This window comes from Nicotiana sylvestris, chromosome 2 (assembly GCF_000393655.2).
Source record: "Nicotiana sylvestris chromosome 2, ASM39365v2, whole genome shotgun sequence".
In the NCBI taxonomy this organism is placed as follows: Eukaryota; Viridiplantae; Streptophyta; class Magnoliopsida; order Solanales; family Solanaceae; genus Nicotiana; species Nicotiana sylvestris.
The window spans coordinates 101772113-101844201 of NC_091058.1; the positions used below are offsets into that span (position 1 = coordinate 101772113).

Sequence of the window (72089 nt, forward strand, 5' to 3'; positions counted from 1 at the left end):
ACAACACTCCTCCGCTGAGGAAGAATCCGCTTGACAATCGCCGAATAGCTCTTTTTTGATCTCCAGTGGCCTGCTCCGGGTATATCCCCATTCTGAGGTACTTCTTGACGTCATAAAACCATGGCTCGCCATCCACTTCTTCTTCTATCATGGTGCAATAGGCATGCTGATCACGAACCTGGATGTGCAACGGGTCAACATGAATTTTGTCTGGGTGGTGCAACATCGATGCTAAAGTGGCTAAAGCATCGGAAACCTCATTGTGAACTCTCGGGATGTGTCTGAACTCTACTGATTGAAATCACTTGCTCAAATCGTGCAAACATTGTCGATATGGTATGAGTTTCAAATCCCGTGTTTCCCATTCACCCTGAATCTGATGCACTAGGAGGTCCGAGTCTCCCAAGACCAAAACGTCCTAGACATCCATGTCTGCAGCTAGTCGCAGACCCAAAATGCATGCCTCATACTCAGCCATGTTGTTGGTACAATAGAAATGCAGCTGGGCTGTAACAAGATAATGGCGTCCTGTTTCAGAAATAAGTACCGCTCCTATTCCAACACCCTTCGCATTTGCAGCTCCATCAAAGAAAAGCTTCCAACCTGGTTCCTCAGGTAATTCCAACTCATCTATATGCATTACTTCCTCGTCAAGAAAATACGTCCTAAACGGCTCGTATTCTTCATCAACAGGATTCTCAACCAAGTGATCGGCTAGTGCTTGGGCTTTCATGGCCGTCCTCGTCACATAGACGATGTCAAACTCTGTGAGTAATATTTGCCATTTCGCCAACCTCCCTGTGGGCATAGGCTTCTGGAAAATATACTTTAGTGGATCCAAGCGGGAAATGAGATAAGTGGTATATGAGGACAAATAATGCTTCAATTTCTGGGCCACCCAAGTTAGGGCGCAACATGTCTTTTCGAGTTGAGTGTACTTAACCTCATATACTATAAACTTCTTGCTGAGATAATAGATGGCTTGCTCCTTCCTTCCTGTAATGTCGTGTTGCCCCAACACACAGCCAAACGAATTCTCCAGGACCGTTAGATAAAGAATTAACGGTCTCCCTGGCTCAGGTGGAACCAATACAGGTGGATTTGATAAATATCCTTTGATCTGGTCAAATTCCTCCTGGCATTCCACCGTCCATTCTATCGCAGCATCCTTCTTCAGTAGCCGAAAAATGGGTTCACAGGTTGCCGTGAGTTGAGCAATAAATCTACTGATGTAATTCAATCTTCCCAACAGACTCATTACTTCTGTCTTGTTCTTCGGTGGTGGCAAATCTTGTATAGATTTGATCTTTGACGGATCCAGTTCAATACCTCGCTGACTGACGATGAATCCTAACAACTTTCCCGATGGAACACCAAATGCACATTTGGCCGGGTTGAGCTTAATATCATACCTTCGAAGTCTTTGGAAAAACTTTCTTAAGTCTGCTACGTGGTCTTCCTGATGCTTGGACTTTATGATCACATCGTCTACGTACACCTCAATCTCTTTGCGGATCATGTCATGAAACACAGTGGTCATTGCTCTCATGTACGTCGCCCTAGCATTCTTCAAACCAAATGGCATTACCCGGTAGCAATAAGTTCCCCACAGCGTAATGAAGGCTGTCTTTTCCGCATCTTCCTCATCCATCAGAATCTGATGATACCCAGCATAGCAATCAACAAAAGATCCGATCTCACGTCCGGCACAATTGTCGATCAAGATATGGATGTTGGGTAAAGGAATGTTGTCCTTTGGGATTGCCCTATTCAGATTGCGGTAATCGACACACACCCTGATCTTCCCATCTTTCTTCGGCACCGGCACCACATTAGCCAACCAATCAGGATATCGAGTGACACGAATAACCTTTGCTGGCAGCTGCTTGGTTACTTCCTCTTTAATCTTCATACTCATATCTGTTTTGAACTTCCTCAATTTCTGCTTGACGGGAGGGCATGCCGGGTCAGTGGGCAATTTATGAACCACTAAATCTGTGCTTAACCCCGGCATGTCATCATACAACCATGCAAAAACATCTTTGAACTCAATAAGTGTTTTGATCAATTCCTCCCTGATATTTGGTGCAATGTGGATGCTTATTTTAGTTTCTTTGATATCGCCGGCATCCCTAAATTGATGGCTTCTGTATCATTTAAATTGGGCTTGTATTTTTCTTCAAACTGGCTTAACTCCCTGTTTATCTCCTCGAATGCTTCATCCTCATCGTATTCCGATTCATTATCATAATCGACCTCTTGTATGATTAGTTAGGAATCAGATTGATCTTTTAGACTAGGTTGAAGATCCGTTGTACATGCCATGTCGTTAGAACCAGTATGAAAAGAACTGTTCAGAAAAAGAAACGAAGGAAACAAAATTAAAAAATAACATATAAAATAAGAAATAAAGAAAAACTTTTTGCTTTATTGAATTATGGGATAACAAGGTTTCACACTTTATTGAACACAATAAAAAAAAGAATCTGGATTACAACCCTGGAATAATCCAGAATATAGAAAAGGAAAATCAGAGCCAACTACCAGGACTCCCTCTGAGTAGGAAGAGGAGTAGCTATCCAATTGTTGACCTTGGCCTTAGGACCCACAAACTGTATGTCTGCCTTATTGGAACCCTCTCCAGCTTCTATCATGTTGACATCTACGAACATTCTTTCAAAGCCCTCATTCAAATCTCCATCTGGCCCAATCAAGGGTCCAAGGACTTCCGGGACTGGCAACTTTCTGCACCCTGCTTTGACAAATGATCTAGACAGGCGTGGGATTGGCTTAGGAAGGACCCAGACTCTCTTCTTCAATTTGCTGGCCCGTTTTACATCCGCTGCGGTAGGTTTGAATCCCAACCCAAAAGTATCCAAGTTCTTAGGCAAGGAAACTGGCTGGATCATTCCCTGCAGATCAATCCCCAGACCTTTCCCGGGTACAAACCCACTATTCAACATTTCTGAGGCTATCATGAAGGTTGCAGCTGTGATTCTGGGAAGTGGAAGGCCCCCACCCTCAGGAATTTTGTCTACTGAGACTGCGTCGAAAACCTGATAAACCCATGGGGCCTTGTCATCGTCGGTTTCTATGAAGGGCACAATAGCATTACTGACGGCATGTGTGCCGTTATCCCCATGTACCACAATCTCTTGTCTATCCCATTTAAATTTGACCATTCGATGCAGTGTAGAAGGTACTGCTTTAGCTGCGTGGATCCATGGTCGTCCCAACAAAAGATTGTAAGACACCACCACGTCTATCACTTGAAATTCCATGGTGAACTCGACTGGACCAATGGTTAATTCCAGTACGATATCACCCACTGTGTCAGTACCGCCCCCATCAAAACCTCGGACGCAGATGATGTTCTTGTGGATCCTATCATCAGCAACCTTTAGTTTGTTCATTGTGGCCAAAGGACAGATATTGGCACTTGACCCATTATCAATTAGTGCTCGAGTGACCACCAATTCTTCGCATTTTACCGTCAGGTAGAGTGCTCTGTTGTGTTCAGTACCCTCTATTGGTAACTCATCGTTAGAGAATGTTACTCGGTTTACTTCAAAGATTTTGTGCGCTATTTTCTCCAAATGGTTCACTGAGAGCTTGTCCGGGACATAGGCTTCGTTCAGAATCTTCATTAAGGCCTGACAATGATCGTTTGAATGGATTAACAAAGATAGCAACGAAATCTGGGTCGGGGTCTTCCTCAACTGCTCTATAATTGAGTAGTCATGTGCCTTCATCTTCTTTAAAAACTCCTCTGCTTCTTCCTCCGTTACTGGTTTTTTTATTGTTACAGGATTGACCCTTCTCAATTCTGCAGGAACAAAACACCTTCCCGAATGAGTTAGTCCCTGAGTTTCGCATACTTCTTCCACCACCTCCTTCCCCTTATGCATTACTGTCACTTGACTGTAGCTCCACGACACAGTTTTCTCATTTGATATCGGCAACTGCATGACCAGCTTGATAACAACTGGTTCTACGTGGACCCCCTTTACCACCAACACTGGTGTGCTTGATACTCCCTGCAGCACTGCCTTGGCTGACTCTGGATTCTTCGCAGCAACAGACGAACCTTTCCCCACTACCACAAATGGCTTGTCATCTACCTTTACCAACTGTACCACTGCCTTTCCATTGGTCGAATTTTCATTGGGACTGGCACAAATCATCATTACCGTTTGTGAGGGTGTTTGAAGTTTCCCTCCTTCGTGCACTAATTCGATCATGTGGGCCTCATGGTGCACCGATAACGGGTTTTCATTGATGTTAGGTGCCTCTGGTGCCTGAACCTCGATCCTATTTGTGTCAATAAGATCTTGTATGGCAGTCTTCAACTTCCAACACTTCTCAGTATCATGCTCGGGAGCTCCTGAACAATATTTACAGCTTACTGAATGGTCCAGATTTCTGGGAAAGGGATTTGGCAATTTGGGTTCAACAGGACTTAATAAGCCTATCTGCCTCAACTTGTGAAACAGAGTAGTATAGGTTTCGTCCAACGGAGTGAATGTTCTCGGCTTCTGCATCCTTTCGTTTCTGAAAGCCTGCTTTCCGCGGAAGCTTGGCCTTGAAGGATTCTTGTAGGCCCTTGGTGGTGGATATGTGTTTTGTGGAGGGGGGTATGTGTTTTGTGGAGGTGGATATGTATGTTGGAGAGCCGGCGCACGCCATTGTGGACGAACCGGAGGTTGGGTGTAAGTTTGGGCATGATGGACGGAAAAGTGGGGTTCTTATGGTGGATAATAGGGTTATGGAGGGTTGTATGGATTGTGTGGATAGTTTGGGTAATGGGGTCTGGTTTGATAGCGAGGGGCTGGACCTCTTGACCTGGACCAAGTACCTGCTTCGACTGTTGCGACCTCATCTCTCTTCTTTTTCCCGAGCGCACCTCCCGTGCCACTTTGGATAGCCTAAGTTGTGGCCTTGATCGCTGAATAACTCATTATTTTATTGGACATGAGTCCCTCTTCAACCATGTTGCCCATTTTTACTACTTCATTAAAAGATTTACCAACCGACGTCACCAGGTGACCAAAGTAGGTTGGTTCCAACGTTTGTAAGAAGTAGTCCACCATTTCGCCTTCCCTCATTGGTGGGTCGACTCTTGCTGCTTGTTCTCTCCAACGGAATCCGAATTCCCTGAAACTCTCTCCGGGCTTTTTCTCAAGTTTTAACAGTGTGAGACGGTCGGGGACGATCTCAAGGTTATACTGGAAATGACCTGCAAATGCTTGTGCTAGATCATCCCACGTATACCACCTGCTGGGATCCTACCTCGTGTACCATTCTAATGCGGACCCGCTTAAACTTTGACCGAAATAAGCAATCAGCAACTCATCCTTTCCACCTGCCCCTCTCATCTTACTGCAGAAGCCTCGTAGATGTGCCATGGGATCACCATGTCCCTCATATAAGTCAAACTTTGGCATCTTAAAACCTGCCGGCAATTGAACATCGGGGAAGGGACGCAGATCTTTGTAGGCCACACTAACTTGGCTGCCTAATCCATGCATAATCCTGAAGGATTGCTCCAGGCTTTTCACTTTACAGAGCGCTTTATCCTGCTCCCGGTTCTTAGCTGGCCTCTCAACTTCTGTAGGGAACTGAAAGTGAGGATTGTAAGTGTATGGCTCGGGTGCTTTGAAGGTGAGTTCAGGAGGATAGTATTGATTATCTTGAACTTGAAACACTGGTTCATCAGGTGATTTTTGCAACGTGGCGGGTGGAGGTGCCACGAAAATAGGAACAGTTGGTGGAGGAGGGTTTTATTTGGGTGGTGAGGCTTGGGGATTATAGGAAGTTTCCCCCTGATAGTATTGGGTAATGGGGGAGCTCGCTGATGGACCAGTGGTAGGGTGTTCCGGAGTCCGAGCTGGTGAAAGGGTAGGAGTAGGGGGAAGCATTGGTGGTGTTTGTCCCTTAGCCCAGGCTAGGTGCATCCCAGTAATCTCTTGTCTCAACCTGTCCATTTCCTCCTTCATCATTTGTATCTCCGTCTTTTCCTCCTCAACACTTTTGTCCGAACCAGACATACTTTCCGGAATGGGCCCTTTTGATCTTGTGTGTTAGTGGTAATCTGCCAGAACGTTCTAACGAGTTAACTGTTTTGAAATCTCTTTCTCTGGTATAAACAACAAACTTGTTAGCGTTAGAGCTTAACACATAGTGCAATTTCACATTGGGGAATACAATGTTCCTAGGTAGTTTAACCATTTCTAATATGTTTTTGCTTCGATTGCATGCGTCATTCCGGCTTATGTCCTTTATTTATTCACTTTGCCCTTTCTTTTTATCTCTTAGTGGTGGTCAAATCTTATGTAGATTGCCTACGTATCATGTCTCGCATGAATCAGACCGGGCGTAGTTCTGCCCTAAGTAAAATAAAGACACAATTTTGCATTACCAAAATATGCTATTACAAGCTATTTTTGAAAAAGAAACAAACGAAATACAGACTCCACACTATTAACATTGTTTGATATGAAAAGAGAACAAAGGGGTAGACAACAGACTCTTAAAACAAACAAGTGCAGATTTGATTTAGGGATACATTAAAGCCTTGAATTTTGGTGTCCGCGAGGCATCGTTCGGCCTTTCCGCGGGTTTTGGTGCCAGGCCTCTTTGCAAGCTTTTTAATTCCTCCATGATCCGGTGGACATAATCCATGACTGAGGCAAAAAGGATATCACGGGGCATTTCTTCACATGCTAGGCACTTCGTGGTGATGTAGCGCCCAATCTCATTGATCCTACCCCTGATTCTATCCCTTTCTATGCACAGTTGTTCTATTCGTTGATCCTTTAGTCCCAATACTCGAGTGTTGTCAATGAGCTGATCTTGGAACCTCTCCATTTGTTCTTCCATTCGGGCTATTGAATCATAGCAGCGCTCCCTGTCTGTTCTAGCATCTCGGGCTTGTTTAAGGACCCGCTCCTGAATAGTGGAGTTTGTTTCTCTTAATAGTCCAATGCTTATTTCAGAATCCCTTATGACTTGTTGTAGATGCTTTCTCCGTGCCATTGTACCTTTTGCCCATCTGACCCGCATTCTTGTTATGCAGGCCTCGGATCTTTCCAAGTCCTCTCGGCTTTTGCTGACTTGATTTCTCAACTCTGCTATCAACCTTTCATCGGAGCGACGTTTTTGTAGGTCGTTGTTACTCTTACTGACTTGGCGAATTCGGGCTTTCAGTGCCTGGTTTTCTTTGGTTAATTTATTCTTTTCACCCTGCTCCGAGGTAACTTGCACGCTGTTCTCAAATTTAAGCCTTTCCACCTGTCGCTTCAGCTTCCCGATTTCAGCCCGGTAACCTTCTTCTCTCGCCAACCAACCTCACTGTTCCTGCGAATCATCCGTAAATTGTTGGATATGAGCTCTTTTAGTAGGTCTTTGACGAATCTGGAACCTTCTCCCAAACCAAGCATTGTACTTTGGGTCGACCTCACCCTTAGCCAGTTCTCGAACCATAGTCTTGGGCTCAAGGAATCTACATTCGTGCCACAGCTTTCTAATTTTTCCTTCGGGGAATACGACTCCTGGGCTTAACTTAATGGCATGCTTGCTTAGATCGTCATCAGTGGGAATTACCTGAAATCTTCCTAGCTGGCGCAATACCCGATGAGGAGCATATGGTTGGATACTGCGAACTCCCATCAAAAGAATATGACATTCCTCGGCCGTCATGTATATTACCTCAGTATCAGGCAACCACCCAAATGCCCATTCAATTTGGTCGGCTGTTATTGACCTTAATCGTGCAAGCCACGCTTCGACACCTTCGGGGAATACAACGCCTGTCATCCGTTTCTCAAAACCACTGATACAGTTTTTTTCGGTCAACCCGTGATTCATGTATCCTACTCGGTGACAGAGGTGTTCTTGCATCCACAACTGGAGTAACAGATTGCATCCCTAGAAGAAATTGCCTCTTTCTCGGCATATAGTTAAGGCTCGGTAGATTTCGGACAAAACCAAAGGGACCACATTACTGTTAGTTTTTTTGATTGCAACATCAGTCATCCCTACAAGGCCTATCTCTATTTTATTATCTTTACGGGGACAAACCACGATCCCCAGGAATGCTGTTATGAACGCCAAAGTACGTCTCGCCTCCCACTTGTTCCTGTTCCCAGCATGAGTTAGTCCGAGGTTTGGCTCTTCAAAACCCTGAGGAGTACCATACCGTTGATATAAGAATTGGAGAGCGCAGCATCCTCTCGACAAATCATCATTTTGCACCTTCCGACTAATGTTCAGCAAATCCAAAAACCCGTGCGGAGATACCGGTCTTGGTGAAAGCAAATATTGTCCCCTTAATTTCCCATTCAATCCCGCATATCCTGCGATTTCCTCTAGTGTAGGTGAAAGTTCAAAGTCAACAAAACGGAATACATTGCGGGTTGGGTCCCAGAACGGTATTAGAGCCTCGAGGATATCTGTCCTTGGCTTGATATTTAACAGATTGACAAAACCTCCCAAAATTCTTCCCACTATCTCTTTACTAGTTGTAGAGGGACCTCGCTAAAGACTGAGAACGGTTCATTTTGATTTGTGCTCATCCTGCACATTTATTAAGGTGATTAAAGGAAAAACTTTTATGTGACTCTAAACAAAACTATCTATATTCCCTTTTCAATTTTGAAGATGAAGGACTCGGTTTTCAGATACGGCCTTTCAGCACTTCAGGGACGAAGATTTTAAGGCTGTGTAGGTCTACCGGTCAAAATCTAAAAAATGACCCAAAGGTGGCTGTTTATGCAAGGTCAGCCTTCCGGCGTCCCATTCGGGAACATTTGGCTATGTTTTGACAGAACAGCGTCACCCGACTTCTTTATGAAGAAATTAAAATTTGACATATTTTTTGGCTATTTTAGCAAAAGGGGAGGTTGGACCCGATGAGGGTTGCCTACGTATCTCACATCTGGTGAGAATCAAACCGGCGTAGTTCACCCAATTAAACAAACTATTTTAAAACATGACTCTCTTTTTTTATTTAATTTTTAGCATTTTAAGCAAAATAAATGAATAATAAAAAAAACTACTTTTAAAAACGACATATTTTCGCTTCCGTTGGCAAATAAACTATTTTGAAACAAAAATCAAGACTCTTTTTCTTTTCCCATAACAGAACAAACTATTTTTCATTTTCCATTTTTGCGGACCAAACAAACTAAAAAATGATAGACCTTTTTTTCCCTTTTTTTTGTTTAAATTTCTAACATCCCCGAGATTCAGAAACCGGTCAACATGCAAGCCCGAGCAAGTAAATACACAGAAAACAAATAGGATGCATCAGGATGGTCTTTTCATTTCAGGTTGCTAGCCCTAGACGGACCCAACCCCTGTGTTGAGTCCCCTAAGTCAACATGCACATGATGCAGATAAGCGTTCCTATTAGGGATCCGGCATGAAGTTGAGTTATTCTAGGTTCAAAACTTGGATGTTTGTTCTAGACCTGGCTTACCCGAATGGACAGCTCGAGCCGAGGGGGAGGCAGCAATCCGGGAATACAGAAGCTTCGCTGGCTTTGCAACTTATCCAAACCTCGTTCTAAATTGGGATTTGACACTATACAGAAAAGAAGTCGTACGAAGTACACCCTTCTTCATGATTCAGAAGACTCAGAGAGGAGATGGGTTTCAGCACAGTTTATATACAATTCATATAATATCAAAGCGGTAAAAGGCAATCAATTAGCACATTAGGCACATATCATTTAACAAAATCAAACAAAGCCAAATACAACAATTATTCCTAGCTCGAATTCTGAACCCTGAACCAGAGATTCTGGGTCTGTTCCCCAGCAGAGTCGCCAGAGCTGTCACACCTCCTGTTTCCTACCCCATAGGGTATAAGGGAGTTTTTCCAATTAAAGGACAATCGAAACGGGATTTGCTTATGTAATTCAGAGTCGCCACTTGGGAGATTTGTGGTGTCCCAAGTCACTGGTTGAATCCTGAATCGAGGAAAAGATTGACTCTGTTGAAAAGTCCGTGAACCAGAAATCCGGATAAGGAATTCTGTTAACCCGGGAGAAGGTGTTAGGCATTCCCGAGTTCCGTGGTTCTAGCACGGTCGCTCAACTGTTATATTTGGCTTATTTTATCTGATTTTAACAATTAAGAACTTATATACAAATTTTAACTTTGAACCGCTTTTATCAATTGTATTATTATTGTTATTATTTTACGGAGAATTACAACGTTGTGAAAACGTATCTCGAACCACTTCACAGTCAATGCACCCGTGGTTATCGACACATTTCGACTCCGTTGAGATTTGGATTTGGGCCACATGAATGCGCACCCGTATTTAAGGAAATAATTTATTAAAGACGCGCCTAAAGCGACTAGCGTATTGCTGTTTTGGGAGGAGGCCGTGAAAATTCATTAGACGGCCAACTCCAAAGTCTATCCGGTTATTGAGTCCTTTTATTGAGGGCCCCGCAATTTGTGATTTATTGTGGCAAGGCACGCCTCCTTTATTTTAAGGACCTAAAGTGACTACATTTCTATTTAAATTAGTCTCTAAAAATAAAATAAAAATCCTAATTAATTACATGCTTAATCTGTCCGTTGTTTATTATTTACCAACTTACGACCATTGTTGAAAAGTAAACATTACCAAAGCTGAAATTGTAAATAAAGTACAAAATTGACAAGCAGTAAAAAAAGAAAACTAAACATCTTATAACTATCCTAAATCCATTTTGTTAAATGAACAAACCATGGGTATTAACAAATTGCAAATATTGGCAACTAGAATTAACTTTAATCGCTAATGCTCTTTTGAACTTCAATATTAACTCATTTTTGAACTCGACTCATGTCTATTGGATTAATGTTCTTAGCCTTGCTATATTGATTCACTCTTCAAATATACTAAACCTGCTAATTCTACAAGTTAAGAGTCCCTATGTTTGCCTAAATTTGCGGGTCTTTGTTACTTAAAGATTCAACAATTACAAAATTGCGAGTTCAAAACTAGATTTTTGTTAACCAACCAATATTAAATTGATATCCTACATGGATTATTTGCCCAAATGATTCCGAACTAAGGTATTTGATGACACGCATTAACAAAATGACATTATTTAACTGTGAAACTCACGCGAGACTAAAAAAAGTTCAAAATACCTACATCTTACTCAAATTGAACACACATATTATACTAATTGATGCTCATATCTTATCAAAGAATTCAATTCCACAATCTAAGGTTACTTATTATTTATTGCTAACAACATGATCTTATAGAAGTAACAGTCATACTTATACAAATGTCTAACATTCATTTAACAACATAATTAAAGTCTATCTAAAACATGCTAAAATTCTGCATCTCATTTCATCTTCAAAGTGTACATCAAAATAATTTGTAGAAGTGTACCTGGTATGGACACAAGAAGAAAAGGGGAAGATCAGTGCAGGAACACAGCAGTAGCATATACAGCAACACAACAGCAACAACAACCAATAAACCCAGGAAATACTAAACTGAAAAACCCAGCAGTACCAAAACTAAACATAGTCAGATGCAATGAAACAGTAGTTTTCTGTTTTTATCAAACACTTCAAAGAAAGCAGCCTGAAACTTTGAATGCAAAAGTTCAGCCTTAATACTTTAACTCTAGCTCTTAATGCACAAGTTTTGATTTTTCTGAATATTAGAGTTCTTTGTTCCAGAATTCTCTTTCTCCCTGTAATTCTTGCTTTTTTTCCTCTTTTTTAAATTCTCTCCTTTTTAAGTCAGATTCACAGCTTCTTAAATAAGCATTTCAGTTAGTGCATTGTCCACTTAATATTCTACTTTTCATTTCTTAATTAACCCATTATACTAGTGCTAATTATTTTAACAATTAGTGCACTTTTCAGCCCCTTAAAATCAGCAACAAGTGTCATTCCCATTAAGAAATGTTTCCACTTAGTCTAATAGAACCCTAGTTTAATTAGTGGGTATCCTAATTCCCAAACTAACCCTGAAAACCCTTTGATATTACTGCCTAGCAACTGTATTAAAACTTTTAATTCTGCAATTTGTTCCAGCTGAAAATTAACTCTGACTAACAACTATAACCAAACTTATTGACAACTAAATGACTAAGGTCGAATCCCAGTTGAAACAAACAAAACTGAATTTACAGAACTCTAACAGAATTATTTAAACTGAAATTGAAACTTGCATCAATATGCACATGAATGAAGGTAATATGAATACATGTTCATTGTCAGCTTAATGACAATGTCCTGAAACTAGGTGGCCATAGATCAAACATACACAACAACATTTGACGAACTTGTTGATTTAACAAACAAGAACGAATTAATCGACGAGAACTAATTAACTGATTACCTACAACAAATGATAACAATCAATCTAAAATAGATAAACAGGCTGTTTCAATCAGCATTAACAGGAACAGGGATTTATAATAAAACAACTAATCGACGAACTTAATCGAATCGATTACACACATTGTAACTCATAACAATTACAACAAACAGAAGCAATGCTAGAATTGGATCAAATAAACAGGTCTAGTGGAGATGAGAAGATGAACTGAAAAGCAGGGAAAATCAATAAAACTAAACTAAGCAGATACCTAGATAGAAAATCATAAATACAGAATAAAGGAAAAAGAAAAATACCTCAGAACCTCAAAATTATATGGACCCAGGCTCGAACTCAGACCTAAGCACTTTGAGGTCGAAAAGACTTTAATCGAAGTGTTCTCAACTGAGAACACCTCGATTAAGGTCTATTAGACCCCAACCCTTCATTTAATTTGGACAAATTCCATGATTTGGAATTTTAGGGTTCTGTTTTTTTCAGATTTAGGGCTCGAACATTTCTAGGCATATTCGAAGGGAGTCAATGGTGGTTTAGGGGTGAGGGAGGCCTGGGGGTCACCTGGTATGAATTTGAAATAGATCTGGGTAAATTCATGTTTGGCTCGAACCTTAAAAAGAAGATTCGAGGAGTTTCAGGAAGATTCGAAGTAAAAGGTTGACAGATCCATGATGAGGGTGGTCAGTGGATGCTGTGGTGTTAATTTGGTGGTCATTGGAACATGTGGAGTTTATGATGAACTCTTCGATTGAAGATTCGAGAAGGTTGGTGATGATTCGAAACAAACGGGTACTGGATTTGGATTGGGGGTGGTTAGGAGGTTCAGGGGTGTTATTTTGGTGGCCGGCGGCGTCGTTGTCGCCGGGTTTCAGGCGAAGGGGAGCTAGGGAGGCTAGGGTTTTGGGGGGCTTCGTCTCAAAGACGATAATGAACAGGAAGACGATGGGGGTTTGGTTTGGGGGGGCTGGGGTAGGATATTTAGTTTATATAGGGGAGGGGTGGTCTTATCTGGGCCGTTCGATCAAGAGAAATCGAAGGTCCAGATCAATTCACTTAACTCAACGGTGTCGTTTGGTTTAAGTTGGGGAATGGGTTGGGTATGGGTTACGGGTAAGGATATTGAATCTTAGCCGTTGGATTGATTTAATCCAACGGCCTTGATGAAAAGTGACCAAACGACGTCATTTGGCTTACCCCTGAGCTGGACTGGATTGGGGTGGGTCTTTTGGAATGTTTGGGCCTGATTTTTGGGTCTAGATTCCTGGCCCAGATCTGATTGGCCCTATATTTTAACTCTTTTCACTTTCTTCTTTTAATTAACAATTCCTAATTAAAAATAAAAAATAACACTACACAATTATTAATTAATATTTACAATAATTAACATAAATTAAAACCTTAAAATAAAATCACATAATGACAACAAATAAATGACAAAATTACAACAATTACATTTTTTTTTTTGATTTTCCTTCTTTTAAAACCCAATTATGGTTTAATTAATTCCTATTTGTAAGAAATAAAAAATCCTAAGTGCACATGCCACATATTTTTTATTATTTCAATTAATTATAACAGGATAAACATTCACTGACAAAACACAAATAATTATCCAAAAATGCCACGCAAATCCTAAAAATTGTACACCAAGAAAATGGAGGTTTTATTTTTTGATTTCTTTTGGAGTAGTTTTCGTGAAGCAAAAATCACGTGCTCACAAGTGTCTCAAACCTCCTCAAAACATTTTCGAACCCGAGCCAACCAACACGATCACATATAGAACCAATAAACAAAGCAATAAGAAGCAGAAATGGGGGGAAATGGAGCGGTAACTCATGAAACGACCGGCCGGGTCGTTACAGTAGAAGTTAGCATATATATAGTGAGGAAAAATATAAAGAGTAGTAGTGTGAATAAACAACCTTTTTTTTCTTTCCCCAAAAAAAGGAATAGCACAAAGAAGGTAGATTGAGTTGAGTTCATAGAAATTAACATAGTTAAAGGTATGAGAGAAATTCAGTAGGAAAAAGAAAGATGAAAAATTAGAGAGTAATTGCTAGAGTTTTGAAACTTGAAAGAAAGACAAGTATGCGAAGAGAGAGAGCAAAGAATCTTTGTTAAAAGAAAAGAAGCATTACAGGAAGAAACCGTTGCGTATGTGAAGTGGTTCGATGGTCAATTTCAGATTTTAAAGTGCAAAAAATCCCTAAAGCAAGAAAATTCATTTGCTTCTAAATGAGAGTGCCACGTAGCCGATGTAAGTCTCTCAATTATAGATATATATAGATTGGGCCAAATACCAGAAAATAAAAGACTAGCTTACATTATTCTAGCCCAAAATACAAAATTACACAAATAGCTAAGTTGGACCATCTTCCGTCATTTATGTTTGGGCCTTGTGTGTATCATGTGTATCAACAATTATTCAGGAGAGTTACTGAAGAATACACCAAAATCAGCAGTGCCTTTAAGATACCTTAGAAGATGTAGAGCAGCTTGCATGTGTGGAAATCTAGGAGTTTGAAGAAACTGACTGAATAGTTGGACTGCAAAGCACAAGTCAAGCATTGCGTGTGTCAAGAAGTTGAGCTTTCCAACCAAACTTCTACAAGATTCAGGTGAATAGAGAAGTTCACCACAATCAGCCATCAACTTAGTGGACTGATCCAAGGTGAAACCACAAGGGATACTAGTTCACAAGCATAGTCATGCAACAGATCTCTAATGAACTTCTTCTGATGAAGCATAAGACTAGAAGAAGAGTAAGAGATCTCTATTCCCAGGAAATAGTTGAGAATCCCAAATCTTTGATTTTAAGCTGAGAATCCAGAAAAGCTTTAAAAGAAGATACCTTATCCAAGTCATCACCAAGTGGGCCGGGCTGGGCTGCAAACGGGCCAAACGAGTCGATATCGCGGGCAGCAGTCTCGGTCCCGGTGCGGTTCCTAAATAAATAGTTCAAATAATCCCGGGCTAAACGGGTCGGGCCCGCGGTCCAAACAGGCCGGGCCCGCAGTCCAAACGGGCTAAATGAGCCCAACGGCTATAAAAAATTAATTTTTTTCATTAAATACAACTTAAAGACAAAAAGATGTTAAAAAAATATTTAAAGCAATGCCTTGTAATTTTATTATAAAATTGTAACCTAATTTTTGAATTTGGACTCCTAATTTGCAAGTTTTCTGATTATGATCGTTGGTCCAACGACTAATTTTTAAAAATAGTCGTTGGGCCCGTTTGACCTGCAAATTACATACAAGTTACATACTAATTTTTGAATTGAAATTTAGAGACAAAATATTGTAAAAAAACATTCAAAGCAATGTCTTATAATTTTATTATAGCAATAAAAAATATGGCAACATCTTTCTTAGTCTTCCTCCCCATATGGAATGAGCGCAACAAGGTTAATACCATCATTGAGAAGAAAAAGGAAATAATCAACAAGTGCCAAAAATACAAGTTACATACTAATTTTTGAATTCAAATTTAAACTCCTTATTTGTAAGTTATTGTGATGGAAAACAAACTTGAAAATATAATATTTAATATATTCTAAAAACTTGAAATTAATTTCCATAGCTATCTCTTACAAACTTCATAAATTCTTCAAGGTTCAGAGGAAGTTCTGTTGATGGTGGCAGAAAAAAAGCTTGTTCATCGCTGCTTCCGTTGTCGGACGAAGCAGCATCCCAGCAAGTTCAGCTAGCATTTCTTTATAAGCTTTGTCTATCTCTGGTTGTGATCAGCAATTCAACAATTTCTTCTTTCTAACGGATCCAATCTTTGAAAAGTACTGATTTTTCCAAGCTATCCTTCATAGACTATCTATGATCACCGGTTTGAAGTCTTCCTTGACTGAAAGTGTTCTCCGATGTCACTGTTGAAGCTTGAATAATTAAAATGTCTCAGGCCATCCTTAAAAAAATTGAAAAGTATTTTTCTTTGTCCTTCAACCATTGCAAAATATTAAAAGTGCCGTCGGGATTCACTTCCTCGAGTCTCTGTGACAAATAAACTTCAAGCTCATTTAATTATAAAAAGTCATTATTACTAGAACTAAAAGAACCCTAAACCCACCCCAAACACTAAGTCTGCTTACTATCGCAGTTCTTTAGAAGATTGAGAATCAGAAGAAGAAGGAGTTGGAACACTTGATCTAGCCTGATTTATTGCAACTTGATAAGCATTATAAATAGTTTTAGCGTTTGTTCTAATTGAGGCTATTGCTTCCAGAAGTTTAGGCTCCTCATCATTTTCAAGTGCTAAACCCTTATAAACAGTTTCATACCAAAATTGAGGACCTCAAAATTTCATACAAGAATTTAACAAATTTGCAACACCATAACTAGCGGGAATAGGGGAAAAAATATTTTTTAAACTTTCTTCTCATAGAATCAATAACAAGTTGATAAATTTCTCTACCCTGTAAAAATGAGCAAACAAATTTGCAAGTTCTGCATATAAACCAAACAATTAGAAATAGTAGGATAATATTGCCCCAATTTTTTCTTTTATAGCAATATGAAATTTTTTTAAAAATCAACAAGCATTTTAACATTAGCCCAATCCCCATTCGTAAGGTAATCGTCATCATCACTTGCATGTGCATTAAACGTTGAACTTATGGAGTTTCTATAGTCATATGCAACAACCAAATTTTCATATATATATTATTCTATCTAGTTGGACAAGGTTTAGAAACCTTTCTTTCTCTTAGGCCACAAGCATCACACCTTCTAAAATATCCTCTAAGGTGGGAGGGCACATATGGTATAAGGAATCATATCAAGGGTTGTCTTGTGCGTCTTCCAGGAATTCGTATTTAAGTTGATTTGAGATAATTTGTATTATTTTGAATTTATTAGACTTATTTAAGCTTAATGTGTTAGTTTATTTGACAACTGCTCTTATTGGCATTTGGCAGTAGTAAACAATGAACTTTTAATCACTGTAAAATTTTAAATTGCAAGTTCAAAAATAAAAAAATCAAAATAGAAACTGCAAGTTAATTTGAAGTATTATTATGTAATAAAAATATGAAATGAAAGGCTTTGAAGTTTGATCCTTACATATTGTAAAAATTGCACGGGGCGCCCTATTTGGTCGCCCCCATTTAACTTATACCCACTTTTTCAAAAAGTTTTAATTTGTACCCACTTTTTAAACAACTTCAAGCCTCTTTCTCCTCCTTCATTTTCTTCTTCTTCTTCGGGTGATAATGATTTTATATGGTGGTTATGAACATATTTTAATGTAGTTTATGATATTTTACAATGGCGAGATGTTATGACGCTTTATTTATTACTATTGCTTAGGGTTTTTTCTTCTTTTTTTCTTAATCACAAAATGAGTTCATTATATTTGTTATTGTTTTGACAAATTGATGATTGAGATTTGTTCCTGATGATATTTGGAGGTTATGTTTCAAATTTGAGCTCATTTGGAGTAGATTAAGATATTAAATCGTATATTGGATTGTTATAATTCAAAGAACAAATTTTTGTTTCTGGGCAATTCGCACTTCAGGTCATTTGGCCCTAAGTGCATAAAAACGTTGGTTGCACTTCAGACCTTTTGGCATTAAGTGCATCTGAAGTGCAATTTTTTACTTTAGACTTATTGGCCTTAAGTGTAGCAAAACTTCTGTTACACTTCAGACCTTTTGGCCTTAAGTGCATCTGAAGTGCAATTTTTTACTTCACACTTATGGCCTTAAGTGTAGCAAAACGTTTGTTGCACTTCAGACCTTTTGGCTTTAGGTGCATCTGAAATGCAATTTTTCACTTCAGACTTACTGGCCTTAAGTGCATGAAACTATTGGTTACACTTCGGACCTATTTAGTCTTAAGTGCATCTGAAGGCAAATTTTCACTTCAGACTTTTTTGTCTTAAGTGCATATGAAGTGCAATTTTTTCAATTCAAACTTATTGGTCGTAAGTGCATCTGAAGTGCAATTTTTCACTTCAGACTTATTAGCCTTAAGTGCATGAAATCATTAGTTGCACTTCAGACCTATTTGGCCTTATTTGCATTTGAAGTGTAATTTTTCACTTTAGACTAATTTTTTTTAACTTCAGACCCGATAAGTCTGAAGTTGATCGTAAAGTAGGTACGCTTGCAAACTTTTTTGCAAGTGGGTATAGGTTCAATTGTGACTCCAAAATCGGGTATAGATGCAAAAGCCCATAATCTTATTAAATTATTTTATGTAGCCACTTAATTTCAATTTTCAAATTCAAATTTAAAATTTAACACTTTAAAGTTTAAAAGTTTAATTTTACGTCTTCAAATACTTATTTTATTATTTAGAAGTTTGCAAACACTTAAGTATCAATTACATTGAACAAGAACATATATATATATATATATATATATATATATATATATATATATATATATATATATATACATGCCCGGCCTACTAGAACCCAAAATTACCTGGCCCACTAATAGTCCAGTATGCCAGCCCACTAACTAGTCTGCCCTACTAATCGGACGAACTATTTTTTTATAACTATTTCGGTCCAGCCCGTCCGATATACACCCATAATTAAATATCACCAAGAAGAAGAAGAAGATGCATAAGAAAAGTTACAATGCAGGTCCGAAGTCAGAGATTCTTTCTCCCTTTTTTAGTAGTTCAAACTCAAGAATTATTTTTCTTGACATAAAAGTTACAACATTAAAAATTAAAAATTATAACTTAATAAAATCAAATTCTTGAAGGTTTATGAAAGTTACAAGGAAGCATAATGGTGCAAAATTCTGAACAATGCTAATTTGAAAAAAGGACATAAAATAAAAAAGAGAAAGTATTTTGGCAAAATACATAGGTTATCACCTGAACTATAGACCAAATCTTTGTTACACACTTTTTAACGGCAAAAATTATCTTACATTCAACCCTGCAAAAGTGTGTCTATGACACATCACTTTGCTTAGCTGCCACTCGCGTGTTATACACAGAAAAAGGGCGAGTGAACTCCAAAAATCTTCTTTTTAAAAAAAAAAAAAAAACTTAAAACTTTAACTGGATTTTGAACTCATAAGAACTCAAACATGGAAATTCAAAATTCCTCCTCAAATCGCTCTGTTCAAATGTTTTAAGCTCAAGGAATTAGTTCTTAATCAATTCCAAGCAGCAAACAATCCACATAAGTTTTAATCTTGGATTCGCATCAACCTAGAACTCAACAACTATTTTTGCATTCTGCTCGCCTATGAAGTCTTTTGAAATCAGCAGTTGCTTTCAAAATTCAACCCAAACAATTATTATCCATTTATGCCAACTAAAAATTCGAGTTCGAAATTAAATTTTATTTGTGGCTAGAACAATGGAACCCACCTCAAGTCTATTACATTAAAATCAATATTTTGTTAAATCGACAATTTTTTTAAAAAGTATGGTGTTTTTGAAATCGAAAATTGAATTTTAATCACTTGTTTGGGATGAGATTTGGGTGGAGTAATGTTCACATCACCATTGCCGGCAAGATTCGGAGGTTGAAGTCGAAATATACATTTGATATGAAATTTCATGTTCAAATTCAAGTGGGTGTTCTAGGTCCTTGATGAAGACACTTGCACAAAGCTAAATTTGATGTTTGGAATGAACTGAAATTGATTAGGGTTAGAGCTGTCAATATGGGCAGGGCAGGGCTAGCCCATCCCAACTCATGTAGGCTTTAGCAATTGACGTGCTGGGCCGGGGAGGCCACCATTTTGATAAGCCGGGCTAGCCCACCATTTTGATGGACCTTATAATGGTCAGCCCACCTCAGCCTATGTGGACTGCGGGCCCCCACAACCTGCCCATCATTTTTTTAAATACAATTTTTTATTTTTTATTTAAGTTCTAACCTAAAAATAGATAAATATTTAAAAGTTAAAAAAATCTTATTGGAAAAATTTCACAAAACTTAATAACTAATTTTTATACTATTCCAATATATCACAATAAACACTAAAAAGGTGAAAGACAATACTATATTTCATTCACTAAAAGTCAAAACTCAAAACAAGCTATTTAAAATAACGTCCATGATGCTTATGGGATATCCAACACATCATCTTCATCAAATACATTTGAATCCGCTTGTGAGAAGTTTGTCTTGAAATCTTCACTTTCACCTACATCTACAATTCGTTTGCAATATTAATTAGTTAAATATTAAGAATAATTAAATTTTTAAAACTAATTATCGTTTTAAGACTTCTTTTAATATGATGAGCTTAATAAACTTTAAGCTTGGGATACTCTTCTTGTTATTTTTTGTATCATATACTTTTTGTATTTTATATATTTTAAAATACGTATTTTTATTAGGCCCATGAACCGACCCAGTCCAGCCTCAATCAAGCCTCACGGGCCATGGGTTTACTCGGACCGAGCTTAAAAGCCTCATTTTTAAATGGGTTTCAAAAACTCTAGTCCAACCCTACTAAATTACGGGTTGGGCTGGACTGGGCCAACGGATCAAGCCCATATTGACGGCTCTAATTAGGGTGGCTTCGAAAGAAAAAAAAGTAACTAAAAGAGAAGTTGAATCTAAAAAAAACATCCAGAAACCTAAGAAGGAAGGAGATGAGGTAGATTTGTAACTCTAAGTATATTTTAAGCTAAGGACACGTGTTGCAGCCCCATTGTTGTGTGATGTAGACATGTTTTATGAAAGTGGTCAACTACAAAAGTGGTGTGTCATATACATACTTTTAAAAAATTGAGTGTGTAAGATAATTTTTACTATCAGAAAGTGTGTAAGAGTGATTTTGTCAGTAGTTCAGGTAGCAATATATGTATCTTGCCGAAGTATTTTCGATTTAGGACGTACCTCAAATTTCAATTTAAAAAAGTATGACCAGTGAAAAATCATATAATTGACCGTAAATAGTTTGGTATTGATTGGTAGTTGTATGATGTAACTAATTTTTTACAAAATTTCACCAAACGAATGATTTTATCTTAAAAAGATTCATTTAATTAGTTATGCAATGTATTTCACTTGATATATTTTTTTTTGGGAATTTTGGGTCCTTCCGTTTCACAAACGGTGCGGTATGTGCGTATGTGGAAGCCTCCTGATTCCAGAATCGTGGAGATAGCAACCATTTAGATGAAGCGGGGTCCATTGGTATTATGACACATGTCATTCTCAAATGACCCATTAATGAGAACAGTCAATGTTCAGTTTGACCAGCCTGCTTCTTCTTCTTTTCTCTTTAAAAAAAAAAAAAAAAAATTCTGTGGTTTTTATCGGATGTTACTTTCGGTGGGGAGTTGAATATTTGTCCACAGGGGCCCATCCAATCTGCTTGAATGTTTTTATTCTTCAATAAGACGAAAAGGCAGAGCCTTCGGTTTTAATATTACATTATTAACTTGCATTTTAACCAAAACATTACTTTATATTTGTCTGCTAATCTTGATGCATGAAAAAAAAAAAGTTGATGACGCTAGTTTCTTCTCTTTTGTTAGAAAAGAAAAAAGTGTTTCATTGAAGACGTGAGTTTTCATGACAATAGAACTATTGAACTTGGTAATGGTTAGCAAATAATATACTTTCTTCATCTCAAGAAACAATGATCAGATTTAAAGTATAAAGATTAATAATTTAATCCTCGGTACCAACTCGGATATCAATTTACTAAATTGTCAAAAATTATAAATTTAAAAACCACAGAAAAATTACTTCATTGTTTCAATTTTATATGATGATATTGGATTAGAAATTAGTTTTTATATATAATATTAGTCTGATATAAAAGTTTCACATCAAAGTTTAAAACTCAAAATTATTTAATAAATTTAAACATTGAAAGTTATGAGAATATCTACAAAAAAAAAAGTGGAATGTCTCAGAATATAATAAAAACGACAGGTATAATTTGGTGGATATTGTACTATGAATCACAACTCTCATAGTTAAAATATTTCAAAATGACAGGTCAATGACATATATAGGAGTTTTATTTTTTGAAAGAGTATGCTTTAACTTTTTAATGTTGATGAAATTCTCTAATTACATAAATCATCAGCAGTAAGCCGTATCATGCGTTTGAAAATGATTTTAGTCACGCTTCGAAACATGTATTATTAGATATTTTAACTAGAGAAATTAAATACTAGTAGGGGTGTACAAAGAAAACCGACAAACCGCATCAATCCGATAATCCGAGTCAAACCGAGAAAAAAAATCCGACTATGGTTTGGTTTGATTTGGTTTGGTGTTGGACAAAAAAATCCGACCATAATTGGTTTGGTTTGGTTTTAACTAAAGAAAGTCAAACCGAAACAAAACCAACTCGACATTACATATATAGAAATTTTAGATATATTTTATATATAAATATACTTATTGTGATGTAATTTATAAATATTTCTTAAAAGATTTCATAATTTTATCTTTTGAGGTATTATTTCAAGGTTGGACTTAGAACTTTTAAATATTCCAATAAGTTTTATAGCCATTAACATTAGTAAATTAATAGTACTAACAAAAGCCCAAACCAAAATCAAATCAATACTAATGCTAACAAAATACATTCAATTCAATACTACGAACGAGAATGTATTAAATATCTACTTTTGTTTTGCAATAATTTAGATAAAAATGCTTAACTTATTTTTATTTTTTCTTTAGCGTTTAGTCATATAATTAATACTCACTTATTAGTTTACGTATTTTAGCATGACTTAGTACTTTTAGATTATGTTTATTTTTATTATGACTTTTTAATTAGCAATATTTATATTACATAATTTTATTGTCTTTATTATTGAATATTTTAGGATAATGCCATGACATATCTCATATTTTGTATTATTTTCTTGGAAAATACTTTATATAGTTGTATCTTACTAGGATTGAAGAAATATTTTGAGCACAATTTTTATGTTTTGTTCTATGAAGATTTTATCGGAAAAAAATTCGAAAAAACCCGAATAACCCGAAAATTCGAGAAAACCCGAGAAAACCCGAAAATGAAAAACCCAAATTTTATTGGTTTGATTTAGTCTTTAAATTTAATAATCCGACATAATTAATTTGGTTTGATAATTGTAAAATTTGAATCAATCCGTCCTATGTACCCCTAACTACGAGTATTCAAAATCATAAAGAGAAGAAGTCAAGAAGCTAAGGAACAACATTTCGCTGACACATCGGCTAGATCACAGCGAGTAATGATGCCAACGACTTAAATCCACTACAGTCAATTATAACACAAAAGGCTGAAATTTGAATCCAAACTTTCACTTATGCACATACAGAAAAGATAATTGGTAACTTATTGTGTTTGGTGACAATATGATGTCCACTGAATAATGCCGTTTTTGAAACGTTGAAGTTTAAATCTGTGTTTGAGAACCTGATGTTTATATCGATAAATAAATACATAACATATGTGTTGCTAATTCATAAATATTCTCACTTTAATTTAGCACTTAATCATAGTAAATTAGATTGGTTAGCTAAATACTGAATACAGTTAAATTATTACCGTATTGCAGTGTTGCCAATTAGTGCTAGTTTTAAAGAAAAATATTTATTCCTATTCAATATTTATATCAAACCAAACAATTTACATTGTATCACTTAATAATATTAACTTATAAATATTTGTATATATGACACATGTCTTCGCTAATTGATTTGACAAAACTTTTATGCTTTTAGGAAGGGGTATACAAAGAAAACCGACAAACCGCACTAACCCGATAATTCGAGTCAAACCGAGAAAAAAAACTCGATTATGATTTGGTTTGATTTGGTTTGGTGTTGGGAAAAAAACCCGACCATAAGTGGTTTGATTTGGTTTTAACTAAAGAAAGTCAAACCGAAACCAAACCAACTCGACATTACATATTAGAAATTTTAGATATATGTAATATATAAATATACTTATTGTGATGTAATTTATAAATATTTCTTAAACATTTTCATAATTTTATCTTTTAAGGTATTATTTCAAGGTTGGACTTAGAACTTTTGTATGTTCCAATAAATTTTATAGTCATTAATATTAGTAACTTAAATAATGCTAACAAAAGCCCAAACCAAAATCAAATCAATTCTAATGCTAACAAAAGATATTCAATTCAATACTACGAATGACAATGTATTGAATATGTATTTTTAATTTTACAATAATTTAGATAAAATGCATAATCTATTTTTATTTTTTATTTAGCATTTAGTCATGTAATTAATACTCCCTTATTAGTCTACTTACTTTAGCATGGCTTAGTACTTTTAGATTATGTTTATTTTTATTATGGCTTTTTAATTAGCAATATTTATATTACATAATTTTATTGTCTTTATTGTTGAATATTTTAGGATAATGTCATGAAACATCTTATATTTTGAATTATTTTCTTGGAAAATACATTATATAGTTGTATCTTACTAGGATCCACGAAATATTTTGAACACAAGTTATATGTTTTGTGCTACGAAGATTTTATCGGGAAAAAAATCCGAAAACCCGAGAAAAATCGAGATTGATTCCTTCGACACCTTTCCATGGAAACGGGGGAAAAATGGCTTATTCCGCATCAACCTAAACTCGAGTTTTATTGATTTGGTTTGGTCTTTAGATCTAATAACCCAACACAATTGGTTTGATTTGATAATTATAAAATCCGAACCAACCCGACCTATGTAGACCCCTACTTTTAGAACTATACTCGTCTTGGGTAATGCAAGGCTGTTTACCGAAGGAACATTTTTAACTTAAAGATGTTCCGGAATCAAACTTTAAGAGATAGACTATTCCATAAAAAAAGAAAGAAAACGCTTAGCCATGTAGGAATTATTCTTGAAATTTCTTTTATAGTAACACTCAGGGGGAACAGAAATAAAAATGGAAATCTTACCACTTCCATTTCTTTTAAATTTGTGTGGAAATGGATAGGAATTATGGACCTATTTTGAGTAAAGACCTAAGATTAGGGACAACGTGGAGAAAATAAAAGTTTCAAGATAGAGTTTTGATTCAAACGATTAGAAATTGCGATGCTACAAGAAGTATATCTGTCATACAATCCTGAAGAATTTGTTGGTCGACCCAATATTCCGATTTTGCTGTTTCTTGTTGGGCAAATTTTCTAGGCCTAATACTCTGTCATTATAGCAACGCGTAAACAAACATGATTGTACCAAACATTGAGGCGCCACAAATATCTCTTTAGTTATATGCTGGTAAATGAGAAAACATTTATCCACTCATATTATTTATTAAAAATGGATTGGATTATAAACTTTTTAAAAACGAGACAAATATGGATAATAATCATATAATCCACTTAGAAAATGAATAACCAATGGATAACTAATAAGTTTAACTTTTATATTTGTAAAGCTTCAAATTGGGAGTTCCTCAAGTTTGGAAGACTCCTCAAGTTTGGAAGACTTAGAATTCTCTCGAAATTGATCATATTCAAGAAGCCGCGGATAATATGGACGCCGATTAACTCATTTTTTATCAGTATTAAATATGGATCGGGTCGGATAATTTATTCATTTTTTAAATTGCCCATTTTACACCGTACATATCCAATCTGACCCGCACGTTTGCCACCTCTAGTTGGCACCAACCTAACATTCAACCAATCGGGGCAGAACTACAATCGTGGAGGGGGATCAATTGAATACCATTATACGAAAATTCATATAGTGTATATACATTAAGTATTATTACATTTTATATCTATATATAAATATTGAATATCCTAAAAGAAAATTTTTCTAGCTTTGGCACTGAATTCAATCATATACATAAATCATCAGTTTGATGCATATCCAAGAATGACTTTTCTACACATATAATTAATGTCTTTAAAAAAATATAAATTTACTAAGTTCTAATTTAATGTTATAAAAGAATAGTAGGTGTGGTGATAGTTTACCCAAGGCTTCTTAGTCATCAATTTTAATGGAAAATTAAGAGAATAACGGCAGAGCGACAAATCGAGATCAAAGTTGGTACTAACAAAACCATCCACCGTGTTTCTCCGATTTTTCCAAATACAAAAACTAAACTACAAACAACACCCCAACAAGTCATGGTGCTGGAAATGAGCTACATTTTTCTATGATTGGCGACTAACATATATGCACGATTTGCCTTATTTTTTTAAATAAAGGATAAGTACTACGCACGTCTAAGTTGTACAACCTGGAGTGGACAAAGCCAACCCACTTCCCAGGCATCAAATTAGAGTACAGATTAATACTGTACTGCTAAGTAATATATGTACTAGAAACTCAATTCCAAATTCTTCAATCCTTTACATATTGGGGGTCAAATGTTAGAAGGAAAAAAAATAAAACGAAGCTAAATAAAATAATTAAAATAAAAATAATGACCTAGAAAACAACCCAAAACTAAGAAAAAGGGAAATTCTTTTCTTTGGAAAAATTTAAAACCCAAAAAGGCAAAATAAAAAAGGGGGCAAAACAAACCAACCTCAAAAATTAACATACCTGTAATCTCAAAAGTATGATTTGATGTTCAATAATCAGGCATGAGTTGACTGATTTTGCCTTCTTCAGCATCCAATTTTTGCTCTGTAACTCTCAACCATATACAAACAGCAGTAAAACTTAGGACCAAACTCAAAAAGCCACTTCCTAATCCGATCCCTACAATAGCCAAAACGGATAACCCATTACTCTTTTTAGGTGGTAATGGGTACCCGTAAAGATCCTTATTCCCATCAAACGAACTGCCATTGAATCGGGGCAAGTTTCCGCTCCGGTTACCCAGTGACACCGGTATTGGACCCGACAATCTATTATTCGATACGTCAAACACAGATAACCGCACAAGGAGGCCCAGTTGTTGCGGAATAGGACCAGTGAACTGATTGTCATGGAGATCGATGACGTTAAGGTAAGCGCAAATGGCGAGCTGTTCAGGAATTGCGCCTGAAAGTTGGTTAGCGGACAGGTTGAGGACAGCGAGATTGACGAGGAACTGAAGTTCTATTGGTATTGGGCCTGTGATGGAGTTGGAGGAAAGGTCAAGGGCTTGAAGATTGGTACAATTAGATAAATAAGGAGAAATGGTACCCTTAAGGGAAAGATTTGAAAGGGATAGCTTGTAGATGCGACCATTATTACAAGTTGCCCCTTGTAGATATGAAGTGAACCCATCACAAGGTTTAGCGAAGGAGGATTTAGTCCAGTTTTGAAGATTTTTCAAAGGGTCTTGTAAAGATTGACTGAGATGGGTCAAGCACATCTCGTCGTTTGGATCTGGTGTACAAAAATGGAAAATAGTGCAGGTAAGAAGGAGCACAAGTAGGTTGCTCCAAATACCCATTTAGCTTACACCTATTTCTGAGAGCTTAACGAGAAAAAACTGTGCTTAAGAATGGAGAGAAAGGGAGTGAGAGAATCAAGAATTTTGTAGGGAGTTGTGGCTCTCTTTTTTTAGTCTTTCTGAAATTTGTGTAGTGTTGTCAGCAAACAACGTTAGCAGCGGCAGAGGCAGAGCCGCAGAAAGAGAGAAAAAAAGCAAGAGAAAGGGCTTGTGAACTATATTTGCGTTCTCGTTATAATAGGTGTGTTTGTTTAATGAAGAAGTGGGATCCTTTTCTTTTGGGAGAATATAGTGAAAATAGGCGAGAAGAGTGAAGACGCAACCAAAAAAATAAGAGAGATTTTCTGTTATTCCATTCTGCGACTGTTGATAGACTGTACCATTTAATTTATACTAAGAAAAAAACGAGTATGTGGAGGGAGAGAATTAATAAAAAGTGTCGTGTTGGTTTAGGCTGTTTGCTGAGGAGGAGAGAATGAGGTATTTATTTATGTCATACTTTATGTAATGGTTTCTGGCCAAATAAGAGAGAGAGCACTGGGGCTACTATGGCAAATCACCAGAAAAAGGATATATAGAAATTAAAGAATTGGAAGAGTGTTAGGTGAAAGTGAAAGGAGAAACGAAAAATGGAGGCACGAGAGGGAGTGGGTGTTGAGTTATTCACTCTTTTGTGTGTTGTGGAACACACTTGAAGGACTATGAAAACGACTATTCGATTTCTTGTCCTGTACCCACTTGACACTACATAGCTTTTTCTTTCCTTTTTCTCCTTTCTATGTATTTTTCAAAAAATTTGTTAGCTCACACTCAACATGAAATAGTCTAATTCTTTTTTATTTCTAAATTATTGTATTTGTTGATTTAATAGATTTGATAAATATATCTATAAAAAAAATCTTATTTACTCCTCGAAATCTTTTTTATATCACATATGGAACATTATTGGCATTACTCTCAGTTGAGACTCATGATTGTAATTCACATGGTTAAATTAATAGTCATGATTCTTGTAGATCTAAAGAAACCCCAATCCCTCACCCCACCCCCCCCCCCCAAAAAAAAGTGAAACAATTCAAAAGCATAATAGAAAATGGTACAAGACTTTCTATTAATGCTATATTGTGATCCGGGCCCGGGCCAAATGGGTCTGGGCTTGAGGCGGGCCGGGCTGAGGCGGTCCTGGGCCAAACGGTCCCAATGTGTGGAACCGGCCCACGGCGGTCCTAAGCCCACATGGTCTCGGGCTAAATGGGCCGGGCTTACCAGGCTATTATTTTTTTTTTTTTTTATCTAAGGCACTTTCTTGTAAACTATATATGTATATAGTAGTATAAATTGCTTATATATAGCTATATAAATATATATAGTATATATAGTATGTGTAGTATGTATATATAAAGGTGTATTATGTGTATATATAATTATATATTGCCTTATGTAATATATATTGCCTTATATATATGTATATATACATACACACACACATATATATAGGCTATCTTTTTTAATTTTTTTTATGTAATGCACTTTCTTGTAAACTATATATGTATATACTAGTATAAATTGCTTATATATAGCTATATAAATATATATAGTATATATAGTATGTATAGTATGTATATATAAGGGTGTATTATGTGTATATATAATTATATATTGCCTTATATATATGTATGTATATATATATATATATATATATATTTCAGGTCTGGGTCGGGGAGCCGGGGGAAGAGTAGTAGCTTGGCTACTAGATTCGCCAATTTTTTATTTTCCCTTACCCTTACCACCAAAAATATTTTTCAAAGAAAATGTCATATTAATTATAATTGTACTAAATAAAACTAACAAAACTATAATATTAAAACTTAAGAGTTGGAACGCGTTTACCGAATTGACGAACAACTTCTTGAAAATTGAATATCGTTGAAGACTTGAATACTTCAATTCACCAACTTCACAATTTTTCACGAAATTGCAATAATAAAGCAAGCAAATAGAAGAAAATTAGAGAGAGATTGATGAATTTGTGAGTAAAAATGAAAGAATGGGGGGTATTTATAGTTGAGAATTGGGAAAAAGTGTAATTATAAAAAGTTTGGGGTTAAAGCAAAGTTTGGGGGCCAAATGGCTATTTTTTAAAGTGGCCAACGGATAAATTTTGAAGGCCAACGGCTAGATTTTAAAAATCTGACCGTTGGTCTTTTTTAAATTTTTTTTTTAAAAAAAAATTAGCCGTTGGAGCCCGTTAGGCCCGTTGGGCCCGGTTGAACCGGCCCAGGCCTGCCTGTCGGTCCCGGGCTCACGGGCTAATTGTCTTGAACCGGCCCACCACGGGCTTTTACACCACTAGAGCCCAGGCCCGGTTGAACCGACCCGGTTGAACCGACCCGTTTGACCCGTTAGGCCCGCGGTCCTGGGCTAAGTCCGGGCCACAATACAGCCTTACTTCCTATGCATTCGGTCTTACACAAATCAAATAAAGAAAAGATATGTTTGTATATAATTATTTATCACTTAAAAGCACAATTAAGTGATATGTTTTGTTACCTTAAAAGATTGAATTGCTTAATTTAGTATAATTACGTGTGTGAATAAGTTTTCCAAAAAAGAAAATGCTGCCCCGAAAAAAGAAACCTATCAGATAATTTTTGTTCCAATTTGGTTAAGTTGTTATGGCAGTGCTTAGGGATAAAAGGAAAAAGGAACAGAAAGGCAAGAGTTATAACTGACTTATCTCACACTAAACCATAACCATCCTTTAGTGCATTTTATTAAAATTCCGGCAATGGAACAGTAGTTTCTTTCTTAGCTGAGCTAAGAATGCAGCAACAACAATGGCGGAAGCTCAGTACCATGAACTTGAAGCTATTCAATGAGAAGAGAAGAACATTCTGGAAGAGAATTTCTATATCATTCATTCAAAAAATCTATGTAAACTAATGGGACTCCTCCCACTATATACAAGTATGTAAAGACAGAGCTAAGCTAACCAACTAACCACTAACTGACTCTAATAAAGCTAACACTAATACACTAACTATATAAATTAGTGGAAGTTATAATTAATCTTAACACCTCCTCCCTCAAGTTGGAGGTGTTGCAAACACAGCCAACTTGCTCAATGTGGCACCATGTTTGATTTCAGTTAAGGCTTTAGTCAAAATATCTGCCAGTTGACTGTCTGTTCCAATGTGGTGGAGTGAAATTAACCCTGTTTGTAATTGATCGCGCACAAAGTGACAGTCCACTTCTATGTGCTTGGTTCTCTTGTGGAAGACTGAATTCTTGGCAATGTGAAATGCAGATTGACTATCATAGTACACTGAAATAGGCATTGAAAAAGGGACATCTAGTTCTACAAACAACCTGTTCAACCATACCAGTTCCCCCATTACTTTCCTTAAAGCCCTGTACTCTGCTTCTGCAAAAGATAGTGATATAGTTTCCTGTTTCTTGGACTTCCAACTAACATGACTATTTCCCAGAATCACCAAATAGCATGTAATGGATCTCCTGGAATCTGGACAACTTGCCCAATCAGAGTCACAATATGCTCTGACTGTACAATCTGCATCCTTATACATGAAGATTCCCAAAGTGGGATCAGTTTTCAGATATCTAAGCAGATGAAAAGCTGCCTTCAAATGTGGCTCTCTGGGCTCTTGCATGAATTGACTCAAGTGCTGAATACTATATGCAATGTCCAGTCTAGTGTTAGTTAGGAAATTCAGCTTTTCTACCAGTTTCTTGTAGTATGATGGATCCTGTAGAATGATACCTTCTTTAGCCTTTAGCTTTATTATAGGGTCTAAGGGTGAAGAACAAGACTTGTAGTCTAGGCAGTTATACTCCTTCAGCATGTCCAGCACAAACTTTCTTTGAGAAATTATTACACCATAATCCTTGTATATTACTTCTAGCCCCAAAAAGAAGTGCAATTGCCCTAGATCTTTGATCTTAAACTGCTCATGCAAGGAGTCTTTCAACTGTGTGATCTCTTCTTGATCAGTTCCAGTAAGCAACACATCATCAACATATACTGCAACATACACGAATGAATCTCCATTTTCTTATAAAAGAGTGAGTAATCATTCATGGAGTGTATATATCCTTTTGAGCACAAAGCCTCAGTCAGTTTTGCATACCACTGTCGACTAGCTTGCTTTAGACCATAGAGAGACTTGTTTAGTTTGTATACTAGTCCAGGTTTGTCCACAACAAGTCCAGGAGGGGTTTGCATATATACTTCCTCATTAAGGTCCCCATGGAGGAAGGTATTGTTTACATCTAACTGAGATATGTACCAACCCTTCTTCACTGCTGTGGCTATTAATGCTCTCACTATTGTCATCTTCACTACTGGGGAGAGTGTCTCTGTGTAGTCAATTCCTGCCTGTTGTGTGTAGCCTTTCACAACTAATCTGGCCTTGAACCTTTCTATACTACCATCAGCTTTATGCTTCACTTTGTAAACCTACTTGCATCTTATTGCTTATTTTCCTGGTGGTAGAGCTACCAGGTCCCAAGTATGGTTGGAATATAGAGCCTCAAACTCCTGTTTCATTGCAGTTTGCCATGCATAATCAATGGCTGCTTCCTCATATGATGATGGTTCCCTATCATGACGAATATTTCTCACAAAAACCTGACTATTAGGAGTTAGTAGATCAGAGGCAACATAGTGGTTTATAGAAAACAATGCACTAAGGGAGTTGGTATTTGGTTTAAGTTTAGGTAGGGAATGTATATAGTCTTGTAGATAACTAGGTGCTTTGTGTTTTCTTGATGACTGTCTCAGTTGTGTAGGTTCTGCATGAGGTTGTTTAGTATGATCCTGTGATGAAAATTGTGTTGGAGAATTAGGTATCATGGATGAGGAATGATCATGTGTAGGTGACATGAGATTAATTGTGTTGTCAGCATTACTCCTTTGAACACTCAAATGTTCAGATGTTTGATGTGTAATGTTTGTACTGTCAGAAGGTTGCTCGCATAGAGGTTCAATGAAAGGAATTGAATGAGGGACACAAGATTAGGGAGATATATCCAAATTGGTTGCAAATGGAAAGATAGACTCATTGAAGACTACATCTCTGGAAACAGTGATCTTTTTAGTAGCCAGACTTAGAACTTTGTATCCCTTTGTGTTGAAGGGATAGCCAACAAAAATATGTGGTGTTGTTCTAGGTTCAAATTTGTCTCTATGAGGCTTAGGTACAGTGGGGTAGCACAGATAGCCAAAACTTTTTAGGTGAGAGTACTTTGGATTTCTCTTATACAACAGTTCATATGGAGTTTAATCATTAATGGAAGTGGAAGGAAACCTTTATGAGGAAGGTTGCATAGAGTATACATTCACCCCAATATTTTTGGGGCAGTTTAGACTGAAAGAGGAGACCCCTGGCTGTTTCAAGGAGGTACTTATATTTTCTTTCCACTACACCATTTTATTGTGGAGTATAAGGGCAAATTCTTTGATGTATGATGCCTTTGGATTGAAATAATATGTTTGTCTCTGTGTTGGTGAACTCCAGTCCATTATTTGTTCTCACAGCTTTAACATTTACTCCAAATTAATTTTCCACCAAACTAAAGAATCCCTTAAGAACTTGATAAGCATTGCTTTTACTGGATAGGAGATGAGTCCAAGTGGACCTACTAAAGTCATCCACAATAGTCATGAAATATTTGTACTTGTCATGTGTGGGCACATGATATGGTCCCCATAAGTCAACATGTAGAAGCTCAAAAATCTTATTGGTTATATTAGTTTTCTGAGGAAATGGGAGCCTTTCCTGTCTGGCCATTGGGCAGATGGTACAATTAAAGGGTTGTTTGGAAGAAAAAGTTACAGGGATAGAGGAAATACTTTTCATTTTCACAAAGGGAACATGCCCAAGTCCGTTGTGCCACAGAACATCCACATTGTTTCCAACACACGGATGAGAAAAAGGACTAGGACGATTAGAAGATGAACTCTTAGAAAGAAATTGCTTTTCATTGCCTGCACTTGGACTATTTACAATTGAAGATGAGAAAATACACTTATTGACATGAGATGTTGTATTTACAATAGAATGAAGTGGACATTGTGTATTACAAGTGCAGTGAGTGATAGGGGTGGACAGGAAATCAATGACACTTGCTTCAGGACTTGTACTATTGTTCTTCAAGAACCTTAGGCATAAGATGTAAAGTCCATCTTTGACTCTACCAATCACCAGAGGCCTCTTCATTGAAGGGGCCTACAGTATACAACAGGATTTGATGAAGGCAACAAGACAACTAAGATGAGAAGCTAGAGAATGAACAGAAATCAGGTTGTATTTAAAGGAAGGAACAAACATCAGAGTGATCTTAGGAGTAAGTACAACATTACCAATCTCAGTCACCTTCACTTTGTAGTCATTTGAGAGAATGACAAGTAGGGGATAAGGTAGAGTTACCATATTGGTTAATAAAGATCTATTAAAGGTCATGTTATTTGATGCCCCTGAATCTATCATCCATGAATCAGTCTTGTTTTTGAAACATTCACATGAGAGTTTCCCTAAATCAATAGAGGATGTGCAAGCTATGATACCTGCAAAGTTTGTTGATGAAGTGTTGACATTGTCTGAGTTGTCTCTCCCTCCTCCTGATTGGAACTGTTATAGTAGATTCACAAGTTGACTGTATTCTTTCTTTGTGAGGCTGACATTTTGAGCACTACAGTTCTCATCACCAGTATGCTGAGCATCTGTGGCTGCTACATGTGCATTAGCCATTCCTCCATTTCCCCTATTGAACCTGGTACTTTGGTTTACACCTGAGTTATTCTCATAGTTATAGTTTTGTCTTGGATTTTGATTGAAACTGGAAGCTTGGTTGTGACTTAGATTTGGATTCTGATTTTGGTTGGAGCCTTGAGGATAGCCGTGAAGTTTATAACACTTCTATCTCGTGTGTCCTAGCCTCTTGCAGTAATCACAAAAGGGTCTGTTTCTATAGCTCTGAGAGTTATTAGGTGAATAATTTGTCTTTGAATGATGTTTGTGTTGACATTTAGGGCTGATAACTCAAGAGCTAAGTGGTTATGAGGCTTAATTTCTCTCTGTCTTTCCTCTTGAATTAGCAATGGGAAGGCCTGTGCAATTGTGGGAAGAGGATTCATCATGAGGATACTTCCTCGAAGCACAGTGTAGGTCTTATTCAGTCCCATAAGGAACTGTATTAATCTTCTTTCCTGTTCTGCTTTGTGCATACTTTCCCTCGCTCCACATGTGCAATTGAAGGTGCAATGAGATTGAGTAATTAGAGTAGTTAGTTCTTCCCACAACTTTTTCATTTTTGTCTAGTAACCAGTAATATCAAGAGCTCCTTGAGACAAGTTGTTAATCTCCTTTTGAATTTGGTAGAGCTTTGTTCCATTTGTCTGATCATATCGATCTTCAAGCTCTTTCCACAACTCGATTGCATCTGTCACATATTCGACACTGTCTGTAATCTCTTTCGCCAAGGAATTCAAAATCCATGAAGTCACCATATCATCATATTTGTCCCACCATCGATAGTTTGAGGAGTCTGGATCTGGATTTTTATAGTCACCATTGATGAAGCCTAGTTTATTTTTCACCAATAGGGCTCTCATTACACCTCTTCTCCATGAGAGATAAACAAATCCATCAAATGGAACTGGAACTAGGCTATTCCCGGATTATCAGAGAGATGCATAAAAAGGACTACTAGTGTCAACAATTGGATTATTAGGAGATTCAGCCACAGTCGGTGTAGGCTATTCAACATCTATATCAGTAGCCATCTCTTACGAGGTGTAAAGCTCAACTAATCAACCAACACAAAATTCTAACTACAAATCTAGAATTCTGATAGAGGATTCTAATAGAAATGTATTGAAATCGATGAGATTAAAGTCTGCATGTACATGATCAAAACAAAATCGAGGATGATGAAACTAGATTCAACAGATTTGGAAAAAATGAATCGGAGCTTCTGACCTTGCTCTGATACCATATCAAAATTCCGGCAATGGAACAGTAGTTTCTTCCTTACCTGAGCTAAGAATGCTGCAGCAACAATGGTGGAAGCTCAATACCATGAACTCGAAGCTATTCGATGAGAAGAGAAGAACATTCTGGAAGAGAATTTCTATATCATTCATTCAAAAAATCTATGTAAACTAATGGGGCTCCTCCCACTATATACAAGTATGTAAAGACAGAGCTAAGCTAACTAACTAACCACTAACTGACAGCTAACTGACAGCTGTCTATACTCGACCACTAACTGACTCTAACTAAGCTAACACTAATACACTAACTATATAAACTAGTGGAAGATATAATTAATCTTAACACATTTCTTGTAGATTCATTCTGAGTAGCGTTTCTCTGAATTAATGATGTTTTCTTTTGAAGAGAATTTCTTTTTCTTGTTCTTTCTTCCCCTAGAAAAAGACTTATACAAATTAACTTCATTATTGTACCCAATAACCTACTACTTGCTTATATGTTCAACCATTGTCTAAGTAGGGCTCACATGATGTGACTTTTGGTGAATAGTTTAAAAGGCAGCAATTGAGAAGGAGAAAATACAATGAAGCAGCCAAAAAAACCTTTCTAATATTGTTGCTTGTTGCTGAGCTCTTAGCAAATACTGCTGTGGAATTGTGGCCAACATTATAGTTATTAAAAGTACTCCCTCCGGTCCATAATAAGTGATCTTTTGGCCTTCGGCAAATCTCTTAAAAATATACTAATTTCTGGGCTGGGAGGGGGGAAGGGAGGGGGGAATAAGTATTGTGACATACTTGATTATGTAAAAAGGACACATTTTTATCCAAATTAATAAGGCAAAAAAGTTATTTATTATGAATAGTAGGGAATACTATTGATGAATTTTGTGCGGGGATCAATTCTCACTATCATCCTACCTAATCCTATAATGTAATAGAATTTTCTTAATAGCAAAACTATCACATATTTTTAGTTTTACATGTAATGACCCGACCTGTCATTTTAAGAATTAGTGTCTCGTTCAATGGCTAAGACCTTGAAAAGCTTCATAATATACATTATGACCCGCATGTATGGTCGAGTTTGGTTTTCGTAAGATTTGGAGTTAAATTTAAAAAAAAAAACAAATTCTCATTTTGAAGCTCAAATGGAAAGAGTTGACCGGAGAATTTACTTTTGAGAAACGATCTCGGAATGGATTTTTAATGATGCCAATAGCTTCGTATGGCAATTTCAGACTTAGACGTGTGTCTGAATTTGGATTAGAAGTCTGTAGGACAATTCGGCGTATTTTGGCGAAAAAAGAAAGTTGACGTGTTCTAATTATATTATTTTAAGTGCGGAAGGGGTCTATTAACATGGTGGATACCAATTGGATATGATAATAAGTGTACAAGGCATATTATAAGATATATGGGGTCTAAAGAATGTCCTAAGATAAGCCAAATTGGAAAATTTCATAATAGACTAAAATTTTAAGAGAATGCGCACAAGACCCTACTTTGGACGAGCATATATACATATATATAAGGTGTTATGCGATTCAAAACCTGTTAAATTAAAGATCTTTGAGTCTAGTTTCCAACGCTTCAAACCATTCATCATTTGGACATTCCTACACAAAGTTATGACTAAATTACCAAAAGCTGGAAAAATGCGATTCTGTTGCTAAATGTGCGATCGCAAAATAACTATGCGAACCGCAAAATCATTCTACGATCGCAAAATGGTCGCAGAATGAAGCAGAACAACCCATTTCTAGGCACCGAGTTTTGCAACGCATCTGCGGCCTGCATACCCATAATGCAATGGATTATGCGATCGCATACCTGATTTCGGAGGGTTAATTTTTTTATTTTCATAACCTGACCCCATTTTGATAAATAGGCTTTGGGGTTTATTTTGGATCATTTTTGAGCAAAAATCTGATGCTTTAGAGTGAGAGAGGGAGCCTTAGAGTGAGAGAGGGAGCCCTAGAGTGACCATTCTTCAATTCTTACTCAAATCTTTGAAGATTAACAAGGAATTATCACAAGATCTTCATCAAAGAGGTAAGGTTTTATACCCTAGTTTTCCATTTTGTTTTTGGATGATTTTTGAGCAAGAATTTACGAGAAACTTGAGATAAGTCACTTGTGGTTATTGTTAGTCAATTATATGGGATTATCATCGAATATTCCGACTAGATTACTCATTTTTGGGTTGCAAATGGTAGAAATCTTCCAAGACTTTAATTGAAAATTTGAGGGTCGAGTGATGTCGGAATTTAGCAAAATTGGTATGGTTGGACCCGTAGTTGGATGGGGTTCATATTCTGTGATTTTTGTTGAGTTCCGCGTTGCGGCCCCGACGGGAATTTTTTGGACATTTTTTCTATTTCTTGTCTTAGCTTCGACTTCATTAGTTAAATTAGTTGTTTGTAGTTATATTTACGTTATGTAATTGATTTGACTAGATTTGGGCCACCCGGAGTTGGATACTCGTGGCAAGAGCGTGATTTCGGATTTGATTTGAGCTTGGTTCGAGATAAGTATCTTGCCTAACCTTGTGTGGGGGACTTCCTCTTAGGATTTGAGTCTTTTGTATTGATTGTAGTTCGTGTACGCGAGGTGACGAGTGCGTACTCAGACTTAATTGTGGAGAATTGAAATTTTAGGGTTCTTAGGTTCTTATATTCACTAAAGATGGAGTTATTCTTGATATGACTGAGTTCCTACTTATTAGTTTCATCTCTACATGCTTAATTGAAATTAATTGTTTCACGATTCACTCTTATTACCTAATTGACTCCTATTTGACTTAACTAAAGAGTTTTGCCTCTCCTATTATCATATTATATTTTCATAACTGTTTGACTCGTGTTGATTTCCTTATTATTGACTTGTATATTGTGGGATCGTAGTTACATGTTAATTTTTCCGTTGTTGAACTGTTCCTTTTATGCAGTATTCTTTTCTGTGGTTATTCCTTTGAGCTGGTTCTACCATTTTCTCGTGATTTACAGCCCCTGAGTTGATTTACTTGTCTTACCTTGTATTATTGTCATTTGTTGTTGTTATATGTATTGCGGTGATGTTCGATCCTTTTGTTGTGATGTAACTGTTGATTCTGTTGGTTGCGTTGTGTATTTATTTGGGACTACGGATGTGAGATTCCGGTAGATCGCCCTTATCTGTTTATTTGGGACTACGGATGTGGGATTCCGGTAGATCCTCCTGCACATTTATATGGAACTACGGGAATGCACCCGGTAGATTCCCCTAGTACTGGGTATTTACATTTGGGACTACGGATCGGGACTCTGGTAGATCCCCGCGCATTATGAGTTGGACTACGGGACTGCACCCGGGAGATCCACTGGATATTTATATTTGGGGACTACAAGACGGTATCTTGGGAGATCCCCGGTTGTTATCTCTATGCTAAGTTGTACTCCTTCCGTGGTTATTTTGTCTCCGTTGTAATTGTTGTTATCAATTCAAGTGTTTTAACGGTTTAGATTACTTTATGGTTGTGATCCTTTGTGTTGGAATCCATAGTGTTTACAATACCTCGCCTTATTTTTATATATATTTCAATACTTCAAATTTCAACAATTGTTACGTTTTTAACCCAATTAATTTCTCAATTAAATTTTCCTTAAACCGTTTGAGGTTGTATTTTACTTAAAAAAAAGAAGAAATTTCTACTAAGGTAATTTATTAAATCCCTTGTTGAAGGTGATAATCATCTGATGTTGTATTTTAATTGAAAATGGTACCTTTTTTATTCAAATGATTTCTAATAATAACTTCGTCTTTTCTTGTTGAGTTCTTAGTTGGTTTATAAACTGTAATCTACTTTATGTTAGGTAAATGAGACTCCTTGAACATCTTAACTGCATTGGTTATGGACCCTATGTACTGAGTAGCATGAGAACGTCGTTGCGCAAAGTGAGATAGAAATTTGTGGGCACGAGGTGCTGGGTGTGCTAAAGGTTTGGTAGTTGAGGTTATGATACGAGACATCGAGTTTGAGATGGCTGGAATTGTGCATAAAAAATGATATGATTTATTGAGTTGACATCGCCTTTCTTATTTGAATACATTTTACTTATCCGTGTCCCAGCTATGTTGGTATTAATTTATTTGGTTATCTTCGTTTCTATCCGTGTTTTCCTTTAGTGTTCTACTGTTTGTGGTTAAGTTTCTCCCTGCTGCTGATATTACCCTGTTATTGTATTCCCATAGTTTATCGTTGTATCTTGTTCAGTTTATTTGACCAGTAGATGCTTTGACTGTTCCTCGTTACTACTCTACCGAGGTTAGTCTTGATACTTACTGGGCACCGTTGTGGTGTGCTCATACTACACTTCTGTACATTTTTATGTACAGATACATGTATTTGATCGATAGTAGTTGTGCGGGTCATTGCGGTGGAGACTCAAGGTAAACCTGCTGCTGCGTTCGCAGGCCTCGGAGTCACCTTCCTATTTTATATTCACACTGTTGTACTTATTTCCATACGATTGTGTTTAGAAGTTGTAGCGAAACTCTGTAGAGCTTATGACTTGTACTACCGATTTTGGGAATTGTAATTGTTCAGAGTTATATAATTTGAAGTTAGTGAATATCAATGTTAATTTTGTAAATGTTAGGCTTACCTAGTAGGGAGAAATTCAAAAATAGCCAGATTTACAACTGGTCGTTCAAAAATAGCCCAGTTTCAAAAGTAATCGAAATTTAGCCACTTTTCATGTAAAGATAAATCTGAGTGAAAATACTGTTCAAAACCTGGAAAGTACGCCAGTATATTATACTGGAGTTCCAGGATAAGTATGCTGGAACTCCAGCATAATATGATGGAGTTCCAGCATAAGTACACTAGAACTCCAGCATAATATACTAGAGTTCCAGCAAGTATAATTGTCCAGTATAATATACTGGAGTTTGGAGCGCCGGTGCTCCAGTTTCCACTATATTATGCCGGAATTAGCAAAGTATACCGGTCCAGCATAATATGCTGGAGTTCATACACAGGTGCACCGAACTCCAGTATATTATGCTGGACTGGTCTCTGTTTCAGCAAAATAATGGCTATTTTTCATTGACTTCGTAAACGCTGGCTATTTTTGAATGACCAGTCCGAAAACTGACTATATCGTGCTATTTTTACTACCTAATTTAGAGACTAGGTGCCATCACGATTCCTTCGGGCGGGATTTTGGGTCGTGACATTACATTACCTTCTGAATCTTATATTTAACTTTGATTTGTTATTGTTGGCCTTTTCATTTATTAAAATAAATGAGGGCATTTTCTTTTATTACTAATTCACAATCTTTCTATCCGAACTTATAATGCAACATTTTACAGTTTTTCTTTTTCTTTTTTAGGTAGCAAAAGAACGTAGAAAAAGCGACCACAAGCCATTTTACAGCCTCTGACTGAAAAATAACTAATACTCTGGAGTATCATAGTAAAACTGCACGACATTGAAATTCCAGGACAATGGCTATGAATAATTAACCTAAATAGCAGTCCACTCAATTACTTAACTAAGGATGCCGAAAAATGTATAGTATATGTATAATATGTGTACAACTATATATAATTAGTATATAATTTATGTATATCGACTAGAAAAAGTAACTAATAAAACTGGACGGCTACTTTTATAATTACAAAAATAGCTTTTCTGAATGGGAAACTATCAACTATGTCCATTTACAAGTAGCTCATTACAAAAATTGGTCAATTCATAAAATATTACTAATATTAGCCACATATTATTAATATTAGCCAATAACTATTTGTAGCAAAAAAAGTCAAATTTTTGCTTTCTTTTGAGTGGGTGTTATAAGAATAGATTGATTACATCTTAATGAGCTTGAATCTCAGTTTTGAGATGATTTGGTGAAGTTTTGAGGTGGTTTGAATTGAAAATTTGTGTATCACATATGTATCATATTTGTATCAATTGAGTATCACATGTATATCCATGTATACTTGTGTATGAGATACATGCGTGATACATGTATCACAGAAGAATTTTTTGAACTCAATTTAATTATGAATTTTAATACAAAACTAGTCCAAATCACCTCCAATTTTCCTCAAATTTTGTATATTGACTTACAACAACAACAACAACAACAACAACAACCACCCAGTATAATCCCACTTAGTGGGGGTCTGGGGAGGGTAGTGTGTACGCAGACCTTACCCCTACCCTGGGGTAGAGAGGCTGTTTCCAGTATATTGACTTATATATATGTTTTCAATGAATTTCAACTATACCCATGGAAGAATTTCCTTTTTTTGCTTAGATTTTTGGAATATTGTATTTTTTTGTTGTATTTCATCATCTTATTTGCTACCTTATCCATAAAATTTCCTTTTCGTCTTGCATCTAATGTTGCTAATCACGCTTAGAAATATGGAAGTTGATTTTTGCATGTGATTCTTTGAGAGAAAAAACCTTATTTATTTGATTTTTCAATTTTTATATGTACTTGGCTAGTTTTGGTAAGTCTATGACTAATGACTAGATGTTGGTAAGTTGAGACTTATTTGGGATATTTGTGTAAGTTTCCCTTCAAAAAATTCTTCTGCGACACATGTATCAAACATGTATCACGCATGTATCTCACACACAGGTATACATGGATATACATGTGATACTCAATTGATAAAAATATGATACATATGTGATACATAAATGATACACTGTAACGATCCGGCCGGTCGTTTCATGAGTTACCGCTCCGTTTCCCCCATTTTTGCTTCTTATTGCCTTGTTCAGCTGTATTATGTGATATCGAGTTGGTTGGTTTGAGTTCAGAGAGGTTTTGGTAAGGTTTGAGACACTTAGTCTCTTTTGAGTAGGCTAAGGTTGGAAAAGTCAACCAGATGTTGACTTAAGTGAAAAAGGGCTCGTATGTGAATTTCGATGGTTCGGATAGCTTCGGTAGGTGATTTGGGACTTAGTAGCGTGATCGGAATGTGTTTTGGAGGTTCGGAGTAGATTTAGGCTTGAATTGGCAAAATTGGAATTTTGGCATTTTCTGGTTGATAGGTGAGATTTTGATATAGAGGTCGGAATGGAATTCCGGAAGTTGGAGTAGGTCCGTTGTGTCATTTGTGATGTGTGTGCAAAATTTCAGGTCATTCGGACGAGGTTTGGTAGACTTTTTGATCGAAAGCGGAATTTGGAAGTTTTTGGAATTCTTAGGCTTGAATCCGATGTAAATTTGGTGTTTTGATGTTGTTTTGAACGTTCCGAAGGTTGAAACAAGTTTGAATGAGGTTATAGAATATGTTGGCATGTTTGGTTGAGGTCCCGAGGGCCTCGTGTGAGTTTTGAGTAGTTGAACGGGTCATTCCAAGTTGAAAAGATTGCAGAAAAATCTGCTGTTAGTGTTGCAGACAATTGTGCTTCGCGTTCGCGAGTGGACCCTCGCATTCGCGAAGGGTTGGGATGTAAGGCAGGAGTGTTGGCCTTCGTGTTCCCGATGAGGGTCCCGCGTTCGTGTGATGACCCAAAAGGTTATCACTTGTTTTAAAATAAAACTTCCGTATTTTGAAGCCTTGAAAACCTCATTTAGAGTCACCTTGATTTGCGTGCACAGTCCGGGCGCGTAGCCAGAAAGCTTAATTATGAAATTTTGTGAAAAATGATGAGTTTTGACTGTAAAATGAATAAATTTGACTTTGGTCAATATTTTGGGTAAACGGACCCGGATCCGTGATTTGGCGGTCCCGGAGGGTCCGTAGGAAAATATGGGACTTGGGCATATGCCCGGAATCGAATTCCGAGGTCTCCAGCCCGAGAAATAAATTTTTAAAGGAAATTATTTTCTGAAAATATTTAAGGAAATTTGAAATGAAGTTTGATTAAAAAGAGATGGTATCGGGCCCGTATTTTGGTTCTGACGCCCAGTACAGGTCTTATATATGGTTTAAGTCATTTTTGTAAAGTTTGGTTGAAAACGGACGTCGTTTGACGTGATTCAGACCTAAATTTCTAAATTTGATACTTGATGAAGTTTGAGAAAAAGTTCTTGATTTTGAGGTCTGATTCATTGTTATTGAGGTTATTTTGGCGATTTGATCGCACGGATAAGTTCGTATGATGTTGCTGAGTTAGTACGTGTGTTTGGTTAGGAGCCCCGAGGGCTCGAGTGTGTTTCGGCAAGTTTTGAACTTGGGAAAACAAAATTGCAGGTCTCTGAACCCCACCAGTGCGGTCCGCGGTCAACCTTGTGTGGTGCGCGGTGAAGGCTGTGCGGTCGGGGTCGGCTTTTTGCGGTCCGCACAGGGCGCTGCAGTGCGGTCCGCGGTCGGTTGCGTGCGGAGCGCGGTGGAGACCTGTGCGGCCGCGGTCCATTTTGTGTTGTCCGCACAGGGTACTGGACCGCAACACTTCAGGAAGGCTTGTGCGGCCGCGGTCCATTTTGTGCGGTCCGCGGAGAGGGTCTGAGAGGAGTATATTTAAACGGACCTTTCAATTATTTTTCACTTTTCAAAACCCCAAAAACATAAGAGGCGATTTTTCAAATAACCTTTCTTCTCCAAATTAATTGTAAGTCATTTTTAACTAGTTTTCTTCAGTCTTTAACATCTTTTAACATGATTTCAACTTCAAATCAATTATTTTCATGGGGGAAATTGGGTGTTTTGGGTAGAACCTAGGTTTTCACAAAAATGGGGATTTGGACCTCGATTTGTGGTTCGATTTCAAAATAAATTACATATTTGAGCTTGTGGGGGAATATGTAATCGGGTTTTGGTCCGAATTTCGGGTTTGGACCAAGCGGGCCCGGGGTCGATTTTTGACTTTTTGGGGAAATCTTTATAAAACCTATTTTCATGCATTAGAATTGATTCATTTAGCATTTATTGATATCGTTAAGCAAATTGTGGCTAGATACAAGCGAGTTGGTGGTGGAAATAAGAGGTAAAACGGTAATTAAGGCTTGAATTGTGTTCGTTGCATCGAGGTAAGTATTTGGTCTAACCTTAGCTTGATGGATTAGGAGTTGTGTCCTATTTGCTATTTGCTTCTTGTCGAGTTCGACGTATAGGCATGGTGACGAGTATTTATACGTTGGTGTCAAGCATGACCGTGGGTCTTATATTGTGATTTTCATGATTTCGTGGTATTATTCATGTCTTGGTGAAGATTTCTAATTGTTGTATAAAGTTTGTGGAAAGAATTGTGACCTATGAACGTTGAGGAGCATTGGCCCAGTTTGTATAGTGAAATTGTGAAAGTATAAGTGACAATTGAACTTTTAGAACTTTGGCTCGAGTTGTGAAATGAGTTGTGAAAGTATAAGCGATAATCGAACCTCTAGAGCATTGGCTCGAGTTGTGAAGTAAATTGTGAAGTAAAATTGAGAAAGAGAAGGGATCCTTATGTTGTCACCCTTGCCGGGATTTAATTATTTATTTGTTGTTCTCTTGTCGGGATTCTTATTGCAAAATTTCCTTTATTTGCTTACTCTATTGTTTGTAATTATTATTTGGGTGAGGAAGAGAGTTAAAGCACGAAGGGTGATGTCGTGCATTGTTTGTTATTGTGAAGAAAGGGTGTAAAGTACGAAGGGTGAAGCCATGCCGCACGATGTACCATTCCGTGCCGATTATATTGATTATATGGTGAGGAAAGAGAGTAAAAGCACGAAGGGTGATGCCGTGCACATTTTTATTATATGATTGCTTTGGTGAGGACGAGAGTAAAAGCACGAAGGGTGATGTCGTGCATTTGTTAATTTATGATTCTTTGTTGATATCCGAGTTATGTTGTTTCTTTCATTACTTGTTGTTATTTGATTTACTTCGAAGTTATTGATTCCCTTACCCTATTTGCTTTGTGATTGTTGTTTGGGTGAGGAAGAACGTAAAGCACGAATGGTGATGCCGTGTATTGTTTTGGTGAGAACGAGAGTAAAAGCACAAAGGGTGATGCCGTGCAAATTGTTGATTTCTGCTTCCTTGTTAATATTCTAGTTATGTTGTTTCTTTCCTTACTTGATGCCTTTCTATTCGGAACTATTATCTCCCCCACAACATGTTTTCCCCTCCCACATTGACTGGTTATTTCTGTACCTCTTTTCCGCTGTATATATATATATATATATGAACTGCACAGGTCTATTTGGAGTCTGGTCCTAGCCTCGTCACTACTTTGCCGAGGTTAGCCTAGACAGTTACCAGCACATGGGGTCGGTTGTGCTGATACTACACTCTGCACTGTGTGCAGATCCAGGAGCAGCTTTTGGACAGTAGTTAGAGGGCTTCCTTCAGTCCACCCGGAGACCCAAGGTAGACCTGCAGGATACCGCAGGCCCTGGCGTCCCCCTCTATCCCTTTTTCTCTGTTTCATTTTCTTTTGTTCAGAAACAATGTATTGTATTTCTTCAGACCTTGTATGTAGTAACTCTTAGATAGTCTATGACACTGTGATATCAGGTTTTGGGGTATTTGAGGTTTTAAAAGTTGTAATAGACGTAGCCTTAAGATATATAATTGTTGACTTCCGCTTATTTATTTAAAATTCCTCTTTTATCATATTATCGGCTTGTGTTTGTTAAAAGAGGCAAAAATGAAAGTGTAGCAAGTAGTTAAGGTTTGGCTTGCCTAGCTCCCATTAGCAGGTGCCATCATGACTCCCGAGGGTGGGAAATCCGGGTCGTGACAGTTCGCGAAGGACTGGGTCTGTGTTCAACGCGTTCGCGAAGGTTTGAGTTGCTGAGGCATCGCGTTCGCGGGGGTCGTCGCGTTCGCGTAAGAGGATTTTTGGTTAACGGTATTATTGTGCTTCGCGAACGCGAGGCTTTGACCGCGTTCGTGAAGAAGGATTTTAAATCGCTGGGCAGAATGTTTAAAAGGCCATTTTCGCGACTTTTGGCCTAAGTTCACCATTTTTTACTCGATTTTGGAGCTTCTTGAGGGATATTGAAGAGGGAATCAAAGAGAACTTCTTGGAGGTAAGAATTATGGACTTAATACTCGATCCTATTGTGATTTTTACCTAATTAAACATGAAATTCTGGGGATTTGAAGCCTAAAATTGGGGAGTTAGGGCTTGCAAACTTGAGACCTTAATCTAGGATTTGAGGGGCCATTTGAGGTCGGATTTTGGTATTCTTGGTATATATGAACTCGTGGGAGGATAAGGATTCCGTTGATGTAATTTTTATCAAATTTCGAGACGTGGCCCGGGGGTCGGTTTGGACCAATTTCAGGATTTTTGGTGTAATTTGATTATTTTTGCATGGGCTTCGTTCCTTTAGCATATTCTAAAGTTATGATTCTGATTTTGGGTAGATTCAGTGCGAGTTGAGGCCGAGGCGAGAGGCAAAAGCGTCGCGGAGTAGTATTTCATCCCGGTTGAGGTAAGTAACCATTATAAATCTGGATCTGAGGGTATAAAACCCCGATATTTCACATTATTTTGATAAATGAGGTGACGCACATGCTAGGTGACAAGCGTGTGGGCGTGCACCAGTAGGGATTGTGACTTGGTCCGTCTCGTAGCGACTATTAAGCTGCGTATTTGATTTGAAATCTTATGATATTCCGTATTTTTGAGATTAATACTATATATTGGGCTGTATGCCACGTTAGGGGCCGTGTGTCAACCTGTTGAGACCCTTAGAGGCATTTTTACTGTAGCACCCCGGAAAATTTCGAAGTACTTAAGCGCTATTAAGATAGTTGATGTGTGCTAATTATATTATTTGGTGTGCAGATGAGGACTATTAATATGATGAATATTAATTGGATGTGATAATGAGTGTACGAGGTGTATTTGAAGTGATATAGGGCATAAGGAGAGCCCTTGGGACAAATCAAGTTGGAAAATTATATGATATACTAAAGTTTAAAATGAATACGCACAAGACCTAACTTTGGACAATCATATATACATATATATAAAGGTTTTTGTTATAGATAACCTATCAAATGAAAGGTCTTTGAGTCTAGTTTCTAACTCTTCAAACCATTTATCATTTGGACATTCCTACAAGAAGTTATGACCAAATTACCAAAGGCTGGCGGAGGAGTGTGCGGATGCGAAACATCCGAGGCCGCGTCCAAAAAGAGGGGCTGGCAGTGAAGTGCTGCCATAGCATCCGGGTCAGAATCCGAGCTCCTAAGAGGAGTGAACTGGGGATGCAAAGCATCCGAGGCTGCATCCGAAATAAGGGCCTATAAACACAATTTTGGGGTCCATTTTCCCCATTTCATTTGGACAAATCTTGGGGTTCTTCTTCACTCTCTCAATACCTCCAACTCCTCCCATCTTCAAGATAAGCAATCCCCATTATCTTGGTGCGAAATTCCATCATTTCTACACTAGTATTGATGAAATTTACACATAAAATACTTAGATCTTCAAGAGATTTCTTCAAGAACTCAAATGAGGGTTTTGCAAGATTTCTTCCAAAAAGGTAATCCTACACCCTTAGACTTACATGTATGGATTTATTAAGGGAATATGAGTATGAATAAGTATTGGAACTCTTTGTATGGATATTGGAAGCCATAAGTTCCCCATTTAATTACATAACTATTGTAGAGATTGAAAGATGATTATTTAATGGAACTTTGTTGGTTGGGTGTGGATGGATGGTCATATATGTGATGTTGGAAGTTATAAATTGGTTAATCATGATGGTAGGATAAATTATTGATGAATGGTGGTAGTTGGATGAGCTAGTCATATGGTGAAGAGATGTAGAGGTTTATGCCTATAAAGTGTTTGATAATATGCCTAAATGGCTTAAGTTATGGAATTTGTTACTAATATTGGTTCCATTGGATGTTACTATTGTAGATTGAAAGTTCTTAGTGTTGTGGATCATTGTAGATATCGACATGTTGGTGATGTTGAGCATTTCAATCAATGTTGGGATGATGGAGGAGGATTGAAAGCTTGTGAATATTAATAAAGCGAAAGTAGATTAAAACTTACTTTTCTTGAGGGACTTTCTCTAAAAGCATGTTTCAAGTTAATACTTAAGTTGTTTGCAAATGTGCTTTCATGCTTGTGGGGACAAACAAGTACGGATGTCTCCATGTACTAAAATATTATGTTGCATATGTAGTGTCATGTCGTTATGTAAAATTTTATTGTAAATATTGTTGGCTAAATGACACTCAAGGTAAATGTATAAATTTTTATCAAAACTTATGTATTGACAAGAGTATACATATTTGAGTGCTAAAGAAAAGTTTTCATGGAAAGTATTTTTTTTGGAAATTGATGTGCAGAATAGCCCTTGTGGTATCTTTTAAAGATTGATGTTAAATTGCTAAATGCTTTAGCATGTAAAAGGTTGTTTATTTAATTTTTGTTCAAATGATTTGGATTTTCTATAAATACTATGATTTGATAAAAATAGATCCTTTGAAGCTACTATGCTATGAAACTATTTTTGAAGTATCAAATGTTTTGGGAGTTACTTGTGTTCACCGAGATTGACTTCGGATATATTGTGTTCATCATCATGAAACTATACGTGCCAGCGTAGGCGTAGATGGCCACTTTGTGGTATAGACTGGCAGAGTGCTCTCCCTCGAGAGAGTACTATTTTGTGTTATTATTAGCATGGCTGAGTCGATTCGTACGACACTACGATGAGACGACTTGAGCAAGTAGGGTATATGACACTTGCCGCTAGGTACATAACCTAGTTGACCTTCTTATATCGGTGATGGTATGGTACTCCCAGTGAAAGGCAATGATGATTTTCTTATGTTTAGGCTTAAGGAGCCGAAAGTAATTTCAATGACTTAAAGCAAATGAAATGATTTTGTATGATTTTATCCAAAATCTTGGATTCGTGTAAGCATTTTAAAACTTTATATTGTGGGTTATATTTCACTTGGCTTTGGTTCAAAATGACAAGGGTCATGAATTGGTAGAATTTTTTATCGTTTTATTTCAAATATTGGTGCATTATTTTTATAAAGTTTGTCCGAAGAACTTAAGTTAGAGAGAGTCTATGACACTTATTGAGTACTGCTATAGTGTACTCAGCTTTACATGTTTTAGGATGATGTATGATACGTGGCATGCGGTCAGACCAGGATGACTCTCTTTCCAAGGTATTATGAAACACCACTTTTATTTCGTGGTAGCTATCATGTTCTTCCTTATTTTATTTTGTTGGAATTACTCCAACTATTTCTATTCTTTGGTATAGAGGCTCCATAGATAGTTGTGAAAGGTTGTAGTAACGGGGTTATACACGACAATCATGAAAGCATATTTATTTTACTTAGTCTCATTGTTATTATCATGAAAGGGCGTCATGTGTGATTTTGAATTGGAAAATATTTTATCATTTAATTTGAAAATGTATAAGATTTTCAAGGAGCTTCCGCAGTTAAATTGGTTTTCATGCATATGATTTGGGTGCATCACATGGTTTGGTTCCCTCGGGTCGGGTAGTGTGCCGGGTGCCGGTCACGTAGTTTTGGGTCATGACAAACTTGGTATCAGAGCCCTAGGTTCTATGTCGAGTCCTAGGAAGTCTATGGAGCCATGTCAAGTAGAGTCCCTCTTATCGGTGTGTTGTCGGTCACACTTATATCGGGGAGGCTACAATGACATCTAGGGTGTTTCACTTTCTTCATACTACAGATCGTGCGTTTGTGCCTGAAGTGAGAGTACGGATTCTCGATCGTATTAATTACCTATTGTGGAAGATATAAAAGTGACAAGAATAAAGCTCAAGGTTCAAGTTATAATACAAGATATTTTGGCTAATAGTCAGAAAGTGTCAGATTTGTTCAAATGGAAACATAAGTTGAGAATAGATTGGGACTGATTCAATCAACACGTATGACTTGGTGAATAAGAATTATAATTCGAATACTGAGAAATTATGGGAGGAAATAAAGTGATGATGTCAGTTAGTATTGTCAGGATGGTGTTATGACTTATAAAGAATTTTACTAAAGGATGCGAATAAGAGCACCTATGTTAGACCCTAGATTTTAATTCAAGATTGTTGGTCAAGATGTTGGAACGACTGTTTACTATGGTAATCACCATTAACGAGTTTAGTAAAAGAACAAAAAAAAGAGAATATTGTAAATGAAGATGTTACATCTTAAATTATCATGACAAGATATAGAGAGGTGATATGGATCTAATTGATAAGTGAATATGAATTAGTCAAGTTTGTGGTAAACATAATATGATTCATAAGAAGTATGGCATAGTTAAGACAGTGTCAATAATGACCAAAGTCACCTTCTCAAAAGAAAAAAAAGAAAAAAAAAGCTTTCTTGATCATCCGAAAAAGGAATGTTACAAGATGAGGAGATGACCCTTAATTGTACTTGACATCGGGTTTCCCTTAAGCATGATAGGTTATCGTCATGATGGTGTCTTATGTAATAGAAGTGGCATACAAGAAATAAAGTACCACGTGTAAGTACGAGTTGAGGATAGACGAAGCATGCCATATGTAAAAGATGGGCATGACAACCTTGAGTTCCTCCAGATGATGAATGTGATACAAATAAAGGTCAATCTCTAGTTATGCATATCAAGGTATGCGAGGATAAAGTATGTGAACTTAAAATGGATAAGCGTGAAAATATTAAGGCATGAGATGCACAAAAGACATAATCTTGGAGGTTATAAGAAACAATATATGTTGTTAGAGAAAAAAATGACGTGGAATGATAATCTTGAGTTTTCCTAGTCGAGGTATGTCTTATTTTATTCTATTAAAATGCTGAAAGATTGAGAATTTGCACAAATGATCTCAAAGTAACTCTATATGTGCCCAATATTGAAAGAGCAGTTAACTTGTGAGTAAACAAATCCTTATGATTAAAGAAGAATAAATATTGAAATGGCTCATGGGCTAAGTTAAAGTTGTTGGAAAGTTATGCATATAATGTGTACGACGTAAGGCTCAAAAATAAAAATTGAAAGCGGTTATGGTACTGATTGGAGATTGAGAAATTATAAGAATTCTAAGTCTACATGATAATGTGTCATAAATCCCTAATATGATATGTATGGACAAGGTCAATGATACCATGAAGAATGGGAAAATGCAAGTATATATTTATCATATGAAACGTGTTGATGTAAATATGTAGTATGAGCTATGGCCAAAGAGTTCGCATTATGATGTAAATATGAGATAAGACCCTACAGGCATGACATCTTTATCATAAGTATTAGCCTTCTCGGTGGGATACCATCAAAATAAAGTTCTATGAAATGACTTAATAGCAAGAAATATAATTTCAAGATATACTACAGAATCCCATATATATATATATATATATATAGAACATGATGATGGCATAAAGATAGAATGTGTAATTCTTACACTTAGCATTGTGAAGATGGTATATGTTGTGAAAGTTATATAATGATACGTGGATTTAGCCTAAGGGAGTCACACTAGTTCAGCATCCTTAAGCGTGAGATGAGAGGCGCAAGGCAGTTGTACTTGCTAGAACTGTATTAGAGCATGGATTGAAGGGTGAAATGTTATAAGAGATCTCAATGGTAGGGTGAACATGAAAGAGTGAAGTGGTAACTATAATGTTGTCGTAAGAGCGGAAAATAATGGCCCTTAGCAATATATGTTGTAGCTAGTAGCGACGTGATGCTTGGATACGAAAATGAATAAAGAAAGTTCCTATGAATATAACCAATCTATCCTATTGTCATAATAATGAGCATATCGGCATAATGATGAAATAAAAGTCAATGTACGATGAAAGATGAAGCGCTAAAATAGAGATTTCTAATTGGAAGGGATAAATAACCTATTGTAGTGGGTGAACAAATTGATTGTCATTTAAAAGTTCTATGTGAGATATAAGTTTAATATTGACTTCGAGTGGCAAGTAAGAATTTGAATTGGGTTTACTCCTAAGTGGGGGAGCATCGGAACAGAAAGGATTCACCTTAAAGATAATGGTTTGAGAAATAAGATATTTTATTTACTAGAGTCAAGATGAAGAGAAAACATTCGGTAACTTCATGAGGGAATGAGTACAATTACCATAAAGTTTTTGCTGGAATTCAAAGACTCATTACAAGTAATAGTTATGATGTTCTGCATCAGGGATATTAAAAGTTATGTCTGATAGTCAAAGATTTAATGGGCAACTCAAATGTATTCCTACAACTTTGGGGGCATGTGCGATTTGAATTAAATTCAAGTATTGACGGAGAACAATGAAGTACTTTAAATTGTACGTGGGATTAAGTGGAATAAGAGGATATTTTAATGTGTGCACACTTTAGGACGAAATGAAATAAAAAAGGGTAATGTAATGCGCATTCTTGAATGAAAAAAGACTCTTTTGTACAAGAAAATAAAGTATGCCAGTAAAGGGCATGTGTTTAAAGAAGAGCATCAATATTAAAAGGGTGCAAGTACCATCGTGATAACAGTGACTCTCGACTGTTGAAAACTTACGGGCTACGGTAGCATGTCTATGGTGCATGGAAATAAATGCAATCCCAAGTTTTGGTAGAAAAATATCACAAGATACTCAATGGGGTCAAGAAATTATTAAGAATTAAGAAATAAAACTGGAACACAGATGTCCGTGATTAGGTGGCAAACTAGTGTCATGAAATCGAACAAAGTGAGTTGGATTACTTTCAGAGTAAACTTGTTAGTAATAATAGCTATCAAGTTATGAATCTAACATGAGATCTAAAGGTATGAGCGAAAGTAAGGGTATTAAATTATCATATGAAGGATAAATCAGAGACAAATATTTTATTAATCTTTAGAAGGAATAAAATGATATTCCAAAATAGTTTTGATGATTAGAGAATATTAAAAGTCTTAAGTGGGAAAACTTTTCCTGGAAACAAGACTCAAAAAGAGTAACAGATTAATTTAAAAGTATTGGTTATAAGAAAATTTCGAGACTATGAGTCGGAATGGATAAGTTTACAGGTACCAAGCGGGCAATATAATTTTGATCTCACCAAGCATGAGCCATAGCTTCGAGGAAGCTGCGAATTCAGGCAGCATGGAGATGGGCCATTCTACGTCCAATCACAGAGAGATTCTTGATTTATTTGAAGATACTTTTCAAGTAAAACTTGACATATGCATGACTAAAGAAAATGCATGCATGTATAATAATGATGTTGGAGCTATGTGTAGTAGCTATTATTGATATAGAGTGGTATTCATATATGTCACTAGTTAAGAGTTTCAAAAGATTTACATTTGATGCACTTATGGTATATGTACGACTGAGTGGAGTCAAGATGGTACATTATATTGTGTATTATTAGTTGTTGAGCAATATTATTATTGATTCCCGTGTGGAGGCTTGTTCTGGACAGGTTAAAGTTTTTGGATAGTCCTAGTTATCGAGGAAACTCAGCCAAATTTTTTATGAATTTGTAAAGATATCCAAATTTTGAGGACCATAAGTAAGTTGAGATTTTGGAAAGAAAGTATAAGACCCATGTAGTCATAAGTGCATATGCATAATAGTTGGAGGTAAATGAATGGTAACTCTATTCTTAGAAGTGACTTGTAAAACAATCGAGGACGAATGTTCTTAAGTGGGGGAGAATGTAGCACCCCAGAAAATTTCGAAGTACTTAAGCGCTATAAAGAAAGTTGATGTGTGCTAATTATTTTATTTGGTGTGTAGACAAGGACTATTAATATGATGAATATTAATTGGATGTGATAATGAGTGTACGAGGTATATTTGAAGTAATATAGGGCATAAGGAGAGCCCTTGGGACAAATCAAGTTGGAAACTTACATGATAGACTAAAGTTTCAAATGATTACGCACAAGACCTAACTTTGGACAATCATATATACATATACATACACACACACACACACACACACACACACACACACACACACACACACACACACATATATATATATATATATATATATATATATATATATATATATATATATAAAGGTTTGTGTTATAAACAGCCTATCAAATGAAAGGTCTTTGAGTCTAGTTTCTAACTCTTTAAACTGTTTGTCATTTGGACATTCCTACAAGAAGTTATGACCAAATTACCAAAGGCTGGCGGAGGAGTGTGCGGATGCGAAGCATCCGAGGCCGCGTCCGAAAAGAGGGGCTGGCAGTGAAGTGTTGCCATATCATTCGGGTCAGCATCCGAGCTCCTAAGAGGAGTGAACTGGGGATGCGAAGCATCCGAGGCTGCATCCGAAATATGGGCCTATAAACACAATTTCGGGGTCCATTTTCCCTATTTCATTTGGACGAATCTTGGGGTTCTTCTTCACTCTCTCAAAACCTCCAACTCCTCCCATGTCACGACCCAAAATCCCAACCCGGTCGTGATGACGCCTCTTGTGAGGACAAGGCCAGCCAATCAACAAAATAGTACATCTCTTTATAATTACTTAGCAGGAATAAGTCAAAATCATGGGCAATATAATCTTAAATGCGAAATAAACGTGATAAAACAAGGAAAACCCTCCCAACTCAGCCCGAAATCGGGGTGTCACAAGTCATGAGCTACTACAGAGTTTACTAATATTTTACAAAGTCTGGAATTATCATAAATAACAAAGATAAGGGAGAAAACGGGGCTGCGGACGTCAACAGCTACCTCGTTACTCCTAGTCACCGCCTGGTCTGGAAAGAATCAGCGCTCAGGAGCGAACTCAGCTCTGCCTGTATCTGCACACATGGTGCAGGGAGTAATGTGAGTACTCCGACCCAGTGAGTAATAAAAATAAATAACGACTGAAAACATGAAATCTCATAACGGCACAATATAGCGCTATCCCAAGCAGTAAAATCAGTTATACAGTAAAATAGTGAGTATCAGATAATTCTTCTTTTAAAACAGTAAAGACAAATAATTTCCACAGTAAGGATAAATCAAAAGCTTGCCCCTCGGGCTCAATATGTAAATCTCAGTATAGTATCAGCCCCTCGGGCTCAATCCCAACTCACCAGCACACAACATCAGCCCCTCGGGCTCACTCCCAACTCACCACACACAAGCAACGGCCTCTCGGGCCCACTCCCAACTCACTTGGGTACCCTGCACTCACTGGGGGTGTGTACAGACTCCGGAGGGGCTCCTACAGCCCAAGCGCAATATCAATAGGCCTGAAAGCCTTCACACATCACACACGAGGCCTGAAAGCCTCCTCATATAACACTCGAGGCCTGAAAGCCTCCTCACATCACTCAACATATCCTCACGTATGGCCCTCGGCCTCAATCAGTCCAGAAAATAATCATAAGCCTCTTGGGCATCAGTAAAACAATAGTGCTCAGCTCAACAGCATTATAAATATCATTAAATCTCGAGTTGAGTATAAATGTAGCTGAGTTCACAAAATAATATAATTCAATTGGACTGAGTTCAAATAATATTTCAATTCGTGAGGAAAATAGTGATGTAAATTCACAAAAGATTTCAGATAATTGGCACGAAGCCCAAATATGGCAATAAGCCCAATCATAGTGAAAAACAATAAATCTTTATCAATTACGCGGTAAAAATATCAACTGGGATGGACCAAGTCACAATCCCCAATAGTAAATGACCCCGCGCTCGTCATACAACGCGTGTCTCATCTCAACATAGCAGTATGTTGTGCAATCCGGGGTTTCAAACCCTCAGTGCATCATTTAAAATCATTACTCACCTCAAGACGGTCCAACGTCTACTCCGATATGCCCTTGCCTCTCGAATTTACCTCTTCGCGCGTCGAATCTCAAGATTTCCCAAGATTTCTTGCTAAAAATCGCCCAAAATCCGAGCTTGGAAGTCAAAAAAAATGACCAAACTCGGACTGCTGGACATTAAATCTGTCAAGAAATTTTCGGTACTGTTCATGCGGGGCACTGTTCATGCGTGTGAGGTCACTGTTCACTGTTCACCCGCGCGGTTACTGTTCACGCGCGGTTACTGTTCACTGCTGCAGAAAATACAGCAGCTTTTAAGAAATTTGCAACACAACCATTTTTCACTAAAATGGCTCTAACTCCATCATACGAACTCAGAATTAGACGATTCTTGTTCCTATGAGTCACAAATAATAATACGAACACAAACCTTCAATCGAAACTCAATTCGGAGCTCGTTCGCCCAATTCAATACCCATTTCACTCGTTAAACAATTAACTCACATTTCACGTCAAAAACCCAATCGCGACTTGATGAAATTAAACCAAAATTTCCAGATCAGTCCTATAATTCATGATTTAAATTCTGGAAGTCTCGAAATCAAATTTGGATCTCTAGAACTAAAAATGAACCTTTAGATCATTACATTTATGCTCAAAACGACAAAAATCTTCCAAAAATGACCCGTTGGGCATCCGAAACACACCCGAGGCCCCCGGGACCCCGACCAATAATACCAACCAGTCCCAAAATATATTACGGACTTGCTCGAGGCCTCAAATCACATCAAACAATGCTAAAATCATGAATCAACCTCCAATCCAAGTTTTATGAACTTTAGAATTTCCAACTTCTATTTCCGATGCCTAAACCTATCAAATCATGTACGATTGACTTCAAATTTTGCACAAAAATCCAAAATGACATAATGAATCTACACAAATTCTCGGAATTCCATTCCGACCATCGGATCAAAATTTCACCTATCAACCGGAAATCGCCAAAATACTAACTTCGCCAAAATGAGCTAATTTCTTCACCGGACCTCCAAAATTAATTCTGATTGCGCTCCTAGGCCTTAAATCATCCCCCGAAACTAACTGAATCATCGAAATTCAATTCCGAGCCCTCTAACTCATAAGTCAACGTCTGATTGACTTTTCCAAACTAATTCTTCCTTAAAGAGACTAATTGTCCCATTTCATACCAAACTCGATCCGAATTGACTCAAATTCACCAAGTACATATATTGAAACATGAATAAGCATTTAACGGGGAATACGGGACGAAAATACAGGAAACGACGGTTCGGGTCGTTACATCCCATCTTCAAGGTAAGCAATCCCCGTTATCTTGGTGCGAAATTGCATCATTTCTACACTGGTATTGATGAAATCTACACATAAAATACTTAGATCTTCAAGAGATTTCTTCAAGAACTCAAAGGAGGATTTTGCAAGATTTCTTCCAAAAAGGTTATCCTACACCCTTAGACTTATATGTATGAATTTATTAAGGGAATATGAGTATGAATAAGTATTGAAAATCTTGGTATGGATATTGGAAGCCATAAGTTCCCCATTTAATTACATAACTATTGTAGAGATTGAAAGATGATTATTTAATGGATATTTATTGGTTAGGTGTGGATGGATGGTCATATATATGATGTTAGAAGGTATAAATTGTTTAATCATGATGGTAGGATAAATTATTGATGAATAGTGATAGTTGGATGAGATAATCATATGGTGAAGAGATGTAGAAGTTTATGCCTACAAAGTGTTTGATAATATGCCTAAATGGCTTAAGTTATGGAATTTGTTACTAATATTGGTTCCATTGGATGTTGTTATTGTAGATTGAAGGTTCTTAGTGTTGTGGATCATTGTAGATATCGACATGTTGGTGATGTTGAGCATTTTAATCAACGTTGGGATGATGGAGGAGGATTGAAAGCTTGTGAATATTAATAAAGCGAAATCGAGGTAAGGTGATTAAAACTTACTCTTCTTGAGGGACTTTCTCTAAAAGCATGTTTCAAATTAATACTTAAGTTGTTTGCAAATGTGCTTTCGTGCTTGTGGGGACAAACAAGTATGGATGTCTCCATGTACTAAAATATTATGTTGTATATGTAGTGTCATGTCGTTATGTAAAATTTTTATTGTAAATCTTGTTGGCTAAATGACACTCAAGGTAAATGTATAAATTTTTATCAAAACTTATGTATTGACAAGAGTATACATATTTGAGTGCTAAAGAAAAGTTTTCATGTAAAGTATTTTTTTTGGAAATTGATGTGCAGAATAGCCCTTGAGGTATCTTTTAAAGATTGATGTTAAATTGCTAAATGTTTTAGCATGTAAAAGGTTGTTTATTTAGTTTTTGTTCAAATGATTTAGATTTTCTATAAATGCTATGATTTGATAAAAATAGATCCTTTGAAGCTACTATGCTATGAATCTATTTTTGAAGTATCAAATATTTTGGGAGTTACTTGTGTTCACCGAGATTGACTTCGGATATATTATGTTCGTTGTCATGAAACTACACGTGCCGGTGTAGGCGTAGATGGCCACTTTGTGGTATAGACTACGACAGAGTGCTCTCCCTCGAGAGAGTACTATTTTGTGCTATTATTAGCATGGCTGAGTCTATTCGTATGGCACTACGATGAGACGACCTGAGCAAGTAGGGTATATGATACTTGCCGCTAGGTACATAACTTAGTTGACCTTCTTATGTCGGTGATGGTATGGCACTCTCAGTGAAAGGCAAGGATGATTTTCTTATGTTTAGGCCTAAGGAGCTGAAAGTAATTTCAATGACTTAAAGTAAATGAAATGATTTTGTATGATTTTATACAAAATCTTGGATTGGTGTAAGCATTTTAAAACTTTATATTGTGGGTTATATTTCACTTGGCTTTGGTTCAAAACGACAAGGGTCATGAATTGATAGAATTTCTTATCATTTTATTTCAAATATTGGTGCATTATTTTTATAAAGTTTGTCCCAAGAACTTAAGTTAGAGAGAGTTTATGACACTTATTGAGTACCGCTGTGGTGTACTTAGCCAGGGGGCCCCGCTTACTTTACATGTTTCAGGATGATGTATGATACGTGGCATGCGGTCAGACCAGGATGACTCTCTTTCCAAGGTATTATGAAGCACCACTTTTATTTCGTGGTAGCTATCATGTTCTTCCTTATTTTATTTTGTTGAAATTACTCCAACCCTTGGTTCTATTCTTTGGTATTAGAGGCTCCATAGATAGTTGTGAAAGGTTGTAGTAACGGGGTTATACACGACATTCATGAAAGTATATTTATTTTACTTAGTCTCATTGTTATTGTCATGAAAGGGCATCATGTGTGATTTTGAATTGGAAAATATTTTATCATTTAACTTGAAAATGTATAAGATTTTCAAGGAGCTTCCGCAGCTAAATTGATTTTCATGCATATGATTTGGGTGCATCACATGGTTTGGTTCTCTCGGGTCGGGTAGTGTGCCGGGTGCCGGTCACGTGATTTTGGGTCGTGACATTTACTATTTTCCTCACTCTATTTGTTTTGAAAGCATATCCTCAGTTATGTTTTACCTGTTTATTGTTTAAATCTAATTTTATCACTCTACTTCTTAAAAATGTGAAAACTGTTTGGGCTGAGTTCCCTGATTTTCACTGATATGCCTGAGTGGCTGTGAGGTTAATGACTGAGAGAGGTGGAGGACCTAATGGTGAGGATTATATATATATATATTATGGATCGGGCTGCACGCCGCAGCAATATATATATATATATATATATATATATTTGGGCTGTACGCCGCAGCGATATGACGCTTGGACTGTAGGAGCCCCTCCGAAGTCTGTACACCCCCAGTGAGCGTAATCGACTATAAACTATGGATCGGGCTGCACGCCGTAGCGGTTATTATGATTATTACTATTATGAGATATTATTGAGCCGGAGTGCTGAGTGTGAGTATTGTGTGACGAGAGCTAAGTCACGAGTGACTGAGAGGCTTTGCCCGAGAGGCTATATTTATGAGTGATACCTTGCTCGAGGGGCCCATTTATGACATTTTTGCTGTTTCCACTCTTCTTTTATAATGAGCCTCTGTTGAAAACTGCTAAGTAAATGATTTCAAAGTATTTCGATTGAAATTGAAGTTTACGAAGTAACTAGCTTTTAAACTGTTGAGTTTGACTTGATATTCTGTTGAATACCCTTATATATAATTTTTAACTACTCGTCACTACACTCAGACCTTATTTACTTTAGTTACTTACTGAGTTGGCGTACTTACGTTACTCCCTGTACCTTGTGTGCAGATCCAGGTGCCCAAGCGGCAGAGTGAGGGTCCCCACCATTTTCAAAGCTTACCGGAGACTGCAAGGTAGCTGCACAGCGTCCGCAGCCCTGCTTTCCTCTTTCCTATCTTAGTTTTCTGTATTTTTAGACTTATTATGTATTAGTCTGTCAGATTGGTTTGCATTTAGAGGCTCTTGACTTGTGACACCAGATTATTGGGTTGTATTGGTATATTTATACTGTTTTCCGCATATTTCAGTTGATATATATATCTTATGAAAATTCGAGACTTAATCAGTTTTAGAAAATTGTTTTATGAAAAGAATTTATTGTGGTTTCTTGTTGGGTTGGCTTGCCTAGTACTGTAATAGGCGCCATCACGACCGAGTTATTTGGGGTCGTGACATACACAGTGTGATACACATATAATTTTTTTTTCATGTTCAGTTTTTAATTTGAATTTTCAATTGAAACCACCTCAAAACTTCACCAAATCATCCCAAAACTGAGATTCAAGCTCTTTAAGATGTGGCCAATCTATTCTAATAACACCCACTTAAAAGAAAGCAAAAATTTGATATTTTTTTGCTACAAATAGCTAATTGGCTAATTTTTGTAATGAGCTACCAATAAATAGATATAGCTGGTAGTTTTCCTTTTTTGAACTCAATTTAATTATGAATTTTTATACAAAACCAGTCCAAATCACCTCCAATCTTCCTCAAATTTTATATATTGAATTATCTATATGTTTTCAATGAATTTCAACTATATCCATTGAAAAAGTTCCTTTTTTGCTTAGATTTTTTGAATATTATTTTTCTTCTTTTGTATTTCATCACCTTATTTGCTATATATATATATTGGTATTTCATCACCTTATTTGCTACCTCATCCATTAAATTTACTTTCCGTCTTGTATCTAATGTTGCTAATCACACTTAAAAATATGGAAGGAGATTTTTGCATGTGATCCTTTGAGAGAAAGAACCTTATTTATTTAGTTTTTTAATTTTTATATGTGTTTGACTAGTTTTGATAAGTCTATGACTGATGGCTAGAAGTTGGTAAGTTGAAACTTATTTGGGACATTTGTCTAAATTTCCCTAAATATAATTAGTTTGGGCCCAATATCGTGTTTTGCCTAATGACGATCTTAATTTTCAGGTCTCTCAGTTCGACCCTCATGTTTGCATTACACTATTTTAAAGAAACGTAACATAAAATACTGATAATTTTATGAAATTCATATTATTTAAATAATTTATTTTATAATTCAGGTTATTTGAAAGAATAAATAATCAATAGACGTTGCTAATGCTTTTGGTTAAGCGCAAATTTGCATGCTTTCACTAGACGATTTTCCTTTGTCAAAATACAGCCTAAAAATCACATTAAAAAAAGAATGATATAGAGAAAAGCACAAAAAAAAAAAGTTCAAAAGCTGTGTGTCATCTGATGGTAAAAATTGCACGGGGCGTCTTATTTGGTCGCCCCCATTTAACCTATATCCGTTTTTTTAAATTTTTTTAACTTGTACTCACTTTTTAAATAATTTCAGCTCCCTTTCTCCTCCTCCTTCTCCTCCTTTGTTTTCTTCTTCTTCTTCTTCTTCTTCTTCTTCTTCTTCTTTCTGAAGATTAGCAATGTAGTTAATGTTAATGATTGGCTATGTACTTGTTTGTATGGATTTTCAGTTCCTCTTCTCCTTCTTGACTCTGTCCATGCTTCCTCCTCGCCGCTGGTGAAACGAGAAAATAGTTTTCATTGTACCAAATTAAACACCCATATTGTACGTACCTGATTTGATCTTCTCAAGTGCTTCATATAATGCATTTTTGTGTTTAGACTTCAACACTATAATATTTTTTGTTGGGTATTAGTGCATATTACAAATGAACTAAATAGAGCTGAAGTTCGACAGTTACAAAACAATAACTTCAGCTCTAGAGCTGAAGTTTGCCGGTTAAAAAACAAAAAATTTGCCAGTTACAAAAACAAAAACTTCAGCTCTAGAGCTGAAGTTCGCCAGTTATAAAACAAAAACTTCAGCTCTATAGCTGAATTTCGTCAGTTACAAAACAAAAACTTCAGCTCTAGAGTTTAAGTTCGGCAGTTACAAATAAAAACTTTAGCTCTAGAGCTGAAGTTCGCCAGTTACAAAACAAAAACTTCAGCTCTAGAGCTGAACTTCAGGCCCGGCTACTAGAATGCTGAAGTTTTTGCGTGATTGCCTTTGCTACTTCAGCCCCGTATGCTGAAGTTATGCGAAAAAGCGGATACGCTTGCAATTTTTTTTACAAAGCGAACACAAGTTAAAACGTGATACAAAAAGTGGGTATAAATACAAATGCCCCGTATGATGTAACAAGAATCTTCTACAAATAAACATACTGCTGGGCTTGAAAAAGGATGCATCAAATTCATGGGTCAACTAGGCCAGCCTGAAAGTCAAGGGCCTACCATCCATGGAATGGAAGAGGACTAAATCAAATATTATATTGATTTTCAAAAAATTCACATCAAATTATACGAAATTGAGGAAGACATTGAAATGACAAGTTTGTTTAAAGTCTGTTTCGCTTTGGTGTAATTTTGTAGTTTCTTGAACATTATACTATTTTTTTTTTGGTTTCCCACTCGATGTTTGGTACTCGCATTGGAGCCTAATTATATCCGGATTCGCGACACGTATGGCCTCATTCGGTGGGAAGCTTTCCCTACCAAGGATTTTTCCATACCCAAGGCTCGAACTCAAGATCTCTGGTTAAGGAAAGAACAGTCTCATCCACTGCACCACATCCTTTAGTGGTTGAACATTCTACTAAATATAAGGTACCTACCATTCATTGAAGAGGCCCATAAAATAATTTTTGAAGAATTAACTTAAACAGTCGCTCATTCAATTATTTAAATTAGAAATAATCAGTAGATGTATAATATATGTATAATTATATATAATTATTGTATAATTTATATATACCAGATAGGAAAAGTAAATAGTAAATTTGAATTGCTATTTTGTATAAAATTCCAATATTTTTGTGGGTGTAAACAATGAGGCCTGGCCTCACACAGTCATACCTTCAAATTTATGAGGCCACCTCTTTTTATTATCATTTGGCCTCTCGAATAATAAATCAATAAAGTGCAGTAGTACTACCCTCCAGCTGCCACCTGGTCCCTCAGACAACAAATATCCGTTTCCTTGGTCAATAACATCTTGCTTCTTCCTTTGTCACTTACAACCAACTTACCAAAGTTTTCTTGGAATATGCTAGACAATGTCATTTTTTGTGTGCATGCAAGTGTGATAGAGATTGAATATGACTTGTGTTTTTTGTATGTAGAAGTAGGAACATTACTAATCTCTTGAATATTTAATTCATTTCTTGAATTCATTTTTGTTTCTTCTCGAATTAATAGACGAAAGAAAAGAACCTACTTATTTTAGTGTCAAATAAGATTTAGAATCGGTGAATTCTGTTTTTATATGCTTGCCAATTTTTATGCACATAAGTAGTCCGAGCTAAATATAGTGGGTTCTATCAAAATGCTACGTCTAGTCTGGATCCACATTTCCACCCGAAGAATGAATATTGATTGCTTACACTGGGATGGTCTGAGATGAGGATGGGTGTGAAAAGAGTACAAAGGTGAGTACTACTTAACATATTGCAAGTTAGGTACATACATGTGCTCTCAGTAAAATTGATCCGCTGGTGAAATTTATTCAATTAATTTCGTACAAGTAACAGGGTTTATACATTGATAACGACATTCATGGTGGATCTCAAGGTAATATAGGTACTATTCAATCCTTTCATAATTGGTCTGTATATTTCCACTTGTGTTGTACCATTGCTAAGTATTGAAAATGGTGGATCACCACTTGTTTGAAGTGCCTTACATTATTGGTCATATTTCTTATTCTCCTTTCTTTCTAAGTCATATATAGGAATTAGAAAAGATATGGTTGTTTGACTAGCTTTAGTAACACTTCAAATTGGTAACTTTTCTCAACTAAATAAAACCTGCAAGGGAATTTTTTCTAAATTAATGTAGTGTCTTTTCCTCAAAATTTTGGTGAACGAATTCAGCTTTGAAAATCGTCTAGCTACTTAATTTAATTTTGCTGGAAAGGAGGTTAGGGTGACGATAAATACAAGCTTCTAACATTAGGAAAGAAGACAATTGTGTCAAAATCTTCTGGAAAAACTTGGTATGCCAAAGTTCAAACATGAGGCAACATCTTAGATCATTGATGGGAAGAGGTTGTTGTCTGGTTGGATATTATGTTATTTATGCTCGACAAAACCTTTTTATCTGGTTTGGTCCCGATTGGGATTTACGAATTCAAGGGAGGCACATGTAACGACTTTTTCTATTATTAGCCTGAGGAAAGAATGCCTGAAAAAGATAGCAGAAAGCTAATCAATAACTTCTTGTGGTACTTATTATTATTAGTCTCCACCATTCTCTCATTACCACCAATCGTTTGCCTTTTTTTGATTTGTTTTTAGGATATTCAAAATTTGCTGAGTTGGCCAACAAGCTTGTGGCGCTACTTATCTTGTTGCTAGCAACGGTTGTGCATGCTTATAACAGATTAATTTTTCTCACAATGTTAACAGGAATGTGCTTTTTATTTTTTACGACTAGTATTTTTTAGTGAACTGGTAAAAACTTTGGCTCGAATTGGAAAATCAAATTTCCAATTTTACTATATAATAATGTGTCCGTGATTGATCATATTATCTCCTTAATAACTTGAAATTTTCACGCCTTAGAAAATGTGATGATCAATATTATTACTAGTGTTTAGAGGATGTGACTCTATCCAGTTATCTATTTTCCTCGCACAAGCTGCCATGGCTTAATCATGTATCTTGATTTAGATGCCAATTTTAGACTTTGCCAGAAATAGATTTTGATCTATCATTAATAGAAAACAGAAGTGTTATTTGGTGAAAAGAAAATATTTATTAAGTAAATATTGTTGACTTGGTACGAAATTTATTTAAAATGCAAAGGAAGACCTTGCAAAAATTCGTAAGTTGGATGCCGTTTGAGAAATTCTGCACGGAAAATTTTATTTTCCAATTGATATGACCTTTTGGGAGGAAATCTACTGTTATAAAGAGGAAACTTCCGGCGACGGTAAAAGAGTAGCCATTGGAGATCAGATTGCGGAATCGAATTTAGAGATTGTGATTCGCAGAAGACATATTCTCTCTTCTTGGTTCCGTGGGTGTTTGTGTGTTTTGCAAGTATCACTTTTGTGGCTGTTTGGTGGTGGTAGGGAGGTGCACACACACAAGCAGTAGAGTAGCAGATATACGTCGGGTTCCACAGCATCGGGAGTATATCAAGTCGAAAGTTCAAGGTTCTATTCGCGGGAATTGGTATCTCCTGCCTCCTGTTTCTCTATCTCCTATATTAATTACTTTGTGGCCGTAATATTTCGTACTAGTCTTGTCAGTCTAGTAGTGGCCTTATAGTTACTATTTGCGCCCTTTGCTGTCCTGTGTGGTGTTTTTTTCTTTTTCATTTTTAGACCTTCATAGGTATAGAGTCTATGGTTTGTAATGGCAGAGTAGGGTCATGTCCTCGGGGAGGTCGGGTGGTGGGGAGGGGGGTAAGGAAAGGGTCAGGGGGTGGGACGGGGCCCAAAGGGGGTAATGGGAACAAGATCGCCTGTAGGTTGAGAATTGGATCGTGGAATATAGGAACGTTGACGGATAAGTCTATAGAGCTGGCGAAGATTCTCCAGAAGAGGAGGGTCAATATAGCGTGTGTACAGGAGACTAGGTGGGTAGGATCGAAAGCGAGATATGTAGAAGGGTATAAATTGTGGTTCTCCGGAAGTCGTATTTAATTGGTGGTTGTTGTTGTTGTTGTATGACCTTTTGGGAGGGCTAGGTTAAGTAGAACAATTTTACGGCTACAAAAAAATTTAAAAGCGACTTAAATGTATTTCTATAAAATGTGACGATTATAGTGTTTGAGGATATAGTTGAAGTCCAATAATTAGCACATCAACAGATCAAGCTTTGCTAGGATGCATCAGTTTACAGACTTAACAGAAGTTGGTCAATTGTGTTGGGCCAGAGTCCGAAAACATGAGCTCCTGGAACGTCGTTTTTATTTGTTGGGCTGTGTCAGCTCATATACCTAGCAAAGGTCCAACAATCATAACCGCAACACTTCACTATTCGTCTGAGATGAGAATTAGACATTTGAGAACTTCTTGACAATTTTTCTTTGATATTATGCGATTTGTCATAAATCCACTTGCGCGGGAGGTGGATGTCCAATTTGCGAGATTTGGAAATCTTACCATATCTAGATTTGTCTTGCCATGTCTAAATTCGTATTAGTTTTGAGACTCATAACTAGATTTATGAAGTTATGTAACAATGCAATAGTATCTATAAATAGGTTCGTTCCTTTCTAATTTTATCATTCTCTTCTATTATTAATTGTAGTTAATTATATAATTCTTGTTATATTACTTTTATTTCATAACACCATTAATATTTTCAAGATACACTTAAACGTTGAGATGGCTATAGAGTCAAATTTGGCTTATTTAAGCTAACTAGAGGATATTAATGCTATACATTTTCGAAGAGATGGAGTACATTACAAATTTCCATTAAGCTTGATTGACAATAGTACAACATAATAGTGGAGAAACAGTGTTTGTGAGAGCAACATCAGATTAAAAATGATGATTACTTAACCTGAACGAGATGAAAATATTCGGCTTTTGCATGCCGACAGGACATCATAATAACGTTCAGGAAAATCTATAACCGCACCGATAATTAGGGTAGATTTTTTATTTTATAAAAATAAATCGAAAAAATACTGAACCGTACCGAATAAATTTTACATGTGGAAAATATATTTATTTAGTAAGTTTAAAAATAATAATGCATTAAATTTTCTTTGGGCCTTGAAATTATGAAAATTATTACAAGCCAATAAGTAATTAAACTCAAAATACGAATTCCTAAAACTTATTATGCTACTTCTACTTAAACTAAGTTATTTCAAGTATCTTTATTAGCAAGACACAAAATATTCTAATGATTATGAGTAGCAAACTACAATGTATTGAATATGTTTCCTTTCATATAATTTAGATTTATCTTTTTGAATATTTAATCTTCTATAAACTTTATTCTTGAGTCCCAACTTGGTATATCTTTCAACTCGTGTGATTTATATTTTCTTTGCCTTTGTTTGATTTCTTTTACATTATTGTAGAATAGTTGATGGATCTATACTCTAGCCATTTTTTTTTTAATTCATCATCCTTTAAACAGTAAAAAAATCTAGAAAATTTTGCTAAGTCTTATAAAAGAACGTATGTTATTGCATTCTATTTCTACTGGTGAATTTTACATGATATTAAAAAAATACCGAAAATTAACCAAATCGTACCGATACCGAAGAGAAACCGATATGATTGGGATGATTTCGAAAAGTCTAATTTTGGTATACATAATAGAATAACCGAAAAATTGGTATGGAACAAATTTTATAAAATAACCGACCGAACCGAACTATTAACACCCCTAGTTACAGCAATATATGTGGCTTCGTTTTCAAGACAAATCAATTAACTTAATTAAGCCAGTTCGTTTCACCATATCCAACCGCATCGCAGCTGTAAGGAGCTAGAATCCTTTTGATGATGCTTAAAACCAAACTTTGGCTGTACTACAGGAGGATTGCTGTAGGAAAATCTGCTATAATAAGCTACACTAATTCATTTAAATTGTTATAAAATAAAAGTAATGCAGTAAAGTAAAATGTAAATAAGAAGAGATAGAAAGAAGGGATAAGTGTTTTCTTCTTTCACTTTGGTGTATTTTTCCATTGCAATTACATGGCCTTTTATAGGCATAAAAAGTAAAGATGATGGACATAAAGTAGGAATTTTAATCTTTAAGTTATTCACAACATGTGCATCCAATGTAGCATCCAAAGTAGTATCCAATGTACAAACTATTCATAACACTCCCCCTTGAATGTCCATGTAAGATAATGTGCCTCATTAAAAACTTACAAAAATAAATAAATATTGGGATTTACATAGTTATTTATAATATGCATTGCTTGCTGCCTCATTAAAAACCTTACCAGGAAAACCCAGTGGGACAAAACCTTGGTTAAGGAAAAGAGTACAGCGTGTAGTTACTCCCCCTGATGAAAAATCACTTAATGTCTCGAAACGACACATTCCAATCTTATATATCAGCTTTTCAAATATTGAGGTTGGTAACGCCTTAGTGAATAGATCAACCAAATTATCACTTGAACGAACTTGTTGTACATCTATTTCACAATTCTTCTGAAGATCATGAGTGAAAAAGAATTTCGGTGAAATGTGTTTTGTTCTATATCCTTTGATATATCCTCCTTTCAATTGAGCTATGCATGCAACATTGTCTTCATACAATATTGTTGGAATATTCTCTTTCGAAGAAAGACCACATGTTTGCTGAATGTGTTGAGTTATAGATCTTAACCAAACGCATTCTCGACTTGCTTCGTGAATGGCTATTATCTCTGCATGATTTGAAGAAGTAGCAACCATAGTTTGTTTTGTCGAACGCCATGATATGGCTGTACCTCCACTTGTAAATAAATAGCCTGTCTGAGATCGACCTTTGTGTGGATCAGACAAATATCCTGCATCTGCATAACCAATCAATGATGGCTTGGATTCATTTGAATAAAATAAACCCATATCAATGGTCCCTTGGAGGTATCTGAATATATGTTTAATACCATTCCAGTGTCTTTGTGTTGGCGAAGTACTAAATCTTGCCAATAAGCTTACTGAGAAAGCTATATCTGGTCGGGAATTATTGGCAAGATACATTAATGCCCCAATTGCACTAAGATATGGTACTTCGGCACCAAGAAGCTCTTCATCATTTTCATGAGGTCGGAATGGATCTTTCTTTATATCAAGTGATCTCACAACCATCGGGGTACTCAATGGATGTGCTTTATCCATATAGAATCGCTTTAAAATCTTTTCGGTGTATGTTGATTGATGGACAAATATTCCATCTTTCATATACTCAATTTGTAGACCAAGACAAAATTTTGTCTTTCCAAGATCTTTCATTTCAAATTCTTTCTTCAAACAGTCTACTATTTTTGGAAGCTCCCCAGGAGTTCCAATGATATTTAAATCATCAACATACACGACGATTATAACAAATTCAGATCCAGACCTTTTTATAAAGACACAAGGACAAATTGGATCATTCTTGTACCCTTCTTTCAACAGGTATTCACTCAGGCGATTGTACCACATACGACCTGATTGTTTCAATCCGTATAAAGATTTCTGAAGCTTTATTGAACAAGTTTCTCGAAAACTTTTATATGCTTCTGGCACTTTAAATCCCTCAGGTACTTTCATAAAAATTTCGTTGTCTAATGATCCATACAAATAGGCTGTAACAACATCCATTAGATGCATATCAAGTTTTTCTTGCACTGCCATATTTATGAGATACCTGAAGGTGATAGCATCCACTACAGGAGAATATGTCTTCATATAATCAATTCCAGGCCTTTGGGAAAACCCTTGTGCCACAAGTCGCGCTTTATATCTTACGACTTCATTTTTATCATTTCGTTTTCGCACAAAAATCCATTTATACCCTACTGGCTCTATGCCTTCAGGTGTTCGAACTATGGGTCCGAAGACTTCACGTTTTCCAAGTGAAGTTAACTCTGCCTGGATAGCGTCTTTCCATTTTGGCCAATCATTTTTCTGTCTACATTCATTGATAGATTTTGGTTCAAGATCCTCATCTTGTTGCATTATTTCAATAGCAACATTATAAGCAAAAATGTTATCGATAACAATATTATTTCGGTTCCATCTTTTCCCGGTTGAGACATAACTTATTGATATCTCTTCATTTTTATTATTTTCAGGTACCTAGACCTCTCCTAAGGTCTTATCATTTGTTATGTCTTGGGGCTCTTCTTGAGCCACTACCTCTGTGTTATGTTCACTTTGATCACTTGCTCCTTTTCTTTTTCGAGGATTTTTATCTTTAGAACTGATTGATCTACCACGTTTCAAGCATGACTTAGACTCATTTGCTTTAATTAATTATCCTGCCGGGATATCAACTCGAATTGGAGCATTAGCAGCTGGAATATGTGACTTAGTCACCCTTGGTAGGTTAGTAAATGCATCTGGCAATTGATTTGCAATATTTTGTAAATGAATAATCTTTTGAACCTCTTGTTCACATTGATTTGTTCGAGCATCTAAATGAGACAGTGATAATGCATTCCAATCTATCTTTTTTTTCAGCTGCTTATTTTCTCCCCCTAATGTTGGATATACTGATTCATCAAAATGGCAATCAGAAAATCTTGCTGTAAATAAATCTCCAGTTATCGGCTCTAGATATTTTATAATAGAAGGAGATTCATATCCAACATATATCCCCAACCTTCTTTGAGGATCCATCTTTGTGCGTTGTGGTGGAGCAATTGGAATATATATCGTACAACCAAAGATCCTAAGATGGGAAATATTTGGCTCCTGACCAAAAGCCAATTGTAATGGGGAGACTTTATGATAACTTGTGGGCCTTATCCGCACAAGTGCTGCTGCATGCAAAATAGCATGACCCCATACTGAAATGGGAAGTTTTGTTCTCATAAGCATTGGTCTAGCAATTAATTGGAGGCGTTTGATAAATGATTCTGCTAGACCATTTTATGTATGAACATGAGCAACCAGATGCTCAATTGTTATCCCAGTTGAAATACAATAATCATTAAAGGCTTGGGATGTAAACTCACCAACATTATCAAGACGAATTGTCTTAATTGCATAATCTGGAAATTGTGCTCTTAGCTTTATTATTTGAGCCAACAATCTCGCAAATGCCATATTGCGAGTTGATAGTAAGCACACATATGACCATCTTTGAGATGCATCTACCAAAACCATACAATATTTGAATGGTCCACATGGAGGGTGAATGGACCCACATATATCACCCTGTATACGTTCCAAAAATGCAGGGGATTCCATCCTAACTTTAATAGTTGATGGTCTAATAATTAATTTTCCTTGAGAACATGCAGCACAAGAGAATTCCTTAAATTGAAGAATCTTCTGATTCTTCATTGCATGTCCATGTGAATTCTCAATTATTTTACGCATCATATTAGAACCAGGATGGCCCAACCGGTCATGCCAAATAATAAAATTATCTTGATTAGTAAACTTCTCGTTTACTATGGCATGTGTTTCAATCCTGCTAATACTTGTGTAGTATAAGCCGGAGGAAAGAGCAGGTAACATTTCAAGCACATATTTCTTACCGGACATTATTG

At 36.6% G+C, this 72089-nt stretch overlaps 1 protein-coding gene across 1 annotated transcript; it reads right to left on the bottom strand.

Annotated features, from left to right (window-relative positions):
* Nucleotides 1–26602: 26602 nt before the first annotated feature.
* Nucleotides 26603–28288, bottom strand: LOC104221160 (receptor-like protein 44). The gene has a single exon (XM_009772155.2). The coding sequence runs from the start codon at nucleotides 27692–27694 to the stop codon at nucleotides 26882–26884; it is 813 nt and encodes a 270-aa protein (XP_009770457.1). The 5' UTR covers nucleotides 27695–28288; the 3' UTR covers nucleotides 26603–26881.
* Between the last annotated feature and the right edge of the window lie 43801 nt (nucleotides 28289–72089).

What these genes read in the sequence shown, in the direction of transcription:
- LOC104221160 (XM_009772155.2), bottom strand. Translation starts at nt 27,694, where the DNA reads ATGGGTATTTGGAGCAACCTACTTGTGCTCCTTCTTACCTGCACTATT.